This window comes from Pelodiscus sinensis, chromosome 1, assembly GCF_049634645.1.
Source record: "Pelodiscus sinensis isolate JC-2024 chromosome 1, ASM4963464v1, whole genome shotgun sequence".
NCBI classification, from domain to species: domain Eukaryota; kingdom Metazoa; phylum Chordata; order Testudines; family Trionychidae; genus Pelodiscus; species Pelodiscus sinensis.
Genome location: NC_134711.1, coordinates 327,133,178 through 327,203,678, shown reverse-complemented (window position 1 = coordinate 327,203,678; position 70,501 = coordinate 327,133,178). Strand labels below are relative to the sequence as shown.

Genomic DNA, 70,501 nt, shown 5'->3' with positions numbered 1-70,501 from the left:
AAATTATAGTAATTGTAGAGGACAAGATTTTTCCCTAGAAGTCTCATATCCTGAATTACAAACCCAGGGTGTAGACCAGGGAAAAGAGATTTCAAGGCTCCATGTACGGAAATTTCCCTTGGATTGTTCCAAAAGGGGAGGTGCCTTCCCTTCTCCCTGAAAAATGAAACAGAAGAGCCAGGTTCCAGGGATCACCAAAGTTAGTCACGGGCTTCAGCAATCTCTTGGCATCTCTTCCTCCCTAGTTTCTCTTGTGTTCTCTATTTTTCTAGGACCCTCTCTGGCTTCTTGCTGGCTCAGCAGTAGCCACTGCCCACAGGACTGCTGACGGGGGCTGAACAGAGTTGGGAAGAGTGGATAGAGGAGCTGATGATCACAGGACCCCAGCCATAGCCTGGGCAGGAGATATTGTCCCTTCCCAGAATGCATCCCTGGGATTATGTCAGTGAAACCTTCATTTATGTCATCATGGGTATGATGTAATTCCGGGGTGCACCCTCACAATGTGATATGGAAATAATAAAGAAGGACACTTTAGGTAAATTTAACAAAGGGTATGTCTACACTACAAAGTTAGTTCGAACTAACAGACGTTAGTTCGAACTAACTTTCATAGGCGCTCTGTTAGTTCGAATTTAAATCGAACTAACGGAGCGCTTAGTTCAAACTAGGTAATCCTCATTCCATGAGGATTAAGCCTAGTTCGAATTTACTAGTTTGAATTAAGGGGTGTGTAGATTCCCTTAATTCGAACTAGTGGGAGGCTAGCCCTCCCCAGGTTCCCCCTGGTGGCCTCTCTGGGCACAACCAGGAAAACTCTTCTCCTCTCCCCCAGCCCCGGACCCTTAAAGGGGTAGACTCTGGCCAGACGGCACTGGAGACAGACAGCCCTGCCAGCAGTGTCTACCCCTGACCGAGTGGCCCCACCATGAGCCAGGCAGCCAGTGGCAGCGAGACGTCCCCTGCCCAGTCCCCGAGCACCCAGGGGCCAGCCAGGGACCGTAGACGGCGCACGGCCTCCCGGACTAGTGCGGAGGTCATGGACCTCATTGAGATTTGGGGGGCAGGCCCCCAATCTCCAAGATCTCCGCACTAGGAGGAGGAACGCGGCCGTCTACGGCCGCATAGCAACTGCCATGGCCTGCAAGGGACACAGGCGCACCCAAGAGCAGGTGCGAATTAAACTGAAGCAGCTGCGGCAGGGGTACGCCAGGGCCACCAGGGGCGGCGCCGCTGCAGGGGCTGCCACCTGCCCCTACTTCCCCGCCCTCCACCAACTCTTGGGGGGAGGGGCGGTCCATGCCAGCCCAGGGGACAGCGAGCCAGGACCGGAGGGCCCTGACCTGGGCACACCGGAGGGGCCACCGCCAGCTGTTCCAGCAGGGTCGTCCAAGGAGACCGTACCGGGTAAGTAGTTTGAATTAAGTAGTTCGGGGGGGGGAGGTGGGAGGGAGACCAGAGACCGCGCGCATGGGCCATGCCTTCCACGGATCACACAGACACCTGTGCATGTGCGAACACGTGCCATGCCACCCTTGGGCAGGTGGCTCCAGCTGCGTGACACCCAGGGGCCATTGCCCAATAGGCACATGCTTGTGCAAAGAGACGTGACATGCTCCCGACCCCGGGGCAGGACCCAGCAGGATGATTTCCCTTCACATGTCCCCTCTACACGGAGGCAGGGGACATCTCCCCCTTCCCCCCTCCCGCCGTCGCCCCGGCCACACTATACATGGCACAAGAACATGGGTGCGGTCTTGGGGCAGCTCCCAGTCCTGGGGAGAGCCAGACATCCTGACCATGGCCTCTGTACAAGCACAGCGGCTGTGACGGTGCAGGACATGGTCACCCTTACGTTGCGGGGTGGGGGAGGGGGCTGGGTATCATCCTCTGCTTCCCCAGGGAGAACTGACCACTTCTCTTCTTTCTCTACAGCTGCACCAACTGCTTGTGCAGGGCGCACCACCCCGCCCGGGACATGCTCCCGCACCCATGGCCTGCTCCAGACCGCCAGCACGGAGCAGGAGTATTGGGACCAGCACCTGGGGTCCTTGAGAGCCGTGCACCGCACACTGCAGGCCTGGATGCGGGAAGACCTGCAGTTCCGCCACGAGCTGCTGGCTGAGGTCCGAGGGCTGAGCACCAACCTGCAGCTCCTGCTGCAGAGCATGGTGCCCCGTGCTGGTCCTGCACCTGCTGCCCCCCGAACTGCTCTCCCTCCTCCCACTCCTGCCCCCCCTCCCACCTCTTCCTCCTCAGCCCCCACAACCTCTTCCTCAATGTCCACATCCCCACCTCAACCTCCGCACCCTCCACCCCATCCCCCCAGGGACGCCAAGGCCCCCTCCCTTGCCGTGCTGGGAGGCGGTTGGCCCAGCGAGACCCCCACCCCTGATCCTTGAGTTTCCCCACCCCCTCCTTTCCCTTGCTTCCCCCTTTCAGTTCCTTCCTCCCAGTTTTCCCCCTCCCCTCTCCCAGCCTCTCTCTTCCCCTCTCCCACCTCCTTTTCCCAGTCTCCCCCAGTTTTGTTCAATAAAGACAGATTCCATTTTGGAAGACATGTTATCTTTATTTTGTACATCAAGAAAAGGGGCTAGGGAAGGGTAAGTGGAAGGAGGTGAGGGAGGAATGGGGCACGAGCCCCTGATGGGGAGCACTGGGCTGGCTCTGTGGGCTTCTGGGGGTGGAAGCTCTCCTGCAGCCCCGCAAGTGCCCCCTCTCCCCAGATGGCAGCCTGCGGCAAGTGCAGCCGGGCTGATGGCCGAGTGGTGTGATGTGCCCAGTGTGGGTAGTCTGGGCACTCCGAGCCAGGACTGCTTTGCAAGCGGGGCACCCCTGAGGACTGTCTGTCCGGGGTGGAGGTCGGGTCCCTTTAAGCGCAGCCCTGGGCTACCCTGAGGCAGCAGCTCCACGCTTTAAGTCCTCCTGTGATGCCCTGCTGGCACTGCTTCCGGCCATCCTTAAGCCCGGTTCAGGGTCCACTTAATGTGTACATGCTAGTTCGAATTAGCAAAACGCTAATTCGAACTAGTTTTTTAGTGTGGATCCGTTAGTTCGAATTAGCTTAGTTCGAATTAACTAATTCGAACTAAGTTCGAATTAGCGCTGTAGTGTAGACGTACCCAAGTATATTCAGGGATTAAATTAAATCACTGGGAAAAATGGGGGAAATTCAAATCAGAACCAAAATGAAGGACAACAGTAAACATCCTTAATCAACAATAACTGTACAACAGGCAGGGGATTCCATCAACGAGGCAGAAAACCTGAGCCCAAATACCCTCTTTTGCCAAAAAGAAAGAAGACGTGATAGTAAAGAGTCCAACGAAATAAACCCCTTTTGCATTGAGAAGTGCCGAGGGGTGCTGTGCCCAGCCAGGACCTGGGACCTTCTATCCTCAAGCTAATTAGAAGCTTTTGGGGAGGCACGCCAGGGACATCCCAGCGGGGAAGTTCTATAGGTGATGGAGGATCACTGATCATTGATGGTAACGCTTTTCCTTCTCTTGTCACAACCGTCATGGTTTGTGGAGGTGCTGCTGACAGGAGCATAGACAGAAAAGACCACATCCTCCCAGCAGCTGGGCGGAGCCTTAAATCCTTTCTGTGGCGCGAAAGCTCAAAGGTGATGGAATGTTCTTCTTAGGCGGGAAAAACCAGTTTCAGCCGGTGAGAACCAGCCCAGGTCAGAGTCTTCTAGCTGCCGACAGGCACCTTGTTCAAAATGGAGTCCGTAGGTCAAAAGTTCATCGCCTCCATTTTGAATGGCTTTTACATTAACTCCTTTATTTCCAACAGAGGGAATGGACAAAATAGGGTGATTATTGAGTAATCCGTGCCCTGTTGTCTGCTCCCAGCTTCTGGCAGGAAGAGGCTCAGAGACACGGTGTTGATTCCCTGGCCTTTGTGGCTAATGGCCCCTGATGGAATTGGCCTCCAAATGTATCTAATTCTTTTGTGAGATCAATTTATACTTTTGACTTTCAAAACATCCCATGGCAATGAGTTCCCCGCTGTGCATTGGTTGAAGAAATACTTCCTTTGGTTTATGTGAAACTTGTTGCATAGTAACTTTTTTGGGTAACCCTGGATCTTTTTGAAGGGGTAAACAACACTTCAATATGTACATTCTTCACATCATTCAGTTTTATTACCTTTATAATAATAATCCTGCTTTAATCCTCTCTTTTCCAAGATGAACAGTCCCAGTCTTTTCAACTTCTCTTTACCTGGAAGCTGTTCCATATACCGTAATATTTTGGTCACTCTTCTCTGAATCTGGATCCTGCAACGCACCAGCCTCAACTGAGGCGGTGCTTCCCACCATGCCAGCCTGGGCAGGAGCACCACTCCTAGCCCCTGGTCCCACCACCTACAGCCATGGCTGGAGATGTGCTCCTTGCTACCAGCCTGAAAAGTTTTTCCGTTAAAAGCATTTACGGAGAAGAGCGTCTAGATTGGCACGGACGCTTTTCCGCAAAAGCACTTTTTGCAGAAAAGCGTCCGTGGCAATCGAGACATGGTTTTGCTCAAGAAAGCCCCGATCGTCATTTTCACGATCGGGGCTTTTTTGCACAAAGCAATACCGCTTTGTCTACACTGGCCCTCTTACGCAAAAGCATTTGCGCAAGAGGGCTTTTGCCCAAACGGGAGCAGCATAGAATTTCCGCAAGAACACTGACAATCTTACATGAGATCATTAGTGTTCTTGCGGAAATTTAAGTGGCCAGAGTAGACAGCTGGCAAGATTTTACGCAAAAGCAGCAGCCTTACTGTTGGTAAAAGACTCCATCAGCGGACACTTTCCAGATACAGAACAGTGTCACATAAATGCATGGATTGTAAGACCATCTACAGGGAAATAAAAGGTAATGAAAAGAAAGATGTCAAGGCAAAAGCAGAATTCTTTGATCCACGAGAAAATAACTTGCAAGCAGATTCTCAGGATTCTGATCTGGCAACTTTTTAGCAAAAAGCTGGCTTAGAATAGCCAATTCTCTCTGAGGGTATGTCTACACTACCCCACTAGTTCGAACTAGCGGGGTAATGTATGCATACCGCACTTGCTAATGAAGCCCGGGATTTGAATTTCCCGGGCTTCATTAGCATAAGCGGGGAGCCGCCATTTTTCACGAGGAGTAACGGTAGTTCGGAATAGGACCCTAGTCCGAACTACCTAGTTCGAGCCCCGTGTAGCCGCGCTACACGGGGTTCGAAGCAGCGGGGATTTAAAAATGGCGGCTCCCCGCTTATGCTAATGAAGCCCGGGAAATTCAAATCCCGGGCTTCATTAGCAAGTGCGGTATGCATACATTACCCCGCTAGTTCGAACTAGCGGGGTAGTGTAGACATACCCTGACAGAGCTCTTAAACTTCTAATTGCATTTGCCACTATGTATTACGGTGAGGCTGGCTTTTCTACAATGAAAATGAAGGCAAGGAACAGATTGGATCTTAGTCATGATTTGAGATGTGCATTACCTGTGACAAAACCTCATATCTCTATGCTAGTCAAGCAGCAGCAGTATCAGTGTTCACACTGTGAAATTCATCTGAGAAATGTTATTCATGGTGAGTTTTCATTTTCTAAATAACAAAACCTATATAATAAGTTTAAAATGCAATAGGTGTTCAAATGTGTTCAGCATAATGTATAAGAAAATGAAATACAATAAAATGATTAATTATGATTTTCTTTTTCTCTATTGCCATTGTAAAAAAGGCGGAGGGGTAATTTTGGTTTATAAGTTTAGCTTAAGGGGTAAGGGTGCCAAAGCGGTTAAGAACCAGGGCTCTCTGTCCCTCCCTGTCATTGTCAGGATATCTCAATTGTCCCACTCTTGGAACAGGTTATAACAAACCATATGTGCTAAACGATTATCACTAGGCAGGATCGACTGGATACTCTTTAGAGTGCTTGTGACCAGAGATACACAGTTATCTATAGAATTCTTAAAACAAGTAGGTTTATTAACAACAAGCACAAAGCATTAGGGCAGATGGTTGTAGAATAACTGTCACATATCCCACCTATGATAACAAGAGAAATCAGGCAGCCTTTGTTCTGGAGATATAGAATCAGAACCAGCACAGCTTACTTTCCTTTGGGAAGCCCAGGAGCCCTTGGGACCCAGCCTAGTTTCTGTGTGTCTATGGGTGTGTCTAGACTACAGAGTTTTGTCGACAAAAGCCATGTCTGTGTACAGGGTCAACATGTGAAGCTGACCTTTGTCTGACTTTTTCCCAGACAGACCATCTTGACCAGTGGTTCTCAAACTGTGGTCCATGGACAACTACTGCGACTGACTTGCAGAAGGTTGTGGTGCTTCAGCCTCGCGACCCCCCTGTGAGGTTGCAGTGCCAGTGCTGGTTTCCCACTGGACTGGGGGAAGGGGCAGGAGAAAGCTCCCACCCTCCCTGCCAGATCCAGCTGATGGGGAATGAACAGAGCCAGAAGCAGCTCTGTGTGCTGGCACGCTCCCTCCTCCAGCTGGGGGAATAACAGCACATGGATGTACTGCCTAGAGATTTTCCCCACTGTTCCCATTGGCTGGATTCCGGCCAATGAGAGCAGTGGGAGGCCATGCCTGGAACACCGTGCTAGGAGGGAATGGGGGCAGAAAGACAAGTTAGTTATCCCCCTTCCCTACATGCCGAGACCCTGCACCCTCAACCTCTACATGCACTCCCGTCGAGACCCCATAACCCCAGACTGCTCCTGCAACTCACTACCCAGACAACCTACCCTCACCCTACTCCTGAACCCTCACGTGACTTCCTAAGACTAACCACTGATTAGACTTACAGGGCAAATGAGGCTGTTTACAAGTGATCACCCACGCATGGATGGGAAAACCTTTGATGTCTTTCATTTGTACATTTCAAACCAGAAAGCATTCTAGACCCCATATTTTTAACCTACAAGAATAATACACACACCAAAATAAGGGTATGTCTATACTACAAAGTTAATTCAAACTAACAGCTGTTAGTTCGAATTAACTTTAATAGGCGCTACACATACAAACTGCTAGTTCGAACTTAATTCGAACTAGCGGAGCGCTTAATTCGAACTAGGTAAACCTCATTCCACGAGGACTAACGCCTAGTTCCAATTAAGTGGTTCGAATTAAGGGCTATGTAGCCACTTAATTCGAACTAGTTGGAGACTAGCCCTTCCCAGCTTGCCCTGGTGGCCACTCTGGCCAAACCAGGAAAACTCTTCTGCCCCCCTCCCGGCCCCGGAGCCCTTAAAGGGCCACGGTCTGGCTACCGTGCCTGTGCCAGTCGCAAGTCTGCCAGCACCCAGCCAGCAGACCCTGCACCTGGCACAGCATGAGCCAGCCACCCGCTGCCACCCAGCCCTCCAGGCTGGCGGCTCGCAGGAGCCTGCCCGGGGCCAAAAGAGGCGGGCACCCGCCTGGTCAAGTGCGGAGATCATGGACCTCATCGAGGTTTGGGGGGAGGCCTTCAACTTCCACGATCTCCACACTAGCCACAGGAACGCGGCCGTCTACAGCCGCATGGCTGACAGCCTGGCTGCCAGAGGCCTCATGCGGATCCGGGAGCAGGTCCGCTGCAAAATTAAGGACCTGCGGCAGTCCTACTTCAGGGCCTGCCAGCCAGGGGCCGACCCGGAGACCTGCCCCCACTTTCAGGCCCTGGACCGCATCCTGGGGGCTAACGTCATCCATGCCCCCCGGGTGGTGATCGACCCCAGGGCAGAGGGCCCCGTTCCTGACACCGAGGAGGAGGAAAAGGAGGACGCCAAGAGCCAGGAGCCTGCAAGGAGCCTGCCCAGGCCCAGGACACCCGAGGCATCCCACAGAGCACATCGGCTGTGTCGTCCGAGGCCAAGAAGGGCTCCGCATGTGAGTGCCATCATGCTCCCCTTATGTGTACAGGAGGGTGGGGTGAGAAGGAGCCCAGGGACCGTGCGCCTAGGCCTTGCCCATCATGGAGCAGCAGCTGGGTGTCATGCAGGGGCCATGGCCTTGAAGAGGGGGATTGGGTTTCACCCACAGTGTCTCCAGGGAGAACTGACCACTGCTCTTGTTTCACCTCAGCCGCAGCACCTAGGACTGCAGGGCGCACCACCCGGCCTGCAATAGCCACCCGCACCCAGGCCAGCAGGCGTGCCAGGAACCAAGAGGACTACCAGCGGCGGCACCTGCGGCTACTGGAGCACCAGCTCCGCACCCAGGACCACTGGGTCCAGGAGGACCTGTGGCTGCATCAGCTGAGTTTGGAGGCACTGGAGGAGCAGTGCTGTGCCCTCATAGGCCACCTCCATACCTTGGTGGAGAGGTTCCTGCCTCCTGCTGCTCCAGCCCCTGTGTCCATCCCAGCTCTCGCTCCTCCTCTCACCCCTGCTCCGCCTCCCGCTTCCTCCGCACCCCCCATCCCTCCTGCCCCACCCTCCACACCTACTCCCCCCCGATGCCTCCACACCCGCAGTGCTGCGAGATGAGAGAGCAAGCAGGACTCCAAAGCCTGAGCTTTCCCTCCCCTTCTTCCCCTTCCTCCCCCTTCTAGCTCCCTCCTCCCAGGTTTCCCCTCCCGTCTCCCACCCTCTCTCCTCCCTCCCCCCACCCCAGTTATGTAAAATAAAAAGAGATTTTTGTTGGCAAAACAGGTGTGTTTATTTGACATTAGGAAGAGGGGTTAGGGAGGGGAAATGGTAAGGGGGGGGGAGAGTGGAAGAAGGCCCCAGTGGGGCATGCAGGAAGAGTTCAGTCCTCCTCCTCCACCTGGAAGCTCTCCCGCAGGGCTTCCCGGATCCGGACAGCCTCTCGCTGGGCTTCCCGGATGGCGGCAGTGTGGGGCTGAGCATAGTGGCCAGCCATGCGCTCAGCATCAGCCATCCAGGCTGGCAGGAAAGCCTCCCCCTTTCGTTCACACAAATTGTGCAGCACACAACATGCTGCCACCACGGGAGGGATATTGTGCTCGGCGAGGTCGAGGTGAGTGAGGAGGCACCTAAATCTGGCTTTCAGTTGCCCGAAGGCCCCCTCGATCATGATGCGGGCCCTGATCAGCCTGGCATTAAAGGCCTGGCGGGAGGGGTTGAGGTGCCCCGTGTACGGTTTCATTAGCCAGGGCTGTAGGGGGTAGGCCGCATCCCCCACCAGGCACACAGGCATGTCCACATCCCCGACCCTGATGTGGCGGTCGGGGAAGAAGGTCCCGGCCTGCAGCCGCTGGCACACGGAGGAGTTCCGGAATACCCGTGCGTTGTGTGCCTTGCCGGACCAGCCCACATTAATGTCCATGAACTGTCCCCAGTGGTCACACACGGCCTGCAGGAGGATGGAGAAGTACCCCTTTTGGTTGACGTACTGGGAGGCCTGGTGTTCCGGGGCACAGATGGGGATGTGCGTCCTGTCGATGCCCCCCCCCCGCAGTTAGGGAAGCCAAGGGCACTGAACCCCTGGATGACTGCGTCTGGGTCAGTGAGGTGGACCACCCTGCAGAGCAGCACCCGGTTGATGGCCTTGACCACCTGCAGAGAGACACAGCAAACCGCGAATCACTGGGGCACCCAGATGGCTGGGAGTGTTAGTTCCCTGGCACTGCCCCGCGCCCCACTACCGGAAGCAACCCCCCCGGACGGCGTGTAGTACGGCCAGGACAGACCGAACCCTCCAGTGCAGGGCACTTTCTCCTCCTCCCCTCCCCCATTTTCCCTGGGGCGGCCTATCCCCTCCTTACAGCCGCCCTCCCCCCCCGGCCCAGTGGCTGGTGAGTGCTGTACCTGCGTGAGCACTGCTCCGACGGTGGATCTCCCCACGCCGAACTGGTTCCCGATGGATCGGTAGCTGTCTGGCGTGGAGAGCTTCATGAGGGCGATGGCCACACACTTCTGGAGGGGGATGGCGGGCCTCATGCGAGTGTCCCATCACCGCAGAGCAGGGGTGATCCATTCGCATTGCTCCAGGAAGGTGTCCCTTTTCATCCTGAAGTTCTGGGTCCACTATCTGTCTCCCCAGCGCTCCAGGATGATGCAGTCCCACCAGTCATTGCTAGTGTCCAGACGCCAGATGCAGCGGGGCACGCTGGCGTCCAGGCGCTGCTGCGGCTCCTCCATGGCCCCCAAAGAGGCCAGGCGGAGAGGTAGGGGGCTGACTTGCACCAGGTGGTGACAGGCAGCCTCCAGCTGTTGCTGGCAGGCTTGCAGCAGCAAGTCCAAAAACTGCACCAGAAAGCCCAGGGCGAGCTCTGGCTCCATGTTGCCAACTAAGGCGGCGTCCCCAAAGGGAAGCACTGACACAGGCAGGTGCAGAGAAAAATGCTTTGCTGTCCCACGGCGAGGTAGGCAAGCAAGCGGAAAAGCTGAGAACCGGCTGTCCAGGGGGGTCCCTTTAAGCACAAGCCTCAGATAGCCTCAGACAGCAGCCACACAAAGCAACTACTGACCTGATGCCCTGCCAGAACCGGTTTCAGCTGCCCTTAAATGTGCCCCAGCGTCCAATCAGTGTGGAAATGCTCGTTCGAATTAGCAAAACTCTAATTCGAACTAGTTTTTAAGTCTAGATGCGCTAATTCGAATTAGCTAGGTTCGAATTAACTAATTCGAACTTAGTTAGTTCAAATTAGTACTGTAGTGTAGCCATACCCTAAGATATTAAGATACAGCAGATTGAGATATTAAAACTGATAGGTTACATGATGTATTTTATCCAAAGCAAATTCGAGTTACTGTCACTGAGACCAATGAGGGAGGAGATGCATGTGGCCCATATTTTTCATCTCCCTCATCACCAGAGCTGGATTAATATGTTGAAATGACTCTTCACTTGACAAAAAGCCTGATTATCCTCATGCGCAGGTGTTTGCTTTTCACGCTGTACACGATTGGGTTCATCAGGGGTGGCACCAGCAGGTAGATGTATCCAAAGAGAATCTGAAGCCAGTGAGATGAGCTGTTTCCAAATCTGTGTATCAGAGACAGACTGACCATTGGTGTATAGAAGAGCAGGACGGCGCAGAGGTGGGAGACGCAGGTGTTCAGGGCCCTGAGGGTCTCCATGCGGGATGCAATGCTCAGCACTGTTTTGAGAATCATCACATACGAGAGGAGGATAAGCAGAGAGTCCAACCCCACTGTGGAAAGTATTATGACCAAGCCATAGATATTGTTAACTGTGATGTCCGCACAAGCCAGCTTCATGACCTCATTGTGCATACAGTAAGAATGGGAGAGGACATTGGCTCGACAGTATGGGTAGCGTTTCAGGAGAAAGGGGTATGGGAGTGCTAAAGCCACCCCTCTTAGCATACACACCAGTCCTAACTTGGCTATTCTCAGTGGGGTTAAGATGGAAATGTATCTTAGTGGGTCACGGATTGCAATGAAGCGGTCAAAGGCCATCGACACGAGCACAGAAGATTCAATGTATGAAAGCGAGTGGAAGAAGAACAACTGGGTAAAACAGGCATCATGGTTGATCTCCCTAGAGTTAAACAAGAATGCGCCTAGTGTTGTCGGCATAGTAGTCATTGATAATCCAAGGTCTGTGATGGCCAACATGGAAAGGAAAATGTACATGGGTTCATGGAGGCTTGGATCTGTTTTTATAAAGAAAAGAATACCTGTATTTCCCATTATCAATATGGCATAAATAAGGCACAAGGGGATAGAGATCCACAGATGGACATCTTCATGCTCTGGTATCCCAGTGAGAAGGAAAACTGCAGGAGTAGATTTGGTGACATTGACATCTGACATGATGTACTGGGTAGATCTGAGGAGTTTTGAATTTTCCTTCCTGAAAGGAAAAAGAATAGAAGGCAAGACAATATTTTACGAGACATTGTTCTGTTCTCAGTAAGTAGAGGGCAGTTATGACACAAGAACCCCAGTAGTTCAAGGAAGAGGAGCAAAAATATATTCTTGGATTTACACCTCTGATAGGAAGTTAGGGACGGTCTGGTTGGATGAGACCTGTAGTCCATTATGCCCAATATCCAGTGACTAGTACTAGAACCTGCAGCTTGAATGAAGGAAGACCTGCAATAGGCAGCTACGAGATGACCTACTTCTAGGAAAGTTGCACACTTCCTGAGACATGGATATATTTTGTGATGCCAATCACAACTGTTGATTGGCCTTCCAAGAGTTCTCAGAAAATACTCATGACTGAAGTTGGATTTTTCTAGTTACCCATATAAATATCCAGCCACTTTTTGAATCCCGACAAGCTCTTGGCCCCATTAATATATTGTGGCTGGGATTTCCATGCCCTACTTGAGCACTGCGTGATATTAAAACATTGACAATCCCAAACATGCAATACCACCTCAGTGTGGCCTATTTTATAATGCCATGGGCAGTGAATGGGGGGAACTGTTGCGGTTGTGGTAGCAGGAGGATTATACAGTTATTTTGACTCTCTCCTCAGACCCTATACTATCAGCAATCCTACCTACCTTCTAGACACCAGTAACTTCCTGGACACCGTGGATGTAAATGCTCTTGACACTTTTTGTTTTAATTTTTTTTGGAATGGAGATGCCTATCTCCTAGAACTGGAAAGGACCTTGAAAGGTCATCAAGTCCAGTCCCCTGCCTTCACAGCAGGACCAAGTATCATCCCTGACAGATTTTTCCCCAGATCCCTAAATGGCCTCCTCAAGGATTGAACTCGCTGGCTGTGTCTACACTGGCACCTTTTTCTGGAAATGCTTAAAACGGAACAGTTTTCCGTTATAAGTATTTCCGGAAAAACAGCGTCTACATTGGCAGGATGCTTTTCTGGAAAAGCCCTTTTTCCGGAAAAGCGTCCGTGGCCAATGTAGACGCGCTTTTCCGGAAAAAAGCCCCAATCGTCATTTTCGTGATCGGGGCTTTTTTCTGGAAAAGACTACTGTGCTGTCTACACTGGCCCTTTTCCGGAACAGTTTTCCGGAAAAAGGACTTTTGCCTAAGCGGGAGCAGCATAGTTTTTCCGGAAAAGCAGCTGATTTCTTACAGCAAATCGTCACTGCTTTTCCGGAAATTCAAGGGGCCAGTGTAGACAGCTCACAGCTTATTCCGGAAAACACAGCCACTGGGTTTAGCAGACACCAGCATTCCAGACGATGAGGGATTATTAGCTGTCAGGAACATTAACCTCAAATACACCACAGTACACCTAATGACTAAGTCCTCACCGTCAACTATTTGCAGTTTGGGGATAATGTATACCTTCAAGTCTGCAGCACAACTACAGGCACCCCGATGGCCTCACAATATGCCAACACCTTTATAGCTGACCTCGAAACAAGGTTCCTCGGCTCTCATCCCATAGTCCCGTTACTCTACTTACATTATGTTGATGTCTTTATTATGAAGTATAAATGGACACAAGTCAGGTATCAGAAATGGTAATAACAGAAACCTGTAGACGAACATTTTAACCCACCTGGGCACTCATGAATGGATTTAAATGTGACCATTCTTCTACAAAGGAATTTCCAAAACCAACTAGAGAGAGAGAGAGAGAAAGAGAGAGAGCAGAACTGAGCTTCATATGCCAATTTTACACTCTCTCCTAGTTTCAACAAAGATAAGAAGTGGATGGTCCCTTATAAAACCTGCTTTTCTTACATTCCACATGCTAGTGAGATAAAAACTAATGATGGGACACTTCCAGACCACTCAATTAGTCTCACTGCCATCAGTTTTACAACTGACAGGTACCCCCCCCCCCCGCGCTCCATTCTTTTACCACTATAAATTGAGAGGTTCCCCCCTTTTCTCTCCATGCTACTCACATCTCTCTCTCTCTTTCTCTCTCTCTCTGTATATATATATCTTTGTTAGTCTATAAAGTGCTAAGGGACTTCTTGTTGCTTCCTAAGGGATGGCATCATACCACTGTTTCCTGAACAACGAGTTCATTGCACAAGCCCATTGCAAGCAGTATTTGGAGTACTGTCCTATACTTTCTAAACTAAAACCCATCAAGAAGTAAAGTTGCCCCTGCTCCTTCCCTTAGACATTCCAACAACTCTGCTGCTGGCTTCCAATATATAAGCATGATAAAGTGTGGCTTGGAATATTTCTCTCATGATGACAAGTTTGAGCGTAAGATTTCACATATGTACATTAGCTCACACATCAACCCATTTTCCCCTCTGATCTCTCAGGCTATATCTACACTGTGGGTTTTTTGGGGGGAGGGGGGATACCTCTGGAATCTCAGAAAAACCCTGCCATATCCAGAGAACACATTTGCTCTTTTGCTTTTTTTCTTTTTGCAGAAGTGAACACACGCTCTTTCAGAAGCCCCTGTATTCCTCGTTACACAAGGAAGAAGGGGGCTTCTGAAAGAGGGTTTTTTTCTGAAATTTGGCCAATTCTAGATGCGCCAAATTTTGGACAAGCTTCTTGTAAAAAAAAAATCAGAAAAAGCTATGCAAAATTGTGGAGCACATTTTGTGTAGCTTTTTCTGGAAAAAATGTAGTGTAGACCTAGGCTCAGAGATGATTTCTCAGGTCAGAGAGGGATCTTAGCATAAGAACCTGTTTCTTAGCCTGGGAGAGAATTTTGGGTTTCACTTTTAATACTTTTACATCCTCACTAATATGTGTGAAGAGCAAAGATGCCGTGTGGTTCATTTCCCACACCCAAATGGGGCTTTTAGCACAACAAGACAGATATATGGGTATGTCTACACTAGCTCGTTAGTTCGAGCTAGGTAGGCAAATGAGGGCAACCGGAGTTGCAAATGAAGCCCGGGATTTAAATATCCCGGGCTTCATTTGGATCTTCCCGGGCGCTGCCATTTTTAAACCCCCCTTAGTCCAAACTCCGTGCCCGCGGCTACACGCGGCACGGGGTAGGTAGTTTGAATTAGAGACCCTAATTCGAACTACCGTTACTCCTCATTCCAGGAGGCTAGGTCTACATTCCATGAGAAGTACCGGTAGTTCAAATTAGGATGGAGTTCGGACTAAGGGGGATTTAAAAATGGCGGCGCCTGGGAACATGCAAATGAATCCCGGGATATTTAAATCCCGGGCTTCATTTGCAACTCCGGTTGCCCTCATTTGCCTACCTAGCTCGAACTAACGAGCTAGTGTAGACATACCCATAAGGACTGGAAATAAATGTGTTGCAGGTGATGGGGGACAGTTTAATATATGGGCACACAGTTCATGACTGTCCCGGTTTCTTATTTCAAATCAAGGTTAAGCAAATGGGGAAGGGGAGGGAACAGTGGATTGCCAGATTTCTGTGTATCTTGAGTAACCCACTGTGCAGCATGGGACCATTTGAAAAATCCTGACTCAGAGCATCAGCGTTTTAACACTCTGAGCTTTGTTTGAGAGCCAGATTTCTGTGTAGCTTAAATAACCTATAGTGAATGAGCAGATGTAGGGGAGGGTTTCCAGGCTACCTACGGCTGCCTGCCCTCCAGCCCTGTCACTGGGTCACCCCAACAGCCCAGCGGAGTCCTCTGCCGCTGCACAGAACATCTGCCAATGCAAACAGCCTGCAGCCTTCACCCTGCACTTGGCATGTTACAGACAGTGAAACCTGCCCACGTACCCAGTTCCTGCTAGAAGGGAGCCGCTGGCATCAGAGGTCTTCACCCTACAGCACAAGGAGTATCAGAGAGGTTGCACAGGCAGCAGGCAGTGTCTGTAGAGGTAGGGAGGCAACTGCCTTTATGCAGCATGCCTCTACATTCCCTTGGGGACACTTGACCATAGGGGAGTCTCAACTGTTTGGCTCTGTGTGCACCAGCTTTAACCCCCTCACGTCCAATAGCAAACTTCCGAGGCCAAATCACAATGGATGCATCTTTGCAGCAGGCTCCATTCTTGGAATCTGGGCTCGTCATCGCGGTTCTTATGGTTCTGATTGGACACATAGAACCCTGAGTAGTAACGACGATGCCATCAGAGCTGTGATCTTGCTGAATTATAATGCAATATGAGAGTCAGAATAAGAATGGACCAGATTTCTCAGAGCAGCCTCATTTTCCTGCATCACAAATCCAAGGTGCAGGCCAGGGAAGGGAGATTCCACAAGGCTCCATGTACATTGCATTGGTCCAGAAGGGGAGGGGCCTTCCCTGAAGAATGAAACAGGATACCCAAGATCCAGGGATGCCCAAAGTTAGGCCAGGCCTCACTGGTTCATTGGCATCTATGTTCCTTCTCCCCTCTTCCCCCCCCCCCCCATTTCTTGGTGTCCTCTACTTTTCTAGGACCCTCTCTGGCTCCCTGCTAGCACAGGCTCATCAGAGATGTGTCTCCACAGGCTGTCGCAGTAGCCACTGCCCACAGGGCCTGCTGAATGGGTCTGTACAGAGTTGGGAGAAGTGGCTACAGTAGCTAATGGTCACAGGACCCCAGCCATAAACTAAGTGGGAGATTTTCCCCTTCCCACAATGCATCCCTAGGTTATGTCAGTGCAACCTTCATTTATCTTAGAGAGAAGCAGATGAAAAACTTCCCATTTCTCTTGCACATTGAGGCAGCTGCAGGAGGGCGGCATCCTGGCAGATGAGCTCTCAGAGACAAATGATCCTTCTTCCATGAAAATTCACCCCCAGAATGGATGAAAAGGAAACATTTTAGTTTTGGCCACAATTTTCTCTAGGGGGAGGGTGGAACTTTCTGTTGTCCAGCTGAAACCATGAGCCTCTCTCTCTGGTGCTACCAGACCACACCCCTAGGTGGCTCACTCACCCCCTTCGCCCCCTTTCCCCCCCTCCCTCCCTCCCCCCCCCAGTCAGCCTCCCACTCACCAGGTGCCTAGACATTTTCTAGGGAGCCCATGTCTGCTCTAAATCTAAGGGATCCTGTAGAACAGGATGTCAGCAGCAGCCCATCCATCAGTGGAGAAAATTAAGAACATAAGCATGGCTAATGGTCCATGCAGCCCAGTGTCCTGTCTTATGACAGTGCGAGTGCAGATACGACCAAAGCCATTTTGACCCTGCCCCCCATATTTGTCTTAGTGGTGTCACTATATTAGGATACTTCAGAGGGCATGGACAAAATAGGGTAATTATTGAGTGATCCATGTCCTGTTGTGTGCTCCTGGCGTCTGGCAGTAATTGGTTCAGAGTCCTGAGTTGCTTCTCTGCCTTTGGGGTAACAGCCACTGAGTGAATTGTCTTCAAAATTCATCCAATTCTTTATTGATCAGTTTATAATTCTGTCTTTCACGATATCCCAATGCAATGGGTTCCACAGGCTCACTGTGCATTGTTTGAAGAAATAGTTTTGTTTGTTAGAAACTTGCTGCATCTTAAGTTTGTTGGGTAACCTGTGGTCTTTTTGAAGGAGTAAACAAAACCTACTTATTCACTTTCTCCACACCACTTACTGTTTTATTACGTCTATCATTATTTGCCTTGACCCTCTGTTTCTGCAAGCTGAACAATCTCTCTTCAGCCAGACACATTAAGATTTTAAATAAGGCATCAATTTTAAAAATAGAGGGTTTTAACCAATGGGAGAAAAACTCCCATGGGAGACAGTGGAATCTCCCAGTAGGTCCAAATGAAGCCTAGATGCCTCGATGGAAAATACTTTTTAGATGAACAAATGTTACGCATCAAATCAAGTCATTGGGTTCAATGTAGGAGTAACGGGGAAATTCTGCAACCAGTGATGTACAGTGGTACCGACTAAACAATTTAACGTTCCATTCTGACCTGAAATTCTGTGGCTGTAAAAGAACATAAAAACAGCCTTATTAGGATAGACTAAAGGTCCTTCAAGCCCTGTATCCTGTTTTCTGACAGTTGCCAATATCACGTGCTCCACATAGAATGAACAGAACAGTAATCATCAAGTGATCCACCTGCTGTCGTGCAGTTCCTGTCTTCTGTCAAATAGAAGCTAGTGACAGCTTCCCTGCCCATCCTGTCTAATAGTCATTGATGGATCTATCCTCCATGAATTTCTCTAATTCCCTCTTGAACCCTGTTATATTCTTAGGTTCAAAATGTCCTCTAGCAAAGAATTCCACAGGCTGACTGTATGGCGCAATACATTATTTTGTTTTAATCCTGCTGCCTATTCATTTCCTTTGTTGAGATCTAGTTCATTTGTTGTGAAAAAGAGTCATTAATGCTTCCTTCTCTATTTTCACCACACCAGTCATGATTCTATAGACCACCTTCTATCCCTGGAATCACATCAATTGGCTGTAAGAATCATTGTGTTGAATGGACTGCTTTCTTTTAATGTAACTAGAAAAAGTTGTTACTCTGAATATTTATACACACTCAAAACCAGTATTTGCTGCCCAAGAAGAAATAGGATTTTCACAGAAAAATTGGGATGTATGGTCTCTTTTCCCTTGAAACCAAGGGTATGTCTACATTGCAGAGTTTTGTCGTAAAAACAGCTGTTTTTCAAAAAAACTTTAATTACGTCTACACTGCAGTTGTGTTCTTTTGAAAGAAAATTGAAAGAACGGAGGTTTTTTTCCAGCATTGGTAATCCTCTTTCTACGAGGAAGAAGCCTTCTTCTAAAAAAGCTCTTTCTGAAAAAGGCATTTGAGGACAGGGAAGAGGGAGTTCTTTCAGAAGAAGAGGAAAGAGGAAAAAGCACAGGTGCCCTGGTGGCCACTCCGTCCACAATAATCACAGTTTAAATGTGAGATAGTGTCCATTCAGTGTGAATGCTATCTTTTGAAAAAGCAGATCGCTTTTTTGATGCACTTTGACAGTGTGGACGCTCTCTTTTGGAAGAAGTGTTTTCAGAAGATCTCTTCTGGAAAAGCGTCTTGTGAAAGAAGCCTGCAGTCTAGTCATAGCCCAAGTCACTTCCTGTCATTGGGGGAATATCACAATTGTCCCACTCTTGTAGCAGAGTACAACAAACCACGTGTGCTAAATGATCATTACTAGACAAGTCCAAATGGACATGTCATTCTCTTCCGTTGGAGTGCTTGTGACCACAGATACGCAGTCACCTGTAGTCTTTTTATAGCAAGTAGGTTTTATCGAATCATAGAGTACTAGTACTGGAAGGGACGGCGAGAGGTTATCAATCCAGTCTCCTGCCCCCATGATAGGACCAAGCACCTTCTAAATCATCCCTGATAGATGTCTATCCAACCTGCTCTTAAATACCTCCAGTGATGGAGATTCCAAAACCTCCTTAGGCAATTTATTCCAGTGTTTAACCACCCTAATAGTTAGGACATTTTTCCAAATGTGCAACCTAACCTCCCTTGCACAATTTAAGCCCATTGCTTCTTGTCCTATCATCAGCAGCCAAGGAGGACAATTTTTCTCCCTCCTCCTTATAACACCATTTTAGAGACCTTTATTATGTCTCTTCTCATTTTTAAACTAAACAAGCCCAATTCTTTCAGTCTTCCATTATAGGCCTTTTTCTCTAGACCTTTAATCATTTTTGTTGATCTTCTCTTTTGCTTCATCTTTGTTACTCTTCTTTCTTGAAATGTGGTGTCCCTGAGGCCCCACCTCACCCCATTTCTTCCCCAAGGCCGCATCTTCCTTCTCCTTCCCTTCCCGTGAAGTCCTCGTCCTCAGCAAGACCAGACAGGCTATTTTAAGAGCTGACCAGGGAGGCCAGCCTGCTGTGGGGAACCCCAAACTGTCCACTTTCCCACGTTGGTGTGGGAATAACGTGGGTTGGGGCTCCTCTCATGGCCCCTATCCCTCCACCCAATGCAGGAACCGTGCGCCTGGGCCTTGCCCACCACGGAGCAGCAGCTGGGTGTCCTGCAGGGGCCCTGGCTTTCCAGAGGGGGGCTGGGTTTCACCCACCTGGGCCCCAGGGAGAATTGACCACTGCTCTTGTTTCACCACAGCCGCAGCACCTGGGACTGCAGGGTGCACCACCCGGCCTGCAACAGCCACCCGCGCCCGGGCCAGCAGGAGAGCCAGGAACCAGGAGGAGTACCAGAGGCGGCACCTCCGGTTCCTGGAGCGGCTGCTCCACAATCAGGAGCACTGGGTCCGGGAGGACCTTCGGCTGTACCAGCGGAGTTTGGAGGTGCTGGAGGAGCAGAGCCGTGCCCTCAGAGGCCACCTCCAGACCCTGGTCGACAGATTCATGCCTCCTCCTGCTCCAGCTCCTGCAGCTGCCCTAGCTCTCGCTCCTCCTCCCACCCCTGCTGCCCCTACTCCCCCTGCCCCTGCTCCCCCTCCCCCTCCCACTCCTGCTCCCCCTCCCGCTTCTTCCGCCCCCCTGTCCCTCCTGCCCCATCCTCCACACCCACTCCCCCCCGAGGTCCCCGCACTCGCAGTGTTGTGAGACGGGAGAGCCAGCTGGACCCCCAAGCCTGAGCTTTCCCTTCCCTTCTTCCCCTTCAACCCCGTCCAGCTCCCCCCTCCCAGGTTTCCCCCTCCCCTCTTCCATCATCTCTCCTCCCTCCCCCAACCCCAGTTATGTATAATAAAGAGATTTTGTTTGCCAAAACAGGTGTCTTTATTTTACATTATTTAGGAGGGGGGGGGTTAAGGAGGGGAAAGGGGAAGGGGGTAGGGTGGAAGAAGGCCCCAGTGGGGCATGCAAGAGAGAGGTTAGTCCTCCTCCTCCACCTGGAAGCTCTCCCACAGGGCTTCCCGGATCCGGACGGCCCCCCGCTGGGCTTCCCGGATGGCGGCGGTGTGGGGCTGAGCGTACTGGCCAGCCATGCGGTCAGCCTCAGCCATCCAGGCTGGCAGGAAAGCCTCCCCCTTTCGCTCACACAGATTGTGTAGCACAGAACATGCTGCCACCACGGGAGGGATGTTGTGCTCTGCGAGGTCGAGGAGGGTGAGGAGGCACCTAAATTGGGCTTTCAGTTGCCCGAAGGCCCCCTCTATCATGATGCGGGCCCTGGTCAGCCTCGAATTGAAGGCCTGGCGGGACGGATTGAGGTGCCCCGTGTAGGGCTTCATGAGCCAGGGCTGTAGGGGGTAGGCCGCATCCCCCACCAGGCACATGGGCATGTCCACGTCCCGGACCCTGATGTGGCGGTCGGGGAAGAAGGTCCTGGCCTTCAGCCTCTGGCACACGGAGGAGTTGCGGTACACCCTGGCGTCATGTGCCTTGCCGGACCAGCCCACATTAATGTCCGTGAACTGTCCCCGGTGGTCACACACGGCCTGCAGGATCACGGAGAAGTACCCCTTGCGGTTGATGTACTGGGAGGCCTGGTGTTCCGGGGCACGGATGGGGATGTGCGTCCCGTCGATGGCCCCCCCCGCAGTTGAGGAAGCCGAGGCCGCCAAACCCCCGGATGACGGCGTCCGGGTCGGCGAGGCGGACCACCCTGCGGAGCAGCACTCGGTTGATGGCCTTGACCACCTGTGGAGAGACACAGCAAAGCACGAATCAGTGGGGCACCCGGGTGGCTTGGAGTGTTCGTGCCCTGGCAGTGCCCCGCGCCCCACTCCCGGAAGCAACCCTCCTGGCGGCGTGTAGTCTGGCGGGGAGAGACCGGCCCCTCCGGTGCGGGGCACTTTTGCCTCCTTCCCCCCCAACCCCCATTTTCCCTGGGGCGGCCCATCCCCTCCTTGCAGCCCCCCTCGCCTCTGGTCCAGTGGCCGATGAGTGCCGTACCTGCATGAGCACTGCTCTGACGGTGGATCTTCCCATGCTGAACTGGTTCCCGACGGATCAGTAGCTGTCTGGCGTGGAGAGATTCCAGAGGGCAATGGCCACCCGCTTCTGGAGGGGGATGGCGGACCTCATGCAAGTGTCCCTTCTGCGCAGAGCAGGGGCGAGCCACTCACAGAGCTCCAGGAAGGTGTCCCTCTTCATCCTGAAGTTCTGGGTCCACTGTTGGTCTCCCCAGCTCTCCAGGAAGATGCGGTCCCACCAGTCGCTGCTGGTGTCCAGATGCTAGATGCGGCTGGGCACGCTGGCGCCCAGGCGCCGCCACATCTGCACCATGGCCCCCAGGGTGGCCAGGAGGAGAGGCAGGGGGCTGACGTGCACCAGGTGGTGCACGGCAGCCTCCACCCATAGCTGGCAGGCTTGCAGCAGCAAGTCCAGAAACTGCACCAGAAAGTGCAGGGGGAGCTCTGGCTCCATGTTGTCACCTGCGGCGGCATCCCCGAAGGGAAGCACCGACACACACAGGCGCAGAGATCAACGCTTTGCTGTCCCTCGGCGAGGTAGGCAAGCAAGCAGGAAAAGCTGAGAACCGGCTGTCCAGGGGGGTCCCTTTAAGCACGAGCCTCAGATAGCCTCAGACAGCAGCCACACAAAGCAACTACTGACCTGATGCCCTGCCAGAACCGGTTTCAGCTGCCCTTAAATGTGCCCCTGCGTCCAATCAGTGTGGACGCGCTAGTTCGAACTAGCAAAACGCTAATTCGAACTAGTGTTTAAGTCTAGCTGTGCTAGTTCGAATTAGCTTAGTTCGAATTAACTAATTCGAACTAAGTTAGTTCAAATTAGCACTGTAGTGTAGACATACCCTGAGAGAGGGCAGGTGTCATGGGAAACAACATACAAATCCCTTCTCTATAGTGCTGTATCGAGAGCAATCCTGAGGTCGGAGCTGACACCCAGATGGTTTTTAATAGGCCAACAGCTTATCCCTCCAATTTCCACTCTCATGGCACTATCAAAACCTTCCTTCCCCTGGCTCCAGGCCATAGAGCCCATTTCAACCTCTCTCTGGACAGTGAAGATTAGTACTTCTTGTCATCTTAGAGGTTGGGACTGTGGAGGCAGGAAAAGGGAATAAGGGAATTTGTGTGCAGCCATCTTGGTCTTGTTATCAAGAGAGCAAGAGTCAGGCTAAGTCTGTGGCCTGACAATGTGAGATCTGTAATTAGACGCTGCCTTCGCCTCTCGCCTCCTTACGGAGATAAGGGTAGAACGCTGACTCTGGTAGGGACCTTGAGATAAGGAGCATCTGGGTGGAACTAAATAACTGTTAGCCATTGGTGTTTGTAACGGGAAGGAGACCAATTGTTATTGTTATTATATCTAGAAGCTAAATCTGCCCTAACAAGGAGACACATTCTGCAAAATAAATCTCCTTACAGTGCATGGTCGAGTGATCCACCCCAGAGTCAGCAGCATAGATCAACTGCTGCAGCATGGATGTTATGAAAACCCTATACTGAGAAGTTTAAAATTAGTAATAGCTGACTGCAATAATACACATTTGGATTTACCTATTGAAAAGAATTAGGAGGTGTGGGGGCTAATGGGAAAGCCCATCCTCCTTACCACATTAATACTGGACAAACCTGTGTCATCGAAAAAAAAAAAGGTCATTTAGCAGGAATTAAGATGTATCATAAGAAAAAGCATGTGAAAGGGGAAGGCAAAAGGTTTGGAGCCCTCTGGGCATAGTGGAAGGAATAAGGAAAGTAGGAATACAGTCATTGGAAAGTTAAGTTACTAGGAATGAGGAACGTTTTCTTTGAAAAGACGAAGCAAGTAATTTAAGGGAAACATGCTTTTAAAAGTGACTCCTTGTTTCTTGCAGCCTTTTTCAATAATCCAGGCAAAGAAACAATCAAATTTAACTATTTGGCTACAGACACTTTTGTTAAATCTGCAAAAGGAAAATAAGGAATTCTATTGACACTTAACTGGTTAACTGTCTAAAAGAATGAAATCTATACATTCAATCCTTAAGGTTAAATTTACTCTTTAAGAAAACAAATCTTTGTTTTAAGAATCCAAGCCCTGAAACTTCACTGTGTCTCTCTGTTCAAGGCTGAGTTGATAACACTTTTGGCTTTCTTTCAAATCCAACATTATATGTAAATACAGGCTGCCTGGCTATTTCAAAGGAATATAAAACACCTGTCCCCTCAAGTAAATTGTCCAAATACAAACAAAATATTTATAAGCGCCCATTTAACAAAATTTAATGTCACTATTATTACTATAGTCTTAATAAGTACCACTGTATATAATTTTTTTCAGGAAAAGAAAAGCTTTTTGCTTGCTGGAACAATAACTGACCAACACACTGTGCTAAGGAAAAGCATTATAGCTTCACACTTTAAGCCTGATCTGTGGTACAAGAGGGAAACTGAGGCATGCCACTGTTGGGGAGGGCTATCAACTCTAGAGGTAATTCGAGGGATTGGAAGGTCACGAGTACCGATGAAGCGCCCTTGTTCTCGTAAAGTTGTAGCTCACTTGCCCATGGAAGTGGTAAGGAACTAGCTGTAACCGATTCCCCTAACAGATCTTAGGCAGTATTTTAAGTTATAATGGGCCACCCCGACGGGGGTAGAAATGTTTTCTTGTCTTTCAGATCATCAGAAAGCGCTGGTGCCAGCTGAAGAAAAACAACAAACAACAACAACAACAAAAAACCATGGTTCTGTGTCATGACACAATAAGTTTGTGTTCTGTCCAAGTTTGTCTTGTGTGTCTTAATTGTAATAAGTATTGCAAATATTGTTGTGTGTAGGATATTGTTTTAATGAAAGGATAATTTGAGTAAAGCAGAAGCATTAATTTAAACCATCAAAATTAATAATTGGGCCCAATCAATTGGCAACTTTAAAATTCAGTGAAAGAATAATAGTTTGGAAATTGTTTAGGCTAGGAGAATGTTAACAATGTCTCCACAGGTGAACAAAAAAGGAACTGGAAGGAAGCAAGGAGTGTATACTTGAACAGAAGGTACCAGCTCTCTCCCCCACCGGATTGGTTTTGCTTTAATGGCTACACAAATGAAATATTTAGCTTCTGCAAATTTGCATACCAACCATAAAAGTGGTTTGGCCAGATAATAAGAAATCTATAAGTAACAACACGGGCAAGTGGGACATCAGCATATTTAAGTAAAGATGCCCACAACAATGAGGAAACTAGTAACCTCACCATTGCAATAACAGCTACTTGCCCTGCTACTCATTGGTGCCTGATGCCTTAAAAGGCCTCAAGAATTATGGAATTGCATAGGTTCCTATTAACAATTAAACATCTGTGAACCATGCTTAGTCCTATAAGAGAAACAGTGACTCTAGTCAATGTAACCTCCTTCAAGTCACATACATAGAACAAATACACACTAATAGCAATGGGGAATACACGGCCTTGGGCCTCCCCTCATTCACACATAATGATTTTGTTTATTGTAACAACATGAACACTACGAGGACAAAGAATACACAGTCCTCTGAGTTAAAGTTTGCATGGAATATTGTGGGAAAGAAGCTAAACACTAACATTAGGCCACTGAAGTTGGACCTACTGACTCTCACTGGGGCTTACCACTTAAAGCCCAGACAAAGGTAACCCCTGAGGCATGGCTGTCATTTGTTAAACAATGACCATTGCTAACTTGCCCTCATTTGGATATTATTAACCAGGTCCTTAAGGACAAAATAGAGCCTCCCAATTGTGCATCATTCCCTGAACAGACCCGTCTCAGAACCAGGACAACTGTCACTGGTCCTTACCTTGGTGATGTTCCACACTGGTATAGACCAGCTGTGTGCTAGACTGGCTAATCAAATTGGCAAGTGCCTGATTAGGCAACGGCAGGGCTTAGCAGATACCATCGCAGATTGGTTTGGGCCTGGAACCTCTGTCAGCAACACTTATGTCATAGCCCAGAAATTGTATGAGAATCCAGGCTGGTAGATGCAGTAATATCCAGTGCCTGTAAAGGCCTAGACACCAGCCAAGCTAACCGATTCATCCTGAATAGTTCAAAGGATCTGTCCAGCTCTGTGTCCATTTCACTAAACCTAACCAGATATTTGGACCAGAGATTAATTGGATTGTTAATTAATTGAACTAAATTAAAGGTATTAGAAGGCCAGTATTGAAGAATAGGATAGCTTTGACCACCCAGCCCTTATAGTGGTGAGTCCCCATCTCCCCCGTGCCTACCCATGGGAGTGGGGAAGTAGAGAATCCATGAGGACCCAAAGGCCCACCTGGACAGGGCATAGTATAACAGTTTGTTTTTGGCCCTTCTGGGGATTCCTCACTCAGATCAGATCAGAATGGTAACCTCCCTGCCTGTACCAAAGAAGGAGAATATAGATAGATCGAGGGCATCACTTATTCTGAAGGTGTGGGAGCCTTCCTATACCCAGGGATTGTTGCACCTACTTTGATAAGGAAATTTTATGTACCTGCCCATTTAACATCATGACGAATCTGTCTAGGTTTGATGTGGTTGTCTCAGAGAAACAAAAACATCGAGCTGGTCCAAATAAACGGTACCTACTGGTGTTTGACTACCCAGACACATCACTCCATCCTGCCCCTCTACATATCCATCTGTGTGCATAACAGCCCCTCGCCGGATGATCCTGACCGTTGATGGAATGCGGCTCTATCGCACTTCGGCAGTGATAAGTAACCTAACATGAGATTCTGAGTGGCACGGCGGAAGTAAGTACCTAGAGGAGGGTTTACTGGCCCTGCAGGTGAAGATCAAGGAATTGGTGGCCAATGCCCAAAGATATATCGGGGCTGGCCGTCTGAGGTACACACAGATAGGGAAACACCGTGGACCATGCCAAACACCTACCTCTGCAGCACTCAACCAGGCAGTAGAGGTCAAACCTATAATCATGGGCAGCGCCAGTAAGGTAATGAAATATCTTAAAGATGGAGTTGAATAGTGTTTGTCAAATTATGTGGGAAGTTTCGATTATAACATTTATAACAGTGCTGGTGCTGTACTCGTACTTCCAGAGTAAATTAAAACCCCTTAAATTGTATTTAACCTGGTGGGTTAAGGAGAACCCCAAAGTCAAGAGAGAGGAACTATAGGAGTAAACTGAGGCAATCCATGGTATCTTGCTGAGAACTGACAAACTCAAATCATTAGGCCAGCTTGGGAAGTAAAACAGTTCAACAGTTACTGTGACCCTGGTTCCCCTGGCAACCACATTCCAAAAGGGCCTCACTTTGATAAGGCTGGTACCAAACAACCAAACAACCGCGCGGGATTGTTTTTACGGTTTGCTTTATTCCTAGGAAATAACCTTGGTTCCAAAGGAGCTAGCTGGCTTTTAGCTCTGAGAATAGAGACTCTTATGTCCATTAGCGAATGACCGCTCTAGAAAGACCTTTACCAAGTTTTGCTAAAGTGAAGTGCCAAGAACTGACTGTTGGCCAATGCTTCTCACTGCAAAAAGATCCCTCCATCTCGAAATGATCCTACCCCGATTGCTGATAAGCCTCTCTCTTCTGGTCCTGCTTTCCTACCTGCTGGACACCAGAAGAACCAAAATATTACAGGGTGATGTGCTGGTAAACTCTCCCCTGCATGATGCTGAACCACGACTGTTTCAAGAAAAAAAAAAGAGGAAAAGTCCGCTCCTCTGACACCGCCAAAGCCCAAAGATTTCTGACTACAAAAGGACATTAAGAACTGACCTTGGTGAAAGAAGTGAAGTATTGTATATTGCCAAGGAGAAACTTGTGGGAGTGGTTTGGGTTTCTCTCTTTGATCTGGACTCTGTGCTTATGGACAGGTACCATCAGCATGTACCTGCCCTCCCTAATTTGGTTACTAATTATGATATGTTGTATGATGTTACTAAAATTATAGACCAGCCCCATCATAGAATTATATTGGGGATATTAATGATTATATTGCTTTTGCTTATTAAAAGTTTCATATTGGATTGTTGTTGTAAAAGATGTAGTAATAGAAATAGCTTTTATGTTTGTACTAATTATGTAATGTTTAATGAAAATAAAGGTTTAGAAAGATAGTTGTGCTGAAAGCACAAAAGGGGGGATTGTGGAGGCAGGAAAAGGGAAGAAGGGAATTTGTGTGCAGCCATCTTGGTCTTGTTAACAAGAGAGCAAGAGTCAGGCTAAGTCTGTGGCCTGACAACGCGAGATCTGTAATTAGACGCTGCCTTCGCCTCTCGCCTCCTTACGGAGATAAGGATAGAACGCTGACTCTGGCAGGGACCTTGAGATCAGGAGCATCTGGGTGGAACTAAATAACTGTTAGCCATTGGTGTTTGTAATGGGAAGGAGACTAATTGTTATTGTTATTACATCTAATAGACAGTATATAAACTGCTTCATAATTGCTTGTATTCGAAGATCTGCCTCGGGGGGGGGGGGGGGCTTCCCCCCTGTCCGAACCAGTTTTTCCCTTGCTGCAGCTCGTAATAAAACTGCCTCTGGCTACTTGTTGCTTACAAACTCAGAGTGAGGACAATGTTTTCTTCCACTGTACTAAGAATGGGAGAGATGCACATGACCCAAAATTTTCATCTCCCTTGTCACCAGACTTGGATCCATGTGATGAGCTGACACTTCACTTGACAAACACCCTGATTATCCTCACACGTAGTTGTGTACTTTTCACGCTGTACACAATTGGGTTCATCAGGGGTGGTACCAGCAGGTGGATGTATCCAAAGAGAATCTGAAGCCAGTGAGATGAGCTGTTTCCAAATCTGTGTATCAGAGACAGACTGACCATCGGTATGTAGAAGAGTACCATGGCGCAGAGGTGGGAGACGCAGGTGTTCAGGGCCCTGAGGCACCCTGCATGGGATGCAATGCTCAGCACTGTTTTGAGAATCATCAGATATGAGAGGAGGATGAGCAGAGAGTCCAACCCCACTGTGAAGAGTATGATGAACAAGCCATAGATATTGTTGACTGTGACGTCTGCACATGCCAGCTTCATGACCTCATTGTGCATACAGTAGGAATGGGAGAGGACATTGGCTCGACAGTATCGGTGGCGTTTCAGGAGAAAGGGGTATGGGAATGCTAAAGCCACCCCTCTTAGCACACATACGAGTCCCATCTTGAATATCCTTGGAGGGGTTAAGATGGAAGCGTATCTGAGCGGGTCACGGATTGCAACGAAGCGATCAAAGGCCATTGACAGGAGCACAGAGGATTCAATGTACGAAAGACAGTGGATGAAGAACAACTGGGTAAAACAGGCATCAAGGCTGACTTCCCTAGAGTTAAACAAGAATATGCCCAGTGTTGTCGGCATGGTGGTTATGGATAAGCCAAGGTCTATGACTGCCAACATGGAAAGAAAAATGTACATGGGCTCATGGAGGCTTGGATCCGTTTTTATAATGAATAGAATACCTGTATTTCCCATTATCAATATGGCATAAATAAGGCACAAGGGGATAGAGATCCACAGATGGACATCTTCATGCCCTGCAATCCCAGTGAGAAGGAAAACTGCAGTAGTGGATTTGGTGTCGTTGATAGCTGACATGATATACTGGGTAGATCTGAGGAGTTTTGAATTTTCCTTCCTGAAAGGAAAAAGAATAGAAGACTAGACAATATTTTACAAATCGTCGTTCTGTTTTTGGAAAGTAGAGGGCAATTATGACATGAGAACCCCAGTAGTTCAAGGAAGATGTGCAAAAATATAGTATTTGATTTACACCTCTGTTAGGAAGTTAGGGATTATCTGATTGGGTGAGACCTGTAGTTCATGTAGCCAAGTAGCCAGTAGTGCAGGTGGAGTGTAGGAAGACCTGCAATAAACAGCTATGAGATGACCTACTTTTAGGAAAGCTTCCCGCCCCTCCAAAATTAGACCTATTTTGAGGTGCAAATCATAATTGTTGACAGACCTTCCAAGACAGCTCAGAAAATCCTCAACTGAAACTGGATTTTTTAGTTACCCATATAAATATCCAGTCCACCGGTGAATCCCTGTAAGCTCCTGGCCCTATTGATGCATTGTGGCTGGGATTTCCATGCCCTACTTGAGCACTGTGTAATATTAAAACGTTGACTTTCCCAAACACCCAATTTCTAGCTCTCCATTTCTGATGGTGTCTCATTTTGTAATGTCATGGAAAGTGAATGGGGGGAACTGTTGTGGTTGTGGTAGCAGGAGGATTGTTCAGTTATTTTGCCTCTCTCCTCAGACCCTATGCTATCAGCACCCCTACCTACCAATGACTTCCTGGCCATCATGGATGTAAATGCTCTTGACACCAGCATTCCACATCATGAGGGATTACTAGCTATCAGGAACATTATCCCTGAGTACACCACAGCACACCTGATGACTAAGCTATGTGTCTTGGTGCTCATCCTCAACTATCCAGTTTGGGGATAATGTATAACTTCTAGACTGCAGCACAACTACAGGCACCCTGATGGCCCCACAACATGCCAACATCTTTATGGCTGACCTCGAAAAAAGGTTCCTCAACTCTCATCCCCTACTACCATTACTCTACTTAGAATATGTTGACGCCATCTTCATCATATGGACACGGGGAAGGAGACTCTTGAAGAATTCCACAGGAATTTCCAGCCTACTATCAACATTTGCCTGGACCAGTCCACACAAGACATCGAGTTCCTTGACACTATAGTACAATTAAATGATGGCTACCCTACCATTATCTTGTACTGGAAACCTCCAGACCATTATTCTTACCTACATGTCTCTATCTTCCATCCTGGACACATCACATGATCAATTGTTTAGGGCCAGGCCATAAGAGACAACCGGATTTGCTCCAATCCCACAGAGACAAATACTTACAGGATCTTTATCAGACATTCTTAAAACTTAAAGACTCACCTGGGTAGTGAAGAAATAGATTGGCAGAACCAGACAGTACCCAGTAATCTGCTTCTTCAAGCTGAGCCCAACAAGAAAATTAACAGAATACCACTAGTCATCACTTAGGGTGTGTCTAAACTACAGGGCTCCATCAATGGAGCCATGTAGATTTAGGCTGATCGGCAGAGGGAAATAAAGCCGCGATTTAAATAATCTAATTTAAATAATCGCGGCTTCATTTAAATTTAAATGGCTGATCAGCTGTTTGTCGGCTCAGCACGCTAGTCTGCACACTCCCACGCCGACCTGAAAGCCCTTTATCGACCTCCCCGTTATGCCTCGTAGGATGAGGTTTACTGGGGAGGTTGATAAAGCGCTTTCATGTCGACAAGGGAGCATCCAGACTGCCCCGATCTGCCGACAAACAGCTGACTGGCAGAGCGCGGCAGCCATTTAAATTTAAATGAAGCCACGATTATTTAAATCGCGGCTTCATTTCCCTTTGCCGAACAAACAAATCTACATGGCTCCGTCGATGGAGCCATTTAGTCTAGACGTATCCCTACAGCCCCCAGTTAGAACCCCTCCAGCATATCAGTGACAATCTACAACCTATCCTGGAAAACGATTCCTTGGGAGACAGAGTAATCCTTGCCTACAGACAACCCCTCAACATAAAGTAGATGATTTCCAGCAGCGATACATCACACCTCTTATATACTCACCAAGGAACCTACCTTTGCCCACAAACATCTTTGTGAACTCTGCACACACATCTGTTCAAGTGACACTCATACATAACCTAATCACATAAGCTACCACATCAGAGGCTCATACAATTGTACATGCTCTAATGTGATCTATGCCATTAAGTGTCAGCAATGCCCCTCTGCCATGTTTATGAGCCAAACTGGACAGCCTCTACAATGGATAAATGGGCACAAGTCAGTTTTCTGGAATGATAACACACAGAAAACCGAAGGGGTGCATTTCAAGTTACCTGGGCACTCGTAAAAGGGTTTAAAAGTAGCCATTCTTCTACAAAGGAATTTCACAAGCAAACTAGAGAGAGAGAGAGCAGAATTGGCCTTTATATACCAATTTGACACTGTCTTTCATGGTTCCAACAAAGATATGAACTGGATGGGCCATTATAAAACCTGTTTTTCTTACATTCAACATCCTATTGACATCAAAACTAAGTTTGGGACATTTTCAGACCACTCAGTTAGACTCATTAGCGCCGGCTCTACAATTGACAGGTAATTAACTACCTCACCCCCTCTTCTTTTTCTATTATACATTGAGAGGTTCCCTTCTTTTCTCTGCACTCTTCTCATCTGATGAAGGGAGTTTTGTGAATGAAAGCTCATGATACTATCTATCTATCTATCTATCTATCTATCTATCTATCTATCTATCTATCTATCTATCTATCTATCTATCTATCTACATTTGTTAGTCGCTAAGGGTACATCCACACAGCACTCTAAACTTTTCGCTCAATGAAACAGATGAGGAATGGAGTTAAAAATGTTGCAGGTGTGGGGGGAGTTTAACATATGAGCCCACACTTGATGACTGTCTCAGCTTCTTATTTCAAATCCATGTCAAGCAAACAGGGCAGGAGAAGGGAAGATTTTAGTGTATTTCCACTGTGGGCCACTTGAGAAATTCTGACTGAGGTTATTAGGGTTTTAACACTGAGCTTTGTTTGAGTGCCAGATTTCTGTGCAGCTTAAATAACCTACTGTCAATCCTGGGTATATGGAGGGTAGGGTTCCCGAGCTACCTAGTGCTGCTGCCCTTCAGCCCCATCACTGAGTCACCCCAACAGCCCAGCTGAGTCCTCTGTCGCTGCACAGAACATCTACCAATGGAAACAGCCGGCAGCCTTTGCCCTGCACTTCTCATGTTAGAGATAGAGAAACTTGCCAACGTATCCAGTTCCTGCTAGAAGGGAGCCGCTGGCACCACAAGCACAAGGAGTCACCGGAGAGGTTGCACGGGCAGCAGGCAGTGTGTGTTCAGATAGGGAGGCGACTGCCTTTATGCAGCATGTTTGTACCTTTCCTTGGGGGCCACTTAGCCTTCGGGGAGTCTCGGCTGTTTGGCTTTGTGTTCACCAGCTTTAACTCCGTCATGTCCAATAGTGACCTACAGAGGCCAAATCCCAGTGGATGCAACCTTACTGCAGGCTCCATTCTTGTTCTGATGGGACACATGGTTCCCTGAGTTGTAGCGATGCTATCAGAGATCTGACCTTGGTGAATTAAAATACAATATTATGTCTACACTGCAAGGTTTTTGTGCAAAAAAGGCCATTTTTGCAGAAAAAAACAGCGGAGCATCCACACCTCAAGCGTATTTTTGCACACACAAAAAATACAGTAAATCGACAGGACAGAGGACTTTTGCCAGTAAAGCTTTTCCTCTCCCCATGAGGAATAACTCCTTTTTTGGCTACAGCTCTTGCACAAAAAGTCACGTGTGGACTCTCCGCAGAGGTTTCTTGTGCAAAAAGAGCCTATCAGAAAAAGCACATGTGCTCTGATGGCCATTCTGTTAATTGCAATCAGAACTTTCTTGCACAAGAGTGTCCATGCAATGTGGACGCTCTCTTGTGCAAAGGAACATCACTTTCGCAATGCGCTTTTGAAGTGCGGACACGCTTTTGCCCAGGAAAAAAAGCTTCCTGAGCAAAAACCCTGCAGAGTAGACAAAGCCTATAAGAATAAGAATAAGAATAAGAATAAGAATAAGAATAAGAATAAGAATAAGAATAAGAATAAGAATAAGAATTGACCAGATTTCTCCCCAGAAGCCTCATTTCCTGCATTACAAACCCAACGTGCAGGCTGGTGGAGGAAGATTCCATAAGGTTCCCTGTATGGAAATTTCCCTTGGATTGTTCCAAAGGGGGAGGTACCTTCTTTTCTCCCTGAAGATTGAAACAGAGGACCCAGGACCAGGGCCAGATTAAGGCATGGGCTAGCCAGGCAGCTGCCCGGGGCGCCAACCTATGGCGGGCGCCTGATGGCAGCTGTAAGGGACATGCAACGCCCCTTATAGCTACCATCAAGCGCTGCGCGCCCAGCTCCCGGCTCCCGGATTGCGGGCTGCAGCAGCTCCCAGCGGCCACCCTGCAGTGGCCACCTGGGATGGGGGAAGAGTTAACCCCTGCAGCATCAGTGGTAGCTGGGCTGGGCTGGGCTGGGCTGGGCTGGGCACATGCGTCCTGCCGCTGCCAGCTCTGCGCGCCCTCCCACACGCACCAGCATGGGGGTGGGGCCGCGCATGCTCCCTTCCCCAACCCGGGGCACAATTAAACTTTGTACCTGGGACACAGGAATGGCTCGGTCCAGCCCTGCCCAGGACCCAGGGATCCCTAAAGTTAGGAAGAGGCCTCAGTGACCCATTGGCATTTACACTCCACTGCCCAGTTTTTCTGTGATCTCTCACGGTGTGGCATCTTCTCCAGCTCTTTAGTCAATCTTTGTGGTCTTGCTTCGTACCCTCTCCAACTGTCTAATACATGGACTGGGCCTGTATGATGTAGTCCAGCATTGGTGACACCAATGCTATGTACAGAAGATCACCATCCACCATCTATTCATTACAGCCTTGTTTAGACAGCCAAGGGTAAGTTGGAAACCATAGAGGAGGAAAAGACCTGGGTGTATTAGTCCATCCCAGGATGACTAAGCCACCAATGTGATATGACTGTGATCAAGGAGCATGAGATCACTTTTGAGGTGCGGATGCGCTTTTGTGGAAGATCTCTTCCACAAAAAGCTTTTTGCACGAAAACCCTGCAGTGTACACAAAGTCTATAAGAATAAGAAATGACCAGAATTCTCCCCAGTAGCCTCATTTCCTGCATTACAAACCCAATGTGCAGGCTGGGGAAAGAAGATTCCACAAGGTTTCCTGTACAGAAATTTCCCTCGGATTGTTCCAAAAGGCGAAGTATTAATATCCTTATACCAGGCAATGGTGAGACCTCAGCTGTGGAACAGTATACAGTTCTCATAATTCCTATTCAAGAAACATGAATTCAGACTGGAACAGCTAAGACGTGTTCCTATGATGCTATAGACTAGAAAGACAAGGCAGATGAGGCTTTCTTTGGCCAGCTAACAGAAGTTCTAGATCAATAGTTGGCAGCTGATTTCAAATGGAATGCCTGTGGGGTCATTGGGGCCAATTTTGGTTAACATCATCAGTAATGATCTAGATGGTGGGCTGGACTGCACCCTCAGTGTTGGAACTGAACGTTTTATTCTTTTTATATTTGTATTTTAGGTTTAATAGGATAGTAATGTAGTTTAATGATGTAGCAATATACGGTGCATGTTAATACACATTTAATATTTCATTAAATGAAGTCCTTTTAGTTAAATGTCTATTTCTTTGTCCTAAAGTTGAGTGAGTTTAGTAAATGGGCCTAAGTAAAAAGATAGTTTTTGATATTGTGTCTGTGTTAATGAGACTAGAAAAATGTTGAAGGCTAAAGCCTTAATTGTTTGATTTACAGCGCCTCTTTGCTTTGCCCAGTGTAGATATTGATGCTATGCCCTCCCTTGAGAAGTAAAGATTGTAAAAGATTGTTTGTGTGAAAGAAGAATATATGTGTTGAGATAAATGTGCAAAAGTTATTGCTCAAAACCAGATGGCCAAAGAAGGAGGGGTAAGCATGGGCGAAAATGAGACGGCCCGGCGTCAAAGAAAAACCATCTATAACCATCGATGCATACCCCTACTCACAAGACGATTGGCTATTGGCAGATTGATGGCCTTAAAGTGGAGTTATCACCTTTGAAAGATGATTGATTACAGGATGAGCTTTGGAAAATGTTTTGGGAACACTGACACCAAAGAGATAACACTCCGGTCACGGGTTGATACAGTGAAATCCATAGACTTCAACAGAGAAAAGGAATATAAAAGCAGGGTGCTTTGCTATGGAACTTTGGGTTTGTCTTGCCACCAACTCCAGAAGAACATCGAATCGATCGACTGACAAAGGCCCTGCTCTCCCTCTGTGTTCAATCTAGCTCGCCACTAGACTGATACAGAATCTGGACTGGTAACTATAACATCGTCTGGCGGGACTGTGTGTGTGTACGGTGTTTGTGTGTGAGTGGTTGAAAAGCATATGCAACTGTTGTATTCTCAATAAATGCGACATACTGCCTATAAAAGATCCTGTGTGCTTCGTTTAAGCAGATAACATCAGGAGGTTTGCAGATGACCCTCAGCTAGGGAGAGACAAGAAGCTGGATATGAGTCAGTGTACCCTTGTTACCAAGCAGATTAATATATTGAGGTGCATTAGGAAGTGCATTGCCAGGAGATCAAAGGAAGTGATTATTCCCCTTTATGTATGTCTACACTGCCATCCTAGTTCGAACTAGGGTGGCTAATGTAGTCATTCAAACTTGCAAATGAAGCCTGGGATTTAAATATCCCGGGCTTCATTTGCATGTTCCCGGGCGCTGCCATTTTTAAATGCCTCATATTTCAAACTACCTGCCCGCAGCTACAAACGGGAAGAATAACGGTAGTTTGAATTAGGAGCTTTAATTCGAACTACCTAGCCCATGCTGCGTGTAGTCGTGAGCAGGTAGTTCGAACTATGGGGCATTTAAAAATGGCGGCTCCCAGGAACATACATATTTAAATCCCGGGCTTCAATTGCAAGTTCGAATGACTACATTAGCCACCCTAGTTCGAACTAGGGTGGCTAGTGTAGACATACTCTATTAAGCACTGGTGAGGCCACATCTGACATATTACTTCCAATTCTGGTCCTCCTATTACAGAAAGAATGTAGATAAATCAGAGATAGTCCAGCAGAGGGCAACAAAAATAATGAGGAGACTGGGGCACATGACTTATGAGGAGAGGCTGAGGGATTTGGGCTTCTTTAGTCTGCAGAAGTGGGAAGGGGGATTGGATAGGAGCCTTCAACTCTCTGAAGGGAGGGTTTCAAAGACAATGGAGTCAGACTGTTCTCATATCTGGCAGATGACAGAATAAAAAGCAAAGGTCTCAAGTAGCAGTGGGGCAGTTCTAGGCTGGATATTTGGGAAATGTTATTTAGGGGAAGTGCTGGGGAAGGAAGTTCCCTAGGAGGGGGTGGAATTTCCATTGCTAGCGGTTTTTAAGTCCCATCTTGACAAAGCCCTGGCTGGGATGATTGAATTGGGTTTAGCAGGGAGTTGGAATCATTGACCTCCTGAGGTCTCTTGGCCACCCTAATCTTCTACAACTTTGTCATGGACTGAGGAGATCTTGCATGGTTTAACCTAAAACAACACAGGCTGAACAGGACTCAGATTTCTCTGTGACAATTGTGACACTGTGCACTGATATTCACCATATTAACCCAGCAATGAACCAAGAACGTTGCAATTATTTTATGGACTTGATTACTTGAACCAATTTTAACTCAACTTTCTTTCTTTTTATAAAGAAATCTGTATATTTTAGAAGCTGAAGGATTAACCCCAGCGTAATTTTTGAGTAAGATCTGAGTTATATATTGACCTAGCTGTGTGGCTGGTCCATTGCGATTGGAAGGACCTTTTGTGAGACTGGTTGTAAAGAGCCACTCACCTTAAAACCAGTGGTTTGGGGGGGATACAACGCTGGACTGCCCGCCAAAAAATTGATTTTATGACTTCTTGTTAGCCCGTGTGGTGAGACAGAAGTTTATTTCTGTGATAGAAATATAGCCGTGTTCGTCTGGTGTAGCTGAAACAAAAAACAGGACTATGTAGCACTTTAAAGACTAACAAGATGGTTTATTAGATGATGAGCTTTCGTTGGCCAGACCCACTTCCTCAGATCAAATAGTGGAAGAAAATTGTCACAACCATATATACCAAAGGATACAATTTAAAAAATGAACACAGACATTTACATCCCCCCCCATTCCCCTTCTGTTCTGAAATTGTCTCAACGACTTGATTACCTGCATCCTGCTTCAAAGGCCTTTTAAGACTTCACTTGAAAGAGAATCCTCTGAACTGTCATTCATGCTTAAATTCAACACTTTTCACTCAAGTTTGAATAAAGACGCTAATTATCTTACCCATTACAAAGGTAGCTTCCCCAATTATCACCTCTAATATCATTAGCTCACAGACATTTACCTCCCCCGCCATCCCCCTTCTGTTCTGAAATGTGATTTGTCCTTTTCATATGTGTTCATTTTTTTAATTGTACCCTTTGGTATATATGGTTGTGACAATTTTCTTCCACTATTTGATCTGAGGAAGTGGGTCTGGCCCACGAAAGCTCATCACCTAATAAACCATCTTGTTAGTCTTTAAAGTGCTACATAGTCCTGTATTTTGTTTATTTTTGTGACTGATTTGGCATACCTTGGGGTGTATTTCCCTACTTCTAAGCAGTATGGCCTTTAACTTGGTGTCTCACTTGTGAACCACAAAGGCCCCATGACAGGAGCCTTGTGGAATCACCCTTCCCTGAGTTTCTAATGCAAGAAAGGAGGCTGGTGGGGGAAAATCTGGTTCCATTCTATTCTATTTGTTGGCAGCATCTCCATTACCATTCAGCTGCCCTTGAGAGAACCTTGTGACTAATCAGAACCATATGAACAGTAATAACCTTGGATTCCAGGAATGGAGCCTGCAGCAGGGCTGGTGCTGCAGGCCAGTTGTTTAGCATCATCCCCCATCCACTGGGATTTGGCCTCCTGCCGTTTGCTGTTGGCCATGATGGGAGTTAATGCTGGTGCACACGAAGCCAAGCAGTCAAAGTTCCCTGATGGCCAAGTGGTCCCCAAGCGAAGGTACAAACATGCTGCATAAAGGCAGTTGCCTCCCTACCTGAACCCTCACTGCCTGCTGCCCGTGCAACTACGCTGATGGCTCTTTATTCATTGGGGTGAAGACCTCTGATGCCAGCGGCTCCCTTCTAGCAGGAACTGGGTACGTGGGCAGGTGTCACTGTCTGTAACATGCCAAGTGCAGGGCGAAGGCTGCAGGCTGTTTGCATTGGCAGATGTTCTGTGCAGCGGCAGAGGACTCAGCTGGACTGTTGGGGTGACTCAGCGATGGGGCTGGAGGGAAGGCAGCTCTAGGGAGCTTGATACCCCCTCCCCTACATTTGCCTGTTTCCCACGTTGGGTTATTCATCTTACACAGAAATCTTCCCTTGCAAGTGAGCTCGGGGTGCAAAACTCATTGCATGAGTCAGGATGTTTCACGTTTTCCCATTTCTGTGAGTGCCATGGAACTGATCCTGTCGGGGCGATGAGCGAGAAGAGACCCCACAGAATCAGGTGCTGGAAATTTAATCAGCAAATGTAATTTCCAAGGTTTTATTCTCTGTATGGATTGTGAAGTCAGGAACTCAGAGCTGCATTGTTCTGTGGTAACAGGCCTGACAGAGCATATTTCTTTGTCTTAACTTGCTGATGGCTCTAGCACTTCGCTGTACCCACCCCTCAGAGTTATAGGGCTACCTGCATTTCTGTCCTTCTTTGGTCTGCCGGTGACCGTGACAGGCCTCGGAGCATCCCTTCCTATGGGGTGGAATCCCACAATAGTCCCTGGGCTAGAGCACACTGCAGGTCGACTGTGTTTGCCCAGCAGCTGTGAGTGAGTTTGGCACTTGTGGATCTTTGGCAGGCTGTGACGAGTGGGGAGGTGAGTGACCAGCCAGCCTTCTCGAACCAAAATCCTGTTTATTCCGGCTGTTCAGATTAAAGTGTAACATGGGAGAACAAGAGGGTTTTCAGACAACAGTCCGTGCAGGTCTCTGCCCCCAGGCTGCCCCCCACTCTGACAGGGACCCAGGCAGGCCAAGGGCCTTCAAACTTCCCCAGCGGTGTCTGTGCCTGTCAGTCTGAAGAGCTGCTCAGCAACAGCTGCCCCACCTCTAGACAGACTCCCAATGCTGGCAGAACAAGCTGGGTAACAAGGCTGGAGCCTGGAAATTGGCTCTTCCCAGCTTGTAGCTCTGGTCTCTCAGCCTCTCTGAAGTGCTCACTGAGTGACGGCTTTTCTCGAGCGGTTGCTTCCCTTCCTGCTTGTTTTCCAGCTGCCTGCTCTTAAACCAAGAAGAGACACGATGGCTTCCCCTAATACAGCCCTAACATCAACATCCCAATAGTTAACCCAATATAGCTAAGCAGCAAAAATCCCAGGGACTGGTTTTAATAGCCACACTCAATATGGTGGCACAGTGCCATGCCTTTGACAGTGCCATTCCTGGATTTATGAACTCTATGAGGAAGAGGGATGGCTCAGTGGTTTGAGCATTGGCTTGCTAAGCCCAGGATTGTGAACTCAATCTTTGAGGGAGCCATTTAGGGATCTGTCAGGGATAGTACATAGTTATGCCATGAGGGCAGCGGACTGGACTCAATGACTTCTTAAGGTCCCTTCCATTCCTATGAGATAGACATATCTCTATATTATTATGAATATTTAAGAGAGGGAGAGCAACAGACCACTCTCATGTCAGAAATGAAGTTCCATTTCTGTTACACTCAGGCATTTGACTCTGAAATTCATTTCTTGCAAACCCGCATCGTGCCTGAATACTAGGTACTGGGGTCACTATGATCTAGAGAGGGAAAGCTCAAGGAATTAATATTTTATGTACTGGGAAGACTGAGAGGGGATATAACAGCTTTCAAGTACGTAAAGTGTTGTTGGAAGGAGGAAGGAGAAAAATTATTATCTTTAACCTTTGATGCTAGGATAAGACACAGTGGGCTTAAATTGCAACATAGGAGGTTTAGGTTGAACATTAGGAAAAACTTCCTAACAGTCAGGGTGGTTAAGAGCATTGGTCAGGCAAAACCCTTCAGCTTGTCTCTGAGGGTATGTCTACACTAGAAAGTTAGTTCGAACTAACGGACGTTAGTTCGAACTAACTTTCCTATGCGCTACACTAGCGCTCCGTTAGTTCGAACTTAATTCGAACTAACGGAGCGCTTAGTTCGAACTAGGTAAACCTCATTTTACGAGGACTAACGCCTAGTTCGAACTAGCTAGTTCGAACTAAGGGCTGTGTAGCCCTTTAGTTCGAACTAGTGGGAGGCTAAGGCTTCCCAGGTTTCCCTGGTGGCCACTCTGGCCAACACCAGGGAAACTCTATTGCCCCCCTCCCGGCCCCGGAGCCCTTAAAGGGCCACGGGCTGGCTACTCACTTTGTGCCAGTTGCAAGGCTGCCAGCACCCGTGCCTGCACAGCCTGCACCTGCCACAGGATGAGCCAGCCATCCGAGGGCTCCCAGCCCTCCACTGCTCCCCACGACCAGCCTGGCGGCTCCCGGGAGCCTGCCCGGGGGCGCAAAAGGCGGGCGCCCGCCTGGTCAAGTGCGGAGATCGTGGACCTCATCGAGGTTTGGGGGGAAGCCTCAAATGTCCACGATCTCCGCACTAGCCACCGGAACGCAGCCGTCTATGGACGCATGGCTGCCAGCCTGGCCGCCAGGGGCCACCAGCGCAGCCGGGAGCAGGTGCGCTGCAAGATTAAAGACTTGCGGCAGTCCTACTCCCGGGCCTGCCTGCCAGAGGCTGACCCGGAGGCCTGCCCCCACTTCCATGCCCTGGACCGCATCCTGGGGCCTCATGCCGTCCCTGCCCCCCGGGACGTGATTGACCCCGGGGCAGAGGGACCGCTCCTGGACACCGAGGAGGAGGAAGAGGGCTCTGAGAGCCAGGAGCCTGCCGCCAGCCTTCCCAGGACCCGGGACCCCCGAGGCACCCCACAGAGCCGCTCGCCTGCATCATCAGAGGCCGGGGAGGCGTCCACCTGTGAGTACCCTCGTGTTCCCCTTATGTGTACGGGGGGCTGGGGCGAGAGGGAGCCCCGGGACCGTGCGCCTGGGCCTTGCCCACTACGGAGCAGCAGCTGGGGATCCTGCAGGGGCCCTGGCCTTGCAGAGGGGAGCTGGGTTTCACACACCTGGGCCCCTGGGGTAATTGACCGCTGGTCTTCTTGCACCACAGCTGCAGCACCGGGGCCTGCAGGGCGCACCACACCGCCTGCAGCAGCCGCCCGCGCCCGGGCAAGCAGGACAGCCAGGAACCAGGAGGACTACCAGAGGCGGCATCTCCGGTTCCTGGACCGACAGCTCCGTCTCCAGGACCACTGGGTCCAGGAGGACCTCAGGCTGCGCCAGAGGAGTCTGGAGGCCCTGGAGGAGCAGGGCCGTGCCCTGCGAGGCCACCTCCAGAGCCTGCTAGACCGCTTTCCATTTCCTCCTCCCCCTGCTCCCCCTGCTCCCCCTCTTGCTCCCCCTCTTGCTCCCCCTGCTCCCCCTCTTGATCCCCCTCTTGCTCCCCCTGCTCCCCCTGCTCCTCCTGTTCCTCCTGCTTCCGCTCCTGCTTCCGCTCCTGCTTCCTCCACACCCCCTGTCCTCTCTGCCCCCCCCTCCACAACCATTCCCCACCGACGCCCCCGGACCCGCAGTGTGGCGAGACGGGAGAGGCACCCAGACTCCCACCCCTGAGCTTTCCTTTCCCTTCCTCCCTTCCCTCCCCTCCCCTTCCAGCTCCCTCGTCCCAGGTTTCCCCCTCCCTTCTCCCACCTTCATTCCTCCCTCCCCCACCCCAGTTCTCTGAAATAAACAGACGTTTTTGTTTGAAAAACAGGTGTCTTTATTGTACAGTAGATAGGGAGGGGAAAGGGGAAGGAGGGGGGTAGGGTGGAAGAAGGCCCCGGTGGGGCATGCAGGGAGAGGTCAGTCCTCCTCCTCCTCCACCTGGAAGCTCTCCCGCAGGGCTTCCCGGATCCGGATGGCCCCCCGCTGGGCTTCCCGGACGGCGGCGGTGCGGGGCTGACCGTAGTGTCCAGCCATGCGGTCAGCCTCAGCCATCCAGGCTGGCAAGAAAGCCTCCCCCTTCCGCTCACACAAATTGTGGAGCACACAACATGCCGCCACCACGGGAGGGATGTTGTGCTCGGCCAGGTCCAGACGGGTGAGGAGGCATCGAAAGCGGGCTTTCAGTCGCCCGAAGGCCCCCTCCACCACGATGCGGGCCCTGCTCAGCCTGTTATTGAAGGCCTGGCGGGAGGGATTGAGGTGCCCCGTGTAGGGCTTCATGAGCCAGGGCTGCAGTGGGTAGGCGGCATCCCCCACCAGGCAGACGGGCATGTCCACGTCCCCGACCCTGATGTGGCGGTCGGGGAAGAAGGTCCCGTCCTGCAGCCGCTGGCACACGGAGGAGTTCCGGTACACCCGGGCGTCGTGTGCTTTGCCGGACCAGCCCACATTTATGTCCGTGAACTGTCCCCGGTGGTCACACACGGCCTGCAGGATGACGGAGAAGTACCCCTTGCGGTTCACGTACCGGGACGCCTGGTGTTCCGGGGCACGGATGGGGATGTGCGTCCCGTCGATGGCCCCCCCGCAGTTGGGGAAGCCGAGGGCGCCGAATCCCCGGATGACGGCATCCGGGTCGGCGAGGCGGACCACCCTGCGGAGCAGCACCCGGTTGATGGCCTTGACCACCTGCGGAGAGAGACACAGCAAAGCGTCAATCAGTGGGGCGCCCGGGTGGCTGGGAGCATTCATGCCCTGGCAGTGCCCCGCGCCCCACTCCCGGAAGCAACCCCCCTGGCGGCGTGTAGTACGGCCGGGACAGCCCGACCCCTCCGGTGCGGGGTGCCTTCGCCTCCTCCCGCCCCCCCCTTTGTCCCTGGGGCGGCCCATCCCCTCCTCGCAGCCCCCCTCCCCCCCGGCTCGGTGGCCGACGAGCGCCGTACCTGCATGAGCACTGCTCCGACAGTGGATCTCCCCACGCCGAACTGGTTCCCGACGGATCGGTAGCTGTCCGGCGTGGAGAGCTTCCAGAGGGCGATGGCCACCCGCTTCTGGAGGGGGATGGCGGGCCTCATGCGAGTGTCCCTTCTTTGCAGGGCAGGGGCGAGCCACTCGCAGAGCTCCAGGAAGGTGTCCCTCCTCATCCTGAAGTTCTGGGTCCACTGTCGGTCGTCCCAGCGCTCCAGGACGATGCGGTCCCACCAGTCGCTGCTGGTGTCCAGACGCCAGATGCGGCGGGGCACGCCGGTGCCGGGGCGCCGCCGCGGCTCCTCCACGGCCCCCAGGGCGGCCAGGCGGAGAGGCAGGGGGCTGACGTTCCCCAGGTGGTGCCAGGCAGCCTCGAGCCATTGCTGGCAGGCTTGCAGCAGCAAGTCCAGAACGTGCACCAGAAGGTGCAGGGCGAGCCGTGGCTCCATGTTGCCACCTGCAGCGGTCCCCCCCAAAGGGAAGCACCGACACAGACGGGCACAGAGACCGACGCTTTGCTGTCCCTCGGCGAGGTTGGCAAGCAAGCAGGAAAAGCTGAGAACCGGCTGTCCAGGGGGGGTCCCTTTAAGCACGAGCCTCAGATAGCCTCAGACAGCAGCCACACAAAGCAACTGCTGACCTGATGCCCTGCCAGAACCGGTTTCAGCTGCCCTTAAATGCCCCCCTGCGTCCAATCAGTGTGGACGCGCTAGTTCGAACTAGCAAAACGCTAGTTCGAACTAGTTTTTAGTTCTAGATGCGCTAGTTCGAACTAGCTTAGTTCGAATTAACTAATTCGAACTAAGTTAGTTCGAACTAGCGCTGTAGTGTAGACGTACCCTGAGAGATTTTTGGTATCAGAATGTATCCTAGATAGCCTTTGGTAAAGGGAAATTAATAGAACCTGATTCTGATCAAATTTATGCATGTAAATCAGAAGTGACAGCGTTGACGTCAATGTTAATGAATTAGGAAACAGGCCCCCAGAATTAAAGAGGGAGTGGCATACTTTGAAATCTCAGGGATGGAGAAAAATTATTATATACAAAATGAGGCAATAAAACACATTTATAATTAGCTTAAAGGGAAGACAGTTCATTTGACTTGTGTTTATTCCACATGCCATGAAACAAGGGGCCATACTCAGAAATGGAGACCCAGAAAGGGTGCCTGTGGGAAGGTCACAATTGTAACAATGCACGGTGCTCAAGTAGTCTGCAGGATTACCACTGCAAGATCTCAATGGGGCAAAGAGCTTAGCAGGACTCAAAGTTATGTCTACACTGTGCAATAATTTCGGAATAAGCTATTCCATAAGTACATGAGAACATAAGAACGGCCGTACTGGGTCAGACCAAAGGTCCTTCTAGCCCAGTATCCTGTCTGCCGACAGTGGCCAGCACCAGGTGCCCCAGAGAGGGTGGACCGAAGACAATGATCAAGCGATTTCTCTCCTGCCATCCCTCTCCAGCCTCTGACAAACAGAGGCCAGGGACATCAATTCTATCCCCTGGCTAATAGCCTTTTATGGACCTAACCTCCATGAAATTATCTAGCTTCTCTTTAAACTCTATTATAGTCCTAGCCTTCACAGCCTCCTCTGGCAAGGAGTTCCACAGGTTGACTAAACACTGTGTGAAGAAGAACTTTCTTTTATTAGTTTAAAATCTGCTACCCATTAATTTCACTTGGTGTCCTCTAGTTCTTCTATTATGGGAACTGATAAATAACTTTTCTTTATTCGCCCTCTTCACACCACTCATGATTTTATAGACCTCTACCATATTGCCCCTCAGTCTCCTCTTTTCTAAACGGAAAAGTCCCAGTCGCTCTAACCTCTCTTCATATGGGACCCATTCCAAATCATTTTAGTTGCCCTTTTCTGAACCCTTTCCAAGGCCAAAATATCTTTTTTGAGGTGAGGAGACCATATCTGTACACAGTATTCAAGATGTGGGCGTACCATAGTTTTATACAGGGGCAGCAAGATATTCTGGGTCTTATTTTCTATCCCTTTCTATCCCTTCTATCCAGAAGAAATACTCTGAAATAGCTTATTTCAAAATAGTGCGTCTACACTACAGGAAAGCCTAGGAATTAGTCAGAGGCAGGCTCCCCTAATGTGGACGTGCTACATCAATTTGGAGCCCCAGGAAGCACTGGGCAGTAATTACTTTGAATGGCCTGGGGGAGGAGCTATTTAGAAATAGCATCAGTGGAGCATCCACACTACTGCTATTCTGAAATAGCTATTTCAGAAAAGATGCTATTCCTCATAGAATGAGGTTTACAAATGCCAAAATAAGCTGTCCGTTATTTAGAAATTATTTTGAAATAATGGGCTAGACGAGTAGACATACCCAAATAGATTCTGGATAATTATACGGGAAACTAGAAAATCCAATTGCAATAGTGAGGATTGTTATAAACAAATCTTGGAAGGACTCTAACCTTTCCTGATTTATACCATGGCTGTGTCTAGACTGGCAGGTTTTTCCGCAAAAGCAGCTCCTTTTGCGGAAAAACTTGCCAGCTGTCTACACTGGCCGCTTGAATTTCCGCAAGAACACTGATGATCTCATGTAAGAAATCAGCGCTTCTTGCAGAAATACTATGCTGCTCCCGTTCGGGCAAAAGTCCTTTTGTGCAAAAGCTTTTGCACAAAAGGGCCAGTGTAGACAGCTCAGATTTGTTTTGCGCAAAAAAAGCCCCAATTGTGAAAATGGCGATCGGGGCTTTTTTGCGCAAAAGAGCATCTAGATTGGCCACGGATGCTTTTGCGCAAAAGCATCCGTGCCAATCTAGATGCCTCTTTTCCACAAATGCTTTTAACGGAAAAGCTTTTCTGTTAAAAGCATTTGCAGAAAATAATGCCAGTCTAGAGGCAGCCCATGAAAATATGTCTAATTTTGAGTGTTAGGGGAAACTTTCCCTGGGAGCAGGTTATCTCATAGCTGCCTGCATTAGGGCTTTCTCCATCTTCCTCGGAAGCCAGTGCTGGCCACAGGATACGGAGCTAAGTAAGCATTGCCAGAGTGGATCAGACCTCTTGTCTATTTCCCTATTGCCAATGTAAATGCAAGACTATGTTTTTGCTGAATTTCTTGTGCTCCTGGTCTTTGCTGATATTCCATGAAATACTTGGTGTCTCTAGACTTGTACTGAGAGCAGAAAGATGTCTCATTAAATATCATCTAGTCTCCTCTTCTGTTTTGTTTCAGCAAGGACATTTCAAAACTCCTTGGATGTGTCCAGTACATGATGTCAGCTGTTAATGACACCAAATCGAACCCCACAGTGTTCTTTCTCACAGGGATACCTGGGAAAGAAGACATCTATCTCTGGATCTCTATCCCATTCTGCTTAACATATGTTATCTCAATAGTAGGAAATTCAGTCATTCTGTTCATTATAAAAACAGACGCAAGCCTCCACGAACCCATGTACATTTTCCTTTCCATGTTGGCCATCACAGACCTTGCCTTATCAATAACCACCATACCGACAATATTGGGTATATTTTTGTTTAACTCTAGGGAGATTAGCTTCAATGCCTGTTTTGCCCAATTGTTTTTCATCCATTCACTTTCATACATTGAATCCTCCGTGCTCTTGTTAATGGCCTTTGACCGCTTCATCGCAATCTGTAACCCGTTGAGATATGCTTCCATCTTAACGCTGCCAAGAATAGCCAAGATGGGACTGGTGTGTGTGCTAAGAGCGGTGGCCCTAATATTCCCACTCCCCTTTCTCCTGAAACGGTTCCCATACTGTCGAGAAAATGTCCTCTCCCATTCCTACTGTGTGCATCAAGAGGTCATGAAATTGGCTTGTTCAGACATCATAGTCAACAGCATCTATGGCTTGTCTATTGCTCTCTTATCAGTGGGGTTAGATTCATTGCTCATCTTCCTCTCGTATGCGATGATCCTCAAAACAGTGTTGAGCATCGCATCCCGTGGGGAGTCCCTTAAGGCCCTGAACACCTGCATTTCTCACCTGTGTGCTGTCCTGCTCTTCTATATACCCGTCCTGGGTTTGCCTGTGACACACAGATTTGGGAATAGCTCTTCACACTTTCTTCAGATTGTCTTGGGCTACATCTACCTGCTGATCCCGCCCCTGATGAACCCGATCGTGTACAGTGTGAAAAGCAAACTCCTGCGCAGGAGGATAATCAAGGTGTTTCTCAAGTAAAGTTCACTGCCCACCTCTAGCACTGGTGACACAGAAGCTGAAAAAACACTGGCCCATGGCCAGCTATTCTATCCGGGACCTTGACGGAAAATAGTATGAGGCACTCTCCACTCCGCAGAGAGGTTTGCAGAAGGTTCAAGGGCTGGTGCAATGGGAGAGGGGCTGTCCCCACCCACTGGTGAGGTAGGGACCATGCAATGGGGGAAGGAGACTGACCAGGCATTTACAAAGTGACTTTCTTTGTGGAAAGCCACAGGCCCAGTGGGATGTTGACGCAAAAGAAGCCATGTCACTGGCTGCTCCGAATTCAGAATTCCTGGTGATACATTCAATAAAGAGAAGACATGTCGATGTTGTCACTGTCACTGTCCCATCTTTGGTTAAAATGTATGGACCATGGAAGAGTTGTTCTCCAGTGGCAGTCTTAGCCCTTCCTGAGCACCCTGGGCGCTGTGCGATGCATGGGGCTGCCCCAGCTGTGACCATGGGCTATTCAGGGTTCACAGACACCCACCCTTCCCCCACGCCCTCAGCCAGGTGCTTGTGACTGGGTCATGTCAGAAACATGGTTAATTCAGGAACCCAAGGAGCAGCATTTCAGGCAGCCTCCTCCTGCACATCGATGGCTTTGCACAGCTGCTGACCCCACTTATGAAGGGTAGAGCTGCATGTTTGGTGTCTGACACAGAGAATTCCTGGAAAGATACCTAGATCCAGGGATTTGCTTTGCTGCCCTGTTCTCCCCCCAGCCTGAGGGGCTGCATGGATCTCCACTGGGTGGCAAAGGCTTTGAAGAGTGGAAACCTCTCTGACCAAGACCCTGCAGATGAGGGTCAACCCAGAGTGCCCCCTTGTGCCCTGAGGTAGCCCGGCAGGTGCCCTGCCATTTAAGGTCCTTGCAAAGACTGACTCTCAGCCTAGGGTGCTCAAAACAAGAGCCCCCTTTAAGAGGTTACTTTAAATCAGCCAACGCAGGCTCTCCTAGCCTCTGGCCCCATCCTCCTCCATTACTCAAGAGCCCACCACCTCCTGGCTTTCTGGGTGTCTACATTGGTGGAGACCTGCAAATTCACAGATTTCCATTTCATTTCCATGCATCTCCATGGATGAAGATAGCACACACCATTTCCGGCGATAGCAGCACGGATGCAGATACAAAACTTTGTATTCTCACAAGGCTCTGAAAGTCAGGATCCTCCACCTGTCCGGGGTGGAAGGTTTGTGGGGTAGGGATAGGGGCTGCTTTGGCTCCATGCCCAGAGCAAGTGGAGTGTCTGCCATAGTTCTGCACAATTGTATGTGTGGCTTTCCCTGACTGAGCTCCATCTGGGTATGGGGATGGTTAGATGGCTCAGAGCTGCAGCAAGGCCATAGTAAAAGCTGGGAGGGTAGCAGTGCGGAATCATGGTGAACTCTGCATCTACTCTGGGAGGGGGTCCTGAACAGCCGTTAGGTCACTCCCCACCCCCAGAGCCAGTCCAGAATGGAGCCCAGACAGGAAGCTGCAGAAGACCCTCCACCTGCTCATGGAGGGCGGGGGGATTCGAGGGGTGGCAGAATTCCCTGCCAGTGTCTTCATGTCCTAGGCTCCCTGCCCAGCTGAGAGCGGGACAACTTCAGATGGGCTCCCCCCAACTGCTCATGTGGCTCCCCTCACTGGGCTCTGCAGCTGGTTGTGGGAGTGTGTGCTTTGGAGGCTCAGTCTGGCCCCAGGTGCAGAGCCCTTCAAGTGGAAGTTAGGAATCATTAAAACAGGGATAGAAATTAAGACAAAGAATATCTTATCACCAAAACTACGTACACCAGCATCTTGAATATTGTGTACAGATGTGGTTGCCTCATCTCAAAACAGATATCTTAGCATTGGAAAAGTTTCAGAAAGGGTAACAAAAATGATGAGTGGTTTGGAACGGCTGCCATATGAAGAGAGATTAAAAAGACTTGGACTTCTCAGCTTAGAAAAGGAGACTAAGGGGGGTTATGATAGAGGTCTATAAAATCAAGGCAGTTATGGAGAAAGTGAATAAGGAAAAGTTATTTACTTGTTCCCATAACATAAGAACTAGGGATCACCAAATTAAATTAATAGGTAGCAGGTTTAAAACAAAGGAAGTTTTTCTTCACAGAATGCAGTCAACCTGTGGAACTCCTTGCGAGAGGATGTGATGAAAACTAGGAAAATTCAGGGAGGATAGATCCATCAATGGCCAGGATGGGTAGGAATAGCCTCTGTTTATCAGAGGATGGGAATGGATGACAGGAGAAGGATTATCTGTTCAGTTCATTCCCCGGGGGGTACCTAGTATTGGCCACTGTCAGAAGATGGGATATTGGGCTGGATGGACCTTTGGTCTTACCCAGTATGGCTATTCTTATGTTCTTATCTGTGGATCTCATGGAGATCGGGAGAGGTCCCAGATGATTGGAAAAAGGCAAATGTAGTGCCCATCATTAAAAAAGGGAAGAAGGACAATCCAGGGAACTACAGACTGGTCAGCCTTACCTCAGTCCCCTGAGGGGATCCTCAGGGAATCCATTTTGAAGTACATAGAAGAGGGAAAAGTGATCAGAAATAGTCAACATGGATTAACCAAGGGAAGTCATGTTGACCAATGTGATGGCCTTCTATGATGAGGTAACTGGTTCTGTGGACACGGGGAAGTCAGTGGATGTGATCTGCCTTGACTCTAGCAAAGCTTTTGATAGGGTTTCCCACAATATTCTTGCCAGCAAGTTGAGAAAATATGGACTGGATAAATGGACTGTAAAGTGGACAGAAAGCTGGCTACATTGTCAGGATCAATGGGTAGTGGTCAACAGCTTGATGTCTGGTTGGCGATTGGTTTCTAGCGGAGCGCCCCAAGGGTCTGTTCTAGGGCTAGTTTTGTTCAACATCTTTATTAATGACCTGGATGAGGGGATGGATTGCACCCTCAGCAAGTCTGCAGATGACTAAGCTGGGGGAGAGGTAGATATGGTAGAGGGTAGGGGTAGGGTCCAGAGTCACCTAGACAAATAGGAGTGGTCCAAAATAAATATCATGAGGTTCAAGAAGGACAAATGCAGAGTTCTGCACTTGGGTCAGAAGAATCGCAAGCACTGCTAGAGGCTGGGAACTGACTGGTGAGGCAGCAGTTCAGCAGAAGAGGACCTGGGAATTACAGTGGATGAGAAACTGGGTATGAGTCAACAGTGTGTTCTTGTAGCCAAGAAGGCAAATGGCATATTAGATTGCATTAGGAGGAGCATTGCCAACAGATCCAGAGAAGTAATTATTCAACTTTATTCGACACTGATGAGGCCACATCTGGAGTATTGTGTCCAGTTCTGCCTCCCCCCCCCCCCACCCTGTACAGAAAGGATGTGGATGCTTTGAAGAGGTTCCAGCAGAGGGCAACCAAAATGATTAGGGGGCTGGAGCACATAGCCTATGAGGAGAGGCTGAGGGATTTGATAACAGCTTTTATCTACCTGAAGGGAGGTTCTAAAGAGGATGAAGAGAGGCTGTTTGCAGTAGTGACAGATGGCAGAATGAGGAGCAATGGTCTCAAGTTACAGTGGGAGAGGTCCAGCTTGGATATTAGGAAAAACTATTCCCTTAGGAAGGTGGTGAAGCACTGGAATGGGTTCCCTAGGGAGGGGGTGGAATCTCCATCCCTAGAGGTTTTTAAGCCCTAGCTTGATAAAGCCCTGGCTGGGTTGATTTAGTTGGAACTGGTCCTGCCTTGGCCAGGGGGCTGGACTCGATGACCTTCTGAGGTCTCTTCCAGCCCTAGGATTCTATGATCTCTGATAAATATTGTAGATCACAGATTGCATGAGGATACACGTTTGTGAATGTGCCCAAACATTACTTCAGGATTGCTGCACTCCTGGAGACTCCAGTCCTACTGTATCTGATCCCACTGGGTCTTTCCCCCAGCTCATCCACTTCCACCAAGGCCCCGTGTGCAGGGCCTGGAAAGGGCTACCCAGGGAGCAAAGGACCCAGACTCTGCATTCTGATAATGCATTTTGCATTCATGAACATAAGAACGGCCGTACTGGGTCAGACCAAAGGTCCATTTAGCCCAGTAGCCTGTTTGCCAAAAGTGGCCAAAGGCAGGTGCCCCAGAGGGAGTGAACAGAATATGTAATCATCACATGATCCCTCTCCTGTCATCCATTTCCAGCTTCTGACAAACAGAGGATAGCAACACCATTTCTACCCATCCTAGCTAATCACCATTGATGGAGCTAACCTCTATATCTAGCTCTTTTTTGAACCCTGTTAATGTCCTGGTCTTCACAATATCCTCTGGCAAGGAGTTCCACAGTTTGACTGTGCACTGTGTGAAGAAAAACTCCCTTTTGTTTGTTTCAAACCTGCTACCTATTAATTTAATTTGGTGACCCCTAGTTCTTATATTGTGGGAACAAATAAATAATTTTCCTTATTCACTTTTTCCACATCAGTCATGATATTATAGACCTCAGTCATATCCCCCCTTAGTCTCCTCTTTTCTAAGATGAAAAGTCCTAGTCTCTTTAATCTTTCGTCCTATGGGACCCATTCTAAACCCCTAATCACATTTGTTGCCCTTTTCTGAACCTTTTTCAATGCCAAGATATCTTTTTTGAGATGAGGTGACCACATCTGTACACAGTATTCCAGAAGTGGGTGGGCCATGGTTTTATATAGAGGCAATAAAATATTGGACACAAGCTGGGGTGGGGGGGTCTCACAGGTGCACCCAACCCACTGACCACCTCAGGCTCCCTGGGCACCTCTTACCATTGACCAGCCCTGTCCTGGAGAGCGGAAGGAGGCTTGGGTAATGAGAAGGAGCAGGGGATGGGGTTTTGGGGAGGAAGACATGGGGAAGAAGGAGGGATAGAGGGGAAGTTGCTGCCTGTATGGGCTTGTCTGTGGCTGGACTAGGAGTTACCCATGGTGGAGGGCGGGGGAGACCAAGGACTATTCCACCTCTTACTGAGCAGCTGAGGCAGCCCAAATGGGGTGGGGAGGTGTGAGAGAATCTAGGTTTCAGTCTCTGCCTAGGAACATTGTGTGTCAATGCTCGCTCTGCGCTACTGTAGGCTCCTTAGGCATGGTGTATGCAGAGCGGTCAATGGGGCTGGGAGGGAATGGGGTGGGGGTGGGCTGCGTGAAAGGCTTCTCCTGTGGCTCCTGCATAAATCACGTCTCTGACACGACTCAGTCACAAACACCTGGCTGGGGGGGAAGGGTAGGTGTCTGAGCCCCTTGAATAGCCCCCGCCCTCAACTGGTACAGCCCCATGGGTCACGCAGCACCCAGTGTGCTCAGGAAGGACCAGGACTATGACTGCAGAACAGCCCTGCAGCTTTTTCGTTTGTTTGTTTGGCTTGTAGATGTTTAACCATAGATGTAACAGTAACAGGCCAGATGCCATGGAAAACCAGAGCCACATCCCTTTTCTTTATTGACAAATCAAGAGGAATTCTGAGATTGGAGCAGCCACCAACATGGTCTTTAAGGGCCAACATCCCACCAGTACCATGACTCTCTGAAAACTCACTCACTTTCTAAATGTTGCTGCCTGACTTTGTCTCCTTCAACCAGTTCACTGTTGTCCCTCACCAGCAAGTAAGGACATCTCCTCTTCCATTGCGTAGACCCCATCCGAATCTCTATAGCTCATGTTATCTCAGGTGGAAGGGTGCAGACTGGGACAGGCAATCATAGACTGTATTTTTGTCTTCTGTGTGACTAGTGCTGAAGCCATGTGATGAACTGACCCTTCACTTGATGAACACTCTCATTATCCTGGCACGGAGGTGTTTGCTTTTCACGCTGTACACGATCGGGTTCATCATGGGTGGAACCAGCAGGTAGACATAGCCCAGGAGAATCTGAAGCAAGGGAGACGAGCTAATCCCGAATCTGTGTATCACAGATAGGCCAATCATTGGTGTGTAGAAGAGCATGATAGCACAGAGGTGAGAGACGCAGGTGTTCAGGGCCCTGAGGCGCTCCAGATAGGATGCGATGCTCAGCACTGTTTTGAGGATCATCACATAAGAGAGGAAGATGAGCAGCGTATCTAACCCCAGTATTAAGAGTGTATTAAACAAGCCATAGATACTATTGACTCTGACATCTGCACAAGCCAACTTCATGACATCCTGGTGCAGGCAGTAGGAATGGGAGAGGATGTTGGCTCGACAGTATCGATACTGTTGCAGAAGAAGAGGCAGTGGGCATATTATGGCTACTCCTCTTACCACACACACCAGTCCCATCTTGGCTATTCTCGGCAGGGTTAGGATGGAAGCGTATTTCAGTGGGTATCGGATCGCGACGAAACGGTCAAAAGCCATCAGTAGGAGCACAGAAGATTCAATGCATTGAAGTGAGTGGATGAAGAACAGCTGGGCAAAACAGGCATCCAGGCTGATCTCCCTAGAGTTAAACAAGAATATGCCTAGGGTGGTTGGCATGGTGGCTATTGATATAGCAAGATCTGCAACAGCCAACATGGAGAGGAAAATGTACATGGGCTCATGGAGGCTTGGGTCTGTTTTTATAATGAAGAGAATGACTGAATTTCCTGTTATTGAGATAGCATACGTGAAGCAGAATAGGACAGAAAACCAGAGAGGGACGTCTTCCTGCCCAGGTATCCCAGTAACCAGGAACACTGCATGTGTGAATTTGGTGTCATTGACAGCTGACATAATGAACTGTGTAAGTCTGAAGAGATTTGAGTTTTCGTTCCTGAAAGGAAAAAGAGAAGAGTAAATAGTATGTAATGAGACATCATCTTTCTGCTCTTGGTGCAAGTCTAGAGACTTCTACTAGCTCAAGGAGGATCAGGATACTCATTGACTTGGATCTGCACAACCAATAGGACAGTCGGCATTGCTGGTGGAGGTCAGACTTGAAGTCCATCTAGACACTTCCTGCTGTTTCAGAAGAAGGTAGAAGAAGTCCTGTAATAGGCAACTTTGAGATAACCTCCTCCCACTGGCAACCACTAATCAAACATATTTTGTGGGGTAAATCAGGAAAGTTTAGAGCTATTCCAAAAAACCTCCCTATATCATTGGATATTTTGGTTACCCATATAAACACCCAATCCCTCTGTGAATATTGCTACACTCTTTGTGCCATAATATCTTGTGCCTGGGAGTTCCACAGCCTACTTGAGCACTGTGCGATTTTACAGTTGTGACCCTTCCACACTTTTTGAACCCTTCACTTCTGACATATTGAATATATGGCAAGTGCACTATTGAATGATCTCTTCTGCAATGAAGCTATTTATAAACCTGTCTCATTGCCGCATTACATATGTACTTTTTATACTTTCACCACTCATGAGAGTCCAAATTATGCCACTGCCTCTTTGCAGCACTCAGGATGAATTGTATGGACAGGTTTCTCAATTCAATATCATTGACTTCAACTAAGTCACTCCAGATTTAAACATGTCAGTTCTATCAGAGCCAGGCTGTATCAACCTCCGCTTATCATTGCTCCCAGTAACGCACACGGATTCAGAAGAATCCCTCCCAGAGAAGCTGAAGGGCTTTCCCTTGCTAGCATTGATGGAATCTGGGATGTTCAATCATCCTGCAGGCTCCTATATATATAACACCCGAATGAATTACTTCACCTGGCAAGGGCACACAAGGATGACTAATGTGAACACAGGGCATACACTAATACCCAGTTGATTGAACAAGCTACTTCACCCTCGTGTATGTGTAACAGGTGATGGGTATGAATAATTTACACTATTTCACTCCCCTTTCCTGCACCTCATCTCAACTCTTGGCTGAAACACAAATCAGCAGTTCTGTGCTCCTGACACGGAATATGACTGTTAGAAACCACTTCTGGGGAGTTACCAGGTGACAGTATCACACAACTATACACTGAACAGAGTTACTGGCACAAACACATTGCATACTGTATTCAGGGTACTTCTGTAATACAATCAAAGCAAAAGGCACTAAGCCGCAAATGTATCACTGCTCCTTCCTGTAGAGATCTGCTGGCTTTCGAGATACACATCCAGGAGGTTTAGTTACCAATAATTGTATTATTAGGAAAAGTTTTGCCATATGATTTACACATCTGTTCTTTAGCACAGGCATGTCGACCCATTTTCCCCTCTGATCGTCTTTCAGAGACAATTTCTCAGCCCTCATTCAATCACTTGTCAGTGATTAAATCTAGTAACTGTTCTGTCCAACAGCTGACTGGCACTTGTTGGGTTTTGCTCTGTCAGTCTATAACTTACAAGTAAGGAGCCTTTATCTGGGGCATGGTACAGAGACTTGCAATCAGTGCATAGTACGCAGTAACACCAGCACCTGTTCTTCAGGCATGAGGAGGTTTTGCAGGAAGCGGGTTTCAAAGTCAAATGCCTGAGAATTCATGGAAATGGAACTTTATTAAACACATGAAAATAACCTATTGCTCCATCTCTCTCTCTCTCTTGCTCTCTCTCTCTTCTGTATTCATAACACCCAAATTCCCTGAGAACTGCACGGTGACAGACATGGAGCTGAGCTGTCAGACTGGATGTGTACGTCAGATACAGTCCATGGGATATTTGCTGTAAAGCTACATTAGATTCACTATTGGGATGCTGATGTTATCATTGTATTAGGTGAAACCAGTCTGGCCCATCTTAGTTTAAGAGCAGGCTGCTGCAAAACAAGCAGGAAGGAACAAGAGCTTAATAAAACCATCGCTCAGTGAGCACCTCAGGGAGGCTGACAGACCACACCGGAGCTACAAGCTGGAAAAAGCCTGTAGCTGGGCACCAGCAATATTATCTAGCTTGTTCTGCCAGTGCTGGGAGTCTGCCCAGAGGTGGGGCAGCTGTTGCTGAGAAGCTCTTCAAACTGACAGGCACGACACAGCCCTCAGCCTGCCTGGGTCCCTGTTAGAGTTGGAAGGGCCTGAGTCAGAGACATGGACAGGCTGTTGTTTGAAAACCCTCTTATTCTCCCTTCCTGCTGTTCAGATTACACAGTATTTAGGTTGTAGAAGGCTGGCTGGTCACGTCTACTCACAGAGGAAAGAACCCATGGGGGCTGAACCCACTAGGGCCTGCTGGGTAGGTCCAAGCAAGCTGTAGCCAGAGCCCGATCTCTGGGTGGGAGGCTCGTGAGATTCCCCCCATAAGAAGGCAGGATACAAGATCAGATACTCACAGACCAGAGCAGGGCAGTGATGCCGGTAGCCCTGTGCCTCTGAAAGGTATTTACAAGGCAGAAAGCCTGGAGCCCTCCGCTAGCCAGGAAGAGAAATGTCTTACCACAGCAGAAGGAAGCTCTGAATTCCGAATGAAGCCGGAGAGTGAAACCTTTGAAACGGCATTTGATAATCAGATTTCTGGGAGTCAACAATCCTGAGGCAATTTTGGAACTAATCAGTAATATTCTCTGGGTCTCCTCTCATGCAGCTCCATGGTAGGATCTCGCCCAGAGCACACGGCCCTTCTAGAAATGGGACCCATCAAGAAATCCCAACTCGGGACATTGGCGGTTTAACACTCTGAGCTGGCTTTGAATGTCAGATTTGTGTGTAGCTTGAACAAACCACTCTGGGGCGTGAGCAGAGGTAGGAGAGGGTTCCCAAGCTACCTAGTGTTGTCTGCCTCCAGCCCATCACTGAGTCACACAACAGCCCCCCTAAGTCCTCTGCCCCTGCACAGAACAGCTGCCAATGCAAACAGCCTGCAGCCTTTGCCTTGCACTTGGCATGTTACAGACAGTGAACCCTGCCAACGTACCCAGTTTCTGTTGGAAGGGAGCTGCTGACACCATCCTAAACGACAAGGAGTGATCAGAAAATAGCACGGGCAGCAGGCAGTGTGTGTTCAGCTAGGGAGGCAGCTGCCTTTATGCAGCATGTTTGTACCTTCCCTTGGGGGCCACTTGGCCATTAGGAAGTCTCAGCTGTTTGGCTTCATGTGCACCAGCTTTAACCTTGTCACAGCTAATGGCAAAAAGCCGAATCCCAGGAGATGGGGGGTGATGCCAAACAACTAGCCTGCAGCGCCAGCCCTGCTGCAGCCTCTGTTCCTGGAATCCGAGCTCATCAGCACTGTTCTTATGGGTCTGATTAGTCCCCTGGCCATAAACCCACAAACTCTGGGCCTCCACAACTGCTCTAGGACACTCTCCAACTCCTGGTTAGGGCAGGCTCGTCAGAGATGTGCTACCAGGGCTTGTCACAGTAGGCTCTGCCCATACGATCTGCTGAAGGGGTTGTATACATGTTGGAGCATGCTACATTGAGATGGGAAGGCTGGTTAGCGTAGCTTTGGTCACAATCCCCAGCCAGTGTCTGGTCAGGAGGGTTGGAGAGTGAGATACCACCTGAAAACCCATACGTTTGAGTCCTTTATGGTGCTGATCCATCGGTAGGGGTGTGTGGTCTGTAATGAGCCCAAAAGTGCTTTAGGGCCTCTATTGCCCACTTTGCCATCAAGGCTTCCTTTTCAGCAGTGGAAAGTTTCACTTCACAGGGAAATAGTTTTTGGTGTAGGTAGAGTACAGGGTGTTCTTTCCCCTCTCATCCCTGCAGTAGCATGGCCTGCCGCCCCACTTCCGAGGAGTCTGTAAGATGACTGGTTTTGAGATGTTTGGTTGAAATAGGACTGGCTCTTGGGTAACTTGCTCCTTCAAGTCTCTTTCACACTCCTAAGACCCCCAGATGTTCTGTGGTCCAGAGTTGTTCCTGTGGTTGGATTCCTTGAAGAGTTAAACCAGAATATGCCCAAGGTGGTCGGCATGGTGGCTATCAATATAGCAAGATCTGTGACAGCCATCATGGAAAGGAAAACATACATGGGCTCATGCAAGCTTGAATCTGTTTTTATAACAAATAGAATGACTGAATTGTCTGTTATTGAGATAGCATACAGGAAACAGAATAGGACAGAGATCTAGAGATGGACTTCTTCCTGCCCTGCTATCCCTGTGAGTAGGGTCACTGTTCCCACAGAATAGGGAAATCCGCGGGGGATTTAAATATCCCCCACGGATTTAAATAAACATGTCCACCACTTTTTTTCCCGCTTGGGGAAAAGCCGGAAAAAAGCGTCTAGACTGGCGCGATCCTCCGGAATAAAGCCCTTTTCCTGAAAGTAGGAATAAGAGATCCTCCGGAAAAGGGATTTATTCCGGAGGATCGCGCCAGTCTAGACACTTTTTTCCAGCTTTTCCCCAAGCCGGAAAAAAAGCGGCGGACATGTTTATTTAAATCCGCGGGGGATATTTAAATCCCCCACGGATTTCCCTATTCTGACTTACCCGCTTTGCATCCCTTTTCCGGAATTTGGGGCCAGTGTAGACGTAGCCAAAGTATCAGGAGAAAGGGTGCTAAACCTGAGTAGATAAAGATCAAAGTCAGTGGGTGGATTGCTAAGGCAGGAAGGATACCATTCAGAAAGCTGTTAGTACCTTCAGTGATAAAGGGTCCACCACCTCATAGCTTGATTAAGTCCATTAGTAATTGAACTGAATTTGCATATGTATTGTAATTCCAAACTTTCGCTATGTATTTGGCTTGAGGAGCTGGCCTGTAACAAGACGGACACCTTCAGATCTGTGAGATTTTGGTTAGGGAAACAGAAATGTTCTACCACTGGCTTCTGAGTATTTTCTTGACGTATATCCGATTTGTGTCCATTGATTCTTTCCCGGAAGGTTTAGAGCTGTTCTAACACATTAAAATAAACCCTCACTACTGCCATTGGATGTTCCGGTTGCCCATGTGAACACCCACCCCCTCTTTGAATCTTTCCAAGTTCCTTGTGCCATTTATATCTTGTGGCCGGGAATTCTGGAGTCCACTCGATCACGGTGTGATTTTACAGTTGTGACCTTCCTACTGAAACCTTGTCTAGCCTTTTGCTCTTGCGGGTGGCATATTGTGTTATGGTGTGTGGTAGATACATGGCATGAACACCATTGTACTTATCTGTCCTTCACTGAAGCATTTCCAAATGTGCCTCATTGCCCCATTATATAGGCGTGTTTTTATCTTCTCTGCAGCCATAGGCTCTGTCAGTGAAACCTTTGTTACAGGGTAGCTGAAATGAAAAACCTATGGGGATCCAGGCAGCGGTAGCTGGGCAGCCTCATGGCAGTCGAGCTTTCAGAGGAAAAAGGATCCATTTTCTATGCAAACTCATTCCAGAAAATGGATGAAAAGGAAACACTTTCGTTTGAGTCTATATTGTACCTTTTGGAGGGGGAAACTCTGTTTTCCAGATTAGTTCTCAGTCAAACCACGAGCCTCTGTTCCCCATGCTACATGATCATGTCCTGATGTGGGAACACTCCCCTCATTGGCCTGCACCACTTTGCAACCTCTTAGAGTGCCCGTATTTCCCAAAGAGAAAATGGGGGACACCGAGTCATTGTCTCAAATATGCCCCTCCTTTCTGTGACTCTGTCACCCTCACTTGAACCTGGAGGCTTCCCCTAAGGTCTGAGGAGGCTGTCACCGAGGCTATGTCTAGATTGCAAGCCACTTTCGAAAGAGGCTCTTTCGAAAGCATCTTTCGAAAGAGCCTCTTTCGAAAGAGAGCGTCTAGACTGCACGGAGAAATTTCGAAAAAGCGGCTTGCTTTTTCGAAAGAAAGCATCCAGTGAGTCTGGATGCTCTCTTTCGAAGAAGCCCTATTTACATTGAAGAACGCCTTCTTTCGAAAGAGGAACTTTCGAAAGAAGGCGTTCTTCCTCGTAAATTGAGGTTTACCGCCATCGAAAGAAAAGCCGCGTTCTTTCGAATTAATTTCGAAAGAACGTGGCTTGAGTCTGGACGCAGGGGAAGTTTTTTCGGGAAAAGGCTACTTTTCCCGAAAAAACCCCTGAGTCTGGACACAGCCCTAGAGCTGTCCCCTCTAGGTCTGCCTCAGAGGCTGGTATCTCGACTAGCCAGCCGCAAACATTCCTCTGCTCCCCTCTTTTCCATTTTTTCACAGAGTTGGGCATTAGTCTCATTTTCTCTTCCTAGCTGAGCAAGTCAGCAAGGGCATAAGACCATAAGAACATAAGAATGATTAAAGGTCTAGAGAACATGACCTATGAAGGAAGGCTGAAAGAACTGGGTTTGTTTAGTTTAGAAAAGAGAAGACTGAGGGGGGACATGATAGCCATTTTCAGGTATCTAAAAGGGTGTCATAAGGAGGAGGGAGAAAACTTGTTCATCGTGGCCTCTGAGGATAGAACAAGAAGCAATGGGCTTAAACTGCAGCAAGGGAGGTTTAGGTTGGACATTAGGAAAAAGTTCCTACCTGTCAGGGTGGTTAAACACTGGAATAAATTGCCCAGGGAGGTTGTGGAATCTCTATCTGTGGAGATAGTTAAGAGTAGGTTAGATAAATGTCTATCAGGGATGGTCTAGACAGTATTTGGTCCTGCCATGAGGGCAGGGACTGGACTCGATGACCTCTCGAGGTCCCTTCCAGGCCTAGTATTCTACAATTCTATAAGAAGGGCCATACTGGATCAGACCAAAGGTCCGTTTAGCTCAGTGTTCTGTCCTCTGACTGTGGCCAATGCCAGGTGCTCGAAAGGGAATGAGCAGAACAGGTGATTACCACGGTCGTGTCTACACTACGCAGAAGATCGACGCTGCCACAGTCAATCTTCCGGGTTTGAGCTAGCCAATCTAGTGAAGACTTGCTCACTCAAACTGAGAGAGCTCACCCGTTTGAACTAGATCTAGACCACACCGGAGCTACAAGCTGGGAAGAGCCTATTTCCGGGCTCCAGACACGTTACCCAGCTTGTTCTGCCAGCGCTGGGAGTCTGCCCGGGGGAGGGAGCTATTGCTGAAAAGCTCTTCAGACTGACAAGCACAGACAATGCTGGGCATGTCTGAAGGCCCCTGACCTGCTTGGGTCCCTGTCAAAGTGGGGGGCTGGGATCAGAGACGTGGACTGAGTGTTGTTTGGAGCCCCTCTTCCTCACCCATGTCCCACTTTCTTCCTGGTGTTCAGATTGCACAATATGTGGTTCAGTAAGGCTGGGTGGTCACGTCTCACCGCTGATCATTGACTCCCAAAGGGAAGAATTGCAGGTGCTGAGCACACCCAGATCCGCTGGGCAGGCCCAGTCAACCCTCAGTGTCCTCTAGCTCTGGGGCAAGTGTGAAGGGTGTTGGGTATTGCAGGAGAAGACAGAGTACCAGGCCTGACACCTGGCACTTGGAGATCAGAGAGGAGGCAGAGAAGCCGGTAGCCCTGTACCTCTGAGGAGTGGGAGAGAAATGTCTTATCCTGCCTGTTACCACAGAGGGAGGAACATTTGGATCCTGGAGGCTGGGAGCAGTCGACACTGGATGGATCCATTGATAATTGCCCCATTTTCTTCATGGTCTCTGAAGTATCTGCATGGTCAGTCCTTGGACGGCAGGACCCTGGGCTTCATGGACCTCTGGTCTGACCCCACAGGATTGCTGCCATGGTCTGACATAGTTCCCCTGCTGGATGGGCTGCTGCAGACAAGCCTTTCCCAGGCTCTCCCTGAGCTAATGAGCTGTCATCGTCACCCGACCAAATGTCCAGTGGCTGCCAAGTGTGGCAGGATGATGGCGGGGTGCGGAGGGGAGAGCGCTGCCACCCATGGGTGTGATCATGTAGCAGGAGGGACAGAGGCTCATGGTTTGAGCTAGAGCTGGGCTGGAAAATGGAGACAAGTCACCCCCCCGCCGACCCCATGCACATGCAGAAGGTTTTGAAACACACTCAACTGTTTCCTGGTTGCTCGTTTTGTGGGGTGAGTTTTCATTAAAAAAGGGATCCTTTTTTTCTCCAAACACCCAGCTTCCTGAGGCTGCCTGGCGGTAGCTGCCTGGATCCCCAAGAGAAACGGGAGGCTTTTCAGCTGCCTCTCCCTTGTAATGTCAATGAAGGGGACGCTGACCAAGTCTATGACTGCACTCTGGGGATGGAAAGGTCAAAACCTCCCGCCTAGCATACAGCTGGGGTATCGGGCCCATGAGCGACTCTAACCAGCCCTCCCACCTCTGTCCAGCCCCGTCCTGTGGGCAGTGGCTGCTGTGACAGCACATCTGTAGTGAACCTGCTCCAGCAGGGAGCTGGGGAGGGGCTCGTAATGCCGGAGGATCTGCTGGCGAAATTTAGACATAACTTGTTATTCTTCTTATTTTATTTCAGTCAGACTATAGCTGTGATAACTCCCCTCCCCGCCTCGAGGCAACCATGGGACTAATTGGACCCATCGGAGCAGTGTTGACTTGCGCTACAGGACTGTTGTTTAGCACCACTGCCCATCCCTGTGATTTGGCCTCCTGCTGTTTGCCATGACGGGGTTAAAGCTGGTGCACACGAAGCCAAGCAGCTGAGGTTCCCTGATGGCCAAGTGGCCCCAAGGGAAGGTACAAACATGCTGCATAAAGGCAGTTGCCTCCCTATATGAATAGACACTGCCTGCTGCCCGTGCAACCTCTCTGATGACTCCTTGTGCTTCAGGGTGAAGACCTCTGGTGCCAGCGACTCCCTGGAAGTGGGTACGTTGGCAGGTTTCACTGTCTGTAACATGCCAAGTGCAGGGTGAAGGCTGCAGGCTGTTTGCATTCTGTGCAGTGGCAAAGGATTCAGCTGGGCTGTCGGGGTAATCCAGTGATGGGCTGGAAGACAGGCAGCATTAGGTAGCTTGGGAACCATCCCCTACAACTGTTCTTGCTCCACAGTGGGTTATTCAACTGACACAGAAATGTGACATTCAGAGCCACCTTGGAGTGTTAAAACTCGGATGCACCACATTAGAATGTGTCAGAGGGTGCCATGTGTAGAGGTGCTGAAAGCTCTTAACACTGTCCTAAAAGAGGCTGAGCCATAGGGTACCCCACGGAGTATCTGTGACTGGTTTTCTGTGTTTATTGGCTCCTGGAAATGTAATCAGCAGTTGCTTTTTCAGAGGTTTTATTCTCTGGCTCCAATGCAAAGGCAGGAACTCAAAGCTGCATTGCCCTGTGGTAAAAGTCTGGTAGGGCATATTTCTACTCCCTGATTGGCTGAGAGCTCCGGACATTCTGCCCTGTCGATACCCCTCCAAGTTACAGGATGCCTTTGTAGGTCGCAACAGGGAATGCCAAATTCAGGTTACACTGCTGAGAAATAGGGCAAAATACACCCTGAAATGCTGGTCGTGATTCTCTCATAAGATAAACCACACCAGCCAGACAAGTAAACTTCTGTAACAAGAAATCCTAAAAGCAGTTTCCAAAGGCATTCCGGTGTTCATATTGCCAACGAAAACATCGGATTCAGAGATGAGCCATTCTTTAAAACCAGTCTTATCAAGTAAAAGTGTCGTCTGATCGCCATACACCCAGGTCAATATATCACTTTGATCTGATTTTTTTTTTAAATCATGCTGTTGCCAACCCTTTAGTATCTAAAATCTAAAGGATTCTTTATAAAGAGAAAGAAAGGTGGGAGAGAAAATTTGTTAAAGGAATCAAATACATTCATGGCAACATTCTGGGTTCAGGCTTATAGCAGTGATGGAATAAATTGCTGGTTTATGCCAAATCTCTGGTCACTCTCCAATTATTGGACATGCCTAAATCCCTTAGACAGAAGCCTGCCATTAATATAAGTCCTCCAGAGGTCTGAGCTCGGAGTGGCTGACACAGGAAAGACACAAATCGGGGATGCTTCCATGGTCTTTTACAGCTTCTGCCATGTGGAGAGACGCTCGTTGTTTCAAACAAAGATCTCAGCACGGAGAGGCACAAATAGCATAACCATATTCAGACATCTCCCGTGCCACGTTCTGTACAAGAGTTGTTGCCAGTCTGTAACAGAGGTTACCCCAATGATCAATATGGTCATATTTTAAACAGATAACAACACACCCACACAGCAACATTTATTCAAGAAGGGGTATCCCAGACATTGCTGGATATACCACAGGGACTTTCTATCCCAATATTAGAAGTATCCGTGTATAATAGAAATGGTTGATCAAAATCATGTGTGTCTAAAAAAGATTCTTCATTGTCAGGCTCATTAAGGAAGTAACAATATTATTAAATCTTTTTATAAAACCAAGATAAAGCTTGATTAGACCAATGGTGGGTTGGATCTACTCTTGCAGCATGATTGCGGTAGTGTTTACGTGATGTTGCCAAAGGCCAAAGGAAATAGCTAGCTTACTCATACAAGGTGTGGTAAATGTTAGGATCCCAATTAGCACTCAGTCACTGTATGTTCTCCATAGTGTAGGAATCTTGGCATTTAGCCAGGAAAGCAATATGGTGGTGTACTTCAGTTTCCCTTTTCCATATAGGTGTATAATGTCTTTTTTGCTCCGTCGACGGAGCCATGTAGATTTGTTTGTTTGGCAAAGGGAAATGAAGCTGGAGTACTGTGTCCAGTTCTAGGCACCACTTTTCAAGAAAGATGTGGAGAAATTGGAAAGGGTACAGAGAAGAGCGACAAGAATGATTAAAGGTCTAGAGAACATGACCTATGAAGCCAGGCTTCATGAACTGGGCTTGTTTAGTTTGGAAAAAAGAAGATTAAGGGGGGACATGATAGCGGTTTTCAAATATCTAAAAGGGTGTCACAAGGAGGAAGGAGAAAATTTGTTCCTCTTGGTTTCTGAGGACAGGACAAGGAGTAATGGGCTTAAAGTGCAGCAGGGGAGGTTTAGATTGGACATTAGGAAAAAATTCCTAACTGTCAGGGTGGTCAAATATTGGAATAAATTGCCAAGGGAGGTGGTGGAATCTCCCTCTCTGGAGATATTTAAGAACAGGTTAGATAGACATCTGTCAGGGATGGTGTAGACGGAGCTTGGTCCTGCCTTGAGGGCGGGGAGCTGGACTTGATGACCTCTCGAGGTCCCTTCCAGTCCTATTATTCTATGATTCTATGAAGCCGCGATTTAAATAATCGGGGCTTCATTTAAATTTACATGGCTGCCGCGCTGAGCCGACAAACAGCTGATCAGCTGTTTGTCGGCTCAGCGCGCTAGTCTGGACGCTCCCCTGCCGACATGAAAGCCTTTTATCAACATCCCTGGTAAACCTCATCCTACGAGGCATAACAGGGAGGTCGATAAAGGCCTTTCAGGTCGGCGCGGGAGCGTCCAGACTAGCACACTGAGCCGACAAACAGCTGATCAGCTGTTTGTCGGCTCAGCGCAGCAGCCATGTAAATTTAAATGAAGCAGCGATTATTTAAATCGCGGCTTCATTTCCCTTTGCCAATCATCCTAATCTACAGGGCTCCATCGATGGAGCCATGTAGTTTAGACACACCCTAACTGTGAAATGTCAGCGTGACAAGGACTTTAACATAAAGTGTGTACTTATATAGAACTCTTAACTTGTTCTAGGGTTTTTCCAAAAGATTAAGCATATTAGACATTTTTACAGGTTTTGGTACCAGCAACACAGTCACAGAAGTTGATATTAGCATTAATATGAAATCAATTCCATTGCAAGAGTACATTTGCAATCAGTTTTTGTTGTTGCACACCTTCTATTCAGTACACTTGGGGTTTGGGCATTTGGGGATTAACTTATTGGTTTTATTTGTAATTTTAAATTTTTCACTTCCTCTATGTTCTGGAGGAATCTGAGTTCTCTTGTGTGACAGAATCCACTGACTGGCGGGTGTTAGGGTTAGGATCAACTTTTACTAACAACAAATCTTTCTTTCCCTGTTAGTCGGGTAATTTGCATCAACCCAGACATGACCGTGTTTATCAGTTTTCAGAGTCTTAACCATTACCAACTGCAAGGCTAGAATCTGTCTTAAAGAAATACCAACCATTTTCACTAGCATGTTAGACAAGATGTTTTTGTGGTTCCATTCCCAACCTCTGCTTGCGCATGGAATCAGATGTTAAGTCTACTAAGAGATTACAAGACATCCAAGTTTCTAGAGATGAGACTTTGCCTGCCACCTCCTGTATTCTCAAGAGATTAACTGCCCAGCTATTCTGTGCTGCAGATTCAGCTACCCTCTGAACCTGAAACACACACTGTCCACTTACAGAATCAACATGGAGGCATTCCTTTCCCAACAGCATCCTCTTCCTTCCCAGCCAGCTAGCTGAACACAGCCACTTGGTTACCATTGAGCTAATGAGGCTAATTGAGTGAGCTGGAAGTGTCCCATACTTAGCATTTGCTGTAAATAAACCATGAATCATATAGAATCATGAACTTTCGTGGGCAAAACCCACTTCATCAGATGAGATGGAATGAAAATAACAGAAACTAAGATTTATTTAGAAGAAGTACTTGTCAATTGTAGGAACCGTGTTAATGAAGCTAATTACATGGACTGGAAGTGTCCCAGACATAGCTTTTGATGTGAAAATGTGAATGTTAAAGGCAAGAGAAAATGGGTCTGCATTTTCACATTAAAAGCTATGAATGGGACATAGAAGCCCATCTAGTTAGCCTCATTAAAATGGGTCCTCCATTTGACAGATACTTCTTTTGCTGTTATATATCTCTTGGTTTCTGTTATTTCCACTCCAACTCATTTGATGAGTGGGTTTTACCCACAAAAGTTCATAATTCTATATGATCCATGATTTATTTACATCAAATACTAAGTATTGGGACACTTCCCGCCCACTCAATTAGCCTCATTAGCACCAGCACCACAACTGATAGGTGGTTCCCTCCTGCCCCTTTTCTATTTCTTCTTTTTTTGTTATAAATTCTGGGTTCCAGCTTCCAGCTCAACTGAAGAAGTGGGTTTTATCCATGACCAAGTTCTTTATATATGTTTATATTAGTCTCCAAGGTGCCTCGTTTATTTTTAAAAGTTACAGGCTAACATGGCTCTCCCTCTGAGACTTTTTAACATGATTCTCTATATTTTGTGAGTCTCTAAGTTGCTACAGGGCAACTCACTACCTTCCCAAGGTTACAGTTACCCTATCCCTGGTCTGCCATCTTTGTCCATGTGCAAGATACAGGCTCTCTCTTAGGGCTTGCAGATTAGTTGCTACTGCAGTATTAGGTAATGGTGGTCACCAAGACTTCTTATTCCTGGCCACTAGAAAGGATTTCAGTTCTTGCTGTGGGGCCTTTCTCTTAAGAGACAAACCCCTCTCTAAGCACAATTCTTTAAGGCTTTTTTCTGTCAAGTTCTTCATATTTGATTGGTGATAGAAATGTAGCCGTGTTAGTCTGGTGTAGCTGAAACAAAATACAGGACTATGTAGCACTTTAAAGACTAACAAGATGGTTTATTAGATGATGAGCTTTCGTGGGCCAGACCCACTTCTTCAGATCAAATAGTGGAAGAAAATAGTCACAACCATATATACCAAAGGATACAATTAAAAAAAGGAACACATATTAAAAGGACAAATCACATTTCAAAACAGAAGGGGGATGCGGGGGGGGGGGGGGAAGGGAAAGGTAAATAACTGTGAGCTAATGGTATTAGAGGTAAGAATTGGGGAAGCTATCTTTGTTATGGATAAGATAGTTAGTGTCTTTGTTGAGACCCACGCGTAGAGTGTTGAATTTTAGCATGAATGACAGTTCAGAGGATTCCCTTTCAAGTGCAGATTTAAAAGGCTTCTGAAGCAGGATGCAGGTTGTGACTGTTTTCTTCCCCTATTTGATCTGAGGAAGTGGGACTGGCCCACAAAAGCTCATCATCTAATAAACCATCTTGTTAGTCTTTAAAGTGCTACATAGTCCTGTATTTTGTTTCATATGTGATTGCTCACTCATTATCACTGCTCATTAACCACCAAATCTGTCAATATCAACATTCCAGTTTTGAATACCACGGGGTTCCGATCCAAAGCTTAGTTAGTCTAGTTCTTGGGTACTGCCAACTATGCTAATGTAATCGTATCTTTGTGGGTCACAACTGAGAATGCCAAATTCACATCACACTGCTTAGAAATAGCCCATATATACTCCAAAATGCTGGCCATTATTCTCCCAAATTAGCCACAAACATAAACGATCTCACCACACTGGCTAATACAAGGTCATAAAGGCAGTTTCTTTAGGCATTCCAGATTTATATCACCAACAAACACATGAGTTTCATAGATGAGTGATTTGTTAGAGCTAGACTAATCACATAAAAGGTTCCTCAAATCCCAAAGGATTAGCCACACACCCAGGTCAAATATAATTTAGATCTTACCCCAAAATCATTCTGTTGCCAATCCTTTAATATCTAAAATCTAGAGGCCCTGTCTACAAAAGTTGAGGAAAATAATTTATCTCCCTCGTACTTGTAGCAATCTTTCAGGGACTTGAAAGTTATCATGTCCCTTCTCTGTTTTCTCTTTTCTAAACTAAACAAGCCTCATTCCTTCAGCATTGCCTCATAGCTCATGCTTTCTAGACCTTTAATCATTTTTGTTGCTCTTCTCTGGACCTTTTCCAATTTGTCCAAATCTTCCCTGAAATGTGGCACCCATAACTGGACAGAGTGACAAGAGAATTCAATGACAGTAATGAGAATTTGTTTAAAAATGTCACTAAAGGATTCAACGCCTTCCTGATTTCCATTATGAAAGATTTCTAAGTAGCAGTTGTCAGTGGGAAAATTTCTCTGGGACCAAGAGACCTTACTGCTGCCTGTTGCATCTGGACCTGACCACTGGGCTAGCTGAATTGTAGGTCTGATCCAATCTAGCACTGCCTGTCTTCCTGTTGGTGTTGTAAATCCAAGACTGATCATTAGAGTAGAATCTTGTCTTCTTCAGTATCATCTCATCTGTTCTCTTTCATTTTAGGAAGAAAAGCTCACAGCTCCTCAGACTTCCCCTGCACATTATGTCAGCTGTCAATGACAGCAAATTCAACCCTGCAGTGTTTCTTCTCACCGGGATACCTGGGCAGGAAGACGTCTATCTATGGTTCTCTATCGCCTTCTGCTTCACATACATTATTTCGATAGTTGGCAATGCTGTCATTCTCGTCATTATAACAACAGATTTAAGCCTCCATGAGCCCATGTACATTTTCCTTTCCATTTTGGCTGTCACTGACCTTGGCTTACTGATAGCCACTGTACCAACGATACTGGGAGTGTTTCTATTTAACCATAGAAAGATCAGCCACAATGCCTGTTTTGCCCAGATGTTCTTCATCCAGTCACTTCAATACATTGAATCCGGTGTGCTCTTGTTAATGGCCTTTGACCGCTTTGTTGCGATCAGTAACCCACTGAGATACGCCTCCATCTTAACCCTGAGAAGAATAGTCAAGATGGGACTGGTCTTTGCACTAAGAGGGGTGGGTGTCATACTCCCACTCCCCCTTCTCCTGCAACGGTACCGCTACTGTCGAGCCAATGTCCTCTCCCATTCCTATTGCCTGCACATGGAGGTCATGAATATGGCTTGTGCGGACATCACTGTCAACAACATCTATGGCTTGGTTATTACAGTTCTCACAGTGGGGTTGGACTCGCTGCTCATCTTCGTCTCTTACGTGATGATCCTCAAAACGGTGCTGAGCATCGCGTCCCGCACGGAGTTCCTCGTGGCCCTGAACACCTGCGTCTCCCACCTCTGCGCCGTCCTGCTCTTCTACACGCCTGAGTTCAGCCTGACTTTGATGCACAGATTTGCCAAGAGCTCTTCTCCCTTGCCCCATGTAGTGCTGGGCTACATCTACCTACTGGTCCCGCCCCTGATGAACCCCATCGTGTACAGTGTGAAAAGCAAACACCTGCGCGCCAGGATCGTCCGGGTGTTCGTCAAGTGAAGGGCCAGTTTATCATCCCGCTGCAGCGCAGATGAGATGAGAGACAAGAATCACAGATCCCGGCAAGTGATCCCATCCCGGACCCTTACACCTGTAATGCCTTGATCCCCGCTGTGTAGAGACAGGTTCAGATGGACTCTTAGGCCTGAAGAGCTGCTAGAGGGGCTGTCCCCGCCCACTGGGGGAAGAGACCAAGGCAGGTGTTGTATTGGCAAAGTGACTGTGCGCCTGGAGAGCCAAGGGATTGGTGGGACATTGGCCCCTAAACTACAATTTCCAGGCTGCTCAGCCTCCCAATTCCTGTTGCTTTTGTGAATAAAGAGAAGGGAG

General features: G+C 48.3%; 6 protein-coding genes across 6 annotated transcripts; 3 read left to right on the top strand and 3 right to left on the bottom strand.

Annotated features, from left to right (window-relative positions):
- Positions 1–10,792: 10,792 nt before the first annotated feature.
- On the bottom strand, positions 10,793–11,728 carry LOC102460947 (olfactory receptor 51G2-like). Its single transcript, XM_006132542.2, has one exon. The coding sequence runs from the start codon at positions 11,726–11,728 to the stop codon at positions 10,793–10,795; it is 936 nt and encodes a 311-aa protein (XP_006132604.2).
- Positions 11,729–28,200: 16,472 nt separating this feature from the next.
- LOC102460706 (olfactory receptor 51G2-like) lies at positions 28,201–29,136 on the bottom strand. Its single transcript, XM_025189374.2, has one exon. The coding sequence runs from the start codon at positions 29,134–29,136 to the stop codon at positions 28,201–28,203; it is 936 nt and encodes a 311-aa protein (XP_025045159.1).
- An 11,193-nt stretch (positions 29,137–40,329) lies between these two features.
- Positions 40,330–46,257, top strand: LOC142827843 (uncharacterized). Its single transcript, XM_075923964.1, has 3 exons — positions 40,330–41,254; positions 41,450–41,595; positions 46,225–46,257. Exons 1-3 carry the CDS (start codon positions 40,705–40,707, stop codon positions 46,255–46,257), a joined length of 729 nt encoding a protein of 242 aa, XP_075780079.1. The 5' UTR covers positions 40,330–40,704.
- A 204-nt stretch (positions 46,258–46,461) lies between these two features.
- Positions 46,462–47,430, top strand: LOC102460468 (olfactory receptor 51G2-like). Its single transcript, XM_006132540.3, has one exon. It carries the CDS (start codon positions 46,492–46,494, stop codon positions 47,428–47,430), a length of 939 nt encoding a protein of 312 aa, XP_006132602.2. The 5' UTR covers positions 46,462–46,491.
- A 5,763-nt stretch (positions 47,431–53,193) lies between these two features.
- LOC102460226 (olfactory receptor 51G2-like) lies at positions 53,194–54,129 on the bottom strand. The gene has a single exon (XM_075921578.1). The coding sequence runs from the start codon at positions 54,127–54,129 to the stop codon at positions 53,194–53,196; it is 936 nt and encodes a 311-aa protein (XP_075777693.1).
- A 15,106-nt stretch (positions 54,130–69,235) lies between these two features.
- On the top strand, positions 69,236–70,171 carry LOC102459740 (olfactory receptor 51G2-like). Its single transcript, XM_006132537.2, has one exon. The coding sequence runs from the start codon at positions 69,236–69,238 to the stop codon at positions 70,169–70,171; it is 936 nt and encodes a 311-aa protein (XP_006132599.2).
- The last annotated feature ends 330 nt before the right edge of the window (positions 70,172–70,501 follow it).

Excerpts from the sequence above, each read along its gene's own strand:
- LOC102460947 (XM_006132542.2), bottom strand. The coding sequence starts at position 11,728 with ATGTCAGATGTCAATGTCACCAAATCTACTCCTGCAGTTTTCCTTCTC.
- LOC102460706 (XM_025189374.2), bottom strand. The coding sequence starts at position 29,136 with ATGTCAGCTATCAACGACACCAAATCCACTACTGCAGTTTTCCTTCTC.
- LOC142827843 (XM_075923964.1), top strand. The coding sequence starts at position 40,705 with ATGAGCCAGCCATCCGAGGGCTCCCAGCCCTCCACTGCTCCCCACGAC. Across the intron at positions 41,255-41,449 it reads GGCCGGGGAGGCGTCCACCT|CTGCAGCACCGGGGCCTGCA; the intron begins GTGAGTACCCTC and ends CTTGCACCACAG. Across the intron at positions 41,596-46,224 it reads TCCGTCTCCAGGACCACTGG|CCAGTGCTGGCCACAGGATA; the intron begins GTCCAGGAGGAC and ends CTTCCTCGGAAG.
- LOC102460468 (XM_006132540.3), top strand. The coding sequence starts at position 46,492 with ATGATGTCAGCTGTTAATGACACCAAATCGAACCCCACAGTGTTCTTT.
- LOC102460226 (XM_075921578.1), bottom strand. The coding sequence starts at position 54,129 with ATGTCAGCTGTCAATGACACCAAATTCACACATGCAGTGTTCCTGGTT.
- LOC102459740 (XM_006132537.2), top strand. The coding sequence starts at position 69,236 with ATGTCAGCTGTCAATGACAGCAAATTCAACCCTGCAGTGTTTCTTCTC.